The 72,089-nt window shown below is 44.2% G+C and overlaps 1 protein-coding gene across 2 annotated transcripts; it reads right to left on the minus strand.

Annotated features, from left to right (window-relative positions):
* Positions 1-533: 533 nt before the first annotated feature.
* HNRNPA3 (heterogeneous nuclear ribonucleoprotein A3) lies at positions 534-31,833 on the minus strand. Of its 2 annotated transcripts, XR_013217782.1 has the most exons (14): positions 31,653-31,833; positions 30,273-30,299; positions 28,719-28,841; positions 26,884-27,030; positions 26,584-26,794; positions 26,267-26,356; positions 26,066-26,188; positions 25,902-25,976; positions 24,301-24,465; positions 23,842-23,967; positions 23,665-23,761; positions 7,408-7,470; positions 2,826-2,911; positions 534-661 (listed from the first exon to the last, which is right to left on the minus strand). XR_013217782.1 is itself a non-coding variant. In XM_077272631.1 (12 exons), exons 1-11 carry the CDS (start codon positions 31,671-31,673, stop codon positions 23,682-23,684), a joined length of 1,188 nt encoding a protein of 395 aa, XP_077128746.1. In that variant the 5' UTR covers positions 31,674-31,833; the 3' UTR covers positions 23,129-23,572; positions 23,665-23,681. The 2 variants fall into 2 exon arrangements, 1 of the variants encoding a protein (XP_077128746.1); XM_077272631.1 differs by lacking the exons at positions 534-661; positions 2,826-2,911; positions 7,408-7,470 and adding an exon at positions 23,129-23,572.
* Positions 31,834-72,089: the final 40,256 nt, after the last annotated feature.

The following is a 72,089-nucleotide window of genomic DNA, read 5'->3' on the forward strand; positions in this document are numbered from 1 at the left end:
CATAATGGCAAGTCAGTTTTAGCATTTAGTGAACCTAGCAAAAAAGCCAAACAAAAAACAAGTGTGAGATTGCACTTTTTTTGCAATTTCACTGCACTTGGAATTTTTTTCCCGTTTTCTAGTACACGACATGCTAAAACCAATGATGTCGTTCAAAAGTACAATTCGTCCCGCAAAAAATAAGCCCTCACATGGCTAAATTGACGGAAAAATAAAAAAAGTTATGGCTCTGGGAAGGACGGGAGTGAAAAACGAAAAATCCCAAGGTCATGAAGGGGTTAAAGGCCAGTGTCACACACATAATACAGTTATTTCTACATCCACGTCACACCTCCCAGCCTAACCAATTGGTGTGATTAGAACTAAATCAACAGTCCTTTTGATGTTGATCATTCAGACGATCCTGCTCAGGCTAGCTAGCATTTGTGACCATAATAGGATTGCAAAAATGTTACATGTAGGTTTGGTGTGTAAAGTGTGGTGCCCATGAAAGGCACATGTATTTATCAATTTGTAAGAAATTAATAAAGAAACATAGAAAAAAAAAGACTTTATTATACAAAACTTATATCTCATTTAACTTTTGGAGAAAAGGGATAAATACATAACCAGCTTCCAAGTACAGAGATGTTTTGTCACTCAAAGGAAAATCCAGTCTGGCCTATAGATAAAAGAAATTGGAAAGTTAAAAGAGTAATTTCATACTTTGCTGCATAAGGAGTCTCATCTTTGACAATGTTAGGCGGGATGCACAATTTTAATCAACATTAGATCTGACAAGAGCTCTTAATAAGTAAACAGCTGTATTTATATTGTGCAACTCCTTGTTCACACAGTGCAGTTTTTGAGTCGCCAAAAATCCATACCAGGAGTGGATTTTGAGTAAAAATAAAGGCAGCACCTTCAGTTTTGATCTAATATTTGGCTGAATTATGGAGTCTTTATTTTCTTATGACTTGTTCTGTGTTCCCCTTGTATTTTCAGCAGTACACATTAGAATCTACGTGAGCAGCATAGATGTTCACAATTGTTACTTTTGGGAGCACAATATGAAGAAATGCAGCTGGAATGTATGCAGAGATTTCACATACTTTGCTCCAAGTCAGATTTGGGAGAGGTCAAGTAACAATGTATTTAACTCCACTTTTTGGTGCAGTTGAAAAGTTCTTTAAACAAGCACTTTCATCAAATTTGTTAACCTCTTAATATATATATTACAATTCTATTATGCAGCACTGTACTTGCAATTGCTCATTTGCCTTTCTACACATCCAATTCCTCTTTTCTCTGCTCTATGTAGAAACATGTGGTCTTTTTCCTGCATTAGTCATCACTAGTGATGAGCGAATATACTCGTTACTCGAGATTTCTCAAGCACGCTCTGGTGTCCTCCGAGTATTCTTTAGTGCTTGGAAATTTAGTTTTTAATGCTGCAGCTGAATGATTTACATCCGTTAGCCAGCTAAGTACATGGGGGGGGGGTTGCCTGGTTGCGAGGGAATCCCCACATGTACTTATGCTGGCTCACAGATGTAAATCATTCAGCTGCAGCATTAAAAACTAAATTTCCAAGCACTAAAAAAATACTCGGAGGACCCCCAAGCATGCTAGGGAAATCTCGAGTAACGAGTATATTCGCTCATCACTAGTCATCACCCTTTTCACCTACTTACCCAGCTGCTTCCTCCTCCCCCTGTCAGGGACTTTTGCAGTGTCTTATGACTCATACAGCAAAAATTGACCTTCTGTTTCAACATAGAGCTTAGAAGGATTCAGCTATTCAGTTATCACGTGAGGTCATAGACCTAATGGAAAACAAAAATTATCTGGGTAGAAAGGAAAAATGAGTAATAAGTACACAGTGCTATATAATATGATGACTGCAATATATTAAGAGGATAAAAAGGTTGATGGTAATGCTAATTTAACTGCAGCAGCCCCCTGTGCACCCATTGCATTTTTACCAATTCCATGCAATCACTTAATCATGCAAGGGAACTGCCATTTCACCTGCAATTGTGGCAAAGGGCTGTTGTGGTAAAAAGCCACAGCATGTGAACACAGCAATCCACTAACTTCTGGTTTTAGACCAGTTATTTTATGAGTACGGTGGCCCTAAAGTAGTACCAGAAGCCCTTCAGATACCAACTACAGGTAAATTCTAGGATTGACTAGAAAGCTGACCCAAAAAACATTGCTTTCTAAAATGAGCATATGGGTGGGGTGAAGAGTCAAAGCTATGCGAAACTAGAGATTAGCCCCTTCTTAAGTCCACCATACATATTAGGCCGGGCACACACACACACACACACACACACACACACACACACACACACACACACACGAGATACGGCCGAGTCTCGCAGGTGAAAACCCGGCACTCCGGAGCGGAGGGTGCAGCCGCACAGCAATACATGGAGCTGCACGCTCCGGAGTGCTGGCGCCAGAGCTGGGTTTTCACCTGCGAGACTCGACCGTATCTCGCGTATGTGTGATCCTGACCTTAGACTGTCAGCTGAACCATCCATCTGCTAGGTTTGGCTGACAGTCTATTGTGTATTTTTTTTTGGGGGGGGGTGGGGGGTGGTTGCTGACCGACTGATGGTGGGGAGAGAGGTCATTCACACGTCTGATTTCATACTGCTGATTGCACTCTTCTTCCAGAGATATGCTGCTGCAGATGTCTCAACCAGTTGTTTTCTCAGAACACAGGCATGCATGCATGGTCGACTTGGTTGAGATGTGCATCAGCCAAACGATCAGCCTGAGCATCATTTGGCAGACAGTCATCTAACGTGTACAGCCAGTTTTAGACTTACACTCACCACAGTAGTCGGCTGAAGAGATCCAGAAGGTCCACTAGAGATCCTTTCCATAGACGTTTCCAGGTATAACAAATCCTTAAAAATTCCTGAAAGAGGAAAATTCTTACTGTAAAGCTGAGCAAATGGGTACTAAGATAAATTGTGCTGAATGTAACCAAATCACAGGTTTCTAACACAAACATTGTATTCATGCACACTGAAGTTATTGTTCTACAGATTCCCACTTATAAAATAGTCATTATAATATTTTAGAAACCAGACTAGTTAAAATCAGCAGCAAACTTGTAGTCATGTTGGCTACCGGTAACTTCTGAACAGGCCACTATAGCCGGCAAACTAAGGCCGCTATTTGGCTGTGAATTGCCATGGCAAACATCAGGACCACACAATCATGATCTCAGGGCGCCAATGGGGATAAAGAGGAAGCCCCCGCACTGTTAACCATTTATATGTAGTCACTATTGACAGCAGCATTAGGGGGTAAACAGATCTGGACAGTGAAAACACTGAATGTGGCTGATGCAGCAAGTTGTCAGCTATGGTGTACAGCCGACAGCTGCTGGATTGTCACCAGTATGAGGATGCTATTATATCTCAGGTCAGTAAAAAGACATTGGTGGTCATTAAGTGGTTAACAGTCATGGGTGGAATCGGCTGTTAACATGTTAATACTGATGCTAATCTCTTGACAGCAGGCATTTAACATGCTCGCACTGTAAGCTAGTCACTAAGCTCGCTCATCAGGGCTCCTGTCACATGATCGCGGGGCACCGATGGGTTTGCATAACTGGGGATCTGCATCTGCGTTCATAGCAGACAAGTATTTCTGTTACACAGAGCAGAAGCCCAGCTATGTGTAGTACAGGCGATCAGAAGCTCACAGCTTCAAGTCTCAAAAAACATTATAAAAGAAAAAAAATCCATATGATCGCTAAAAGGATTAACGACAAAAATTCAAAACAGAATTAGGTCTTGGTTGCAGCAACATTGCAACAGGCGATTAAAATATTATTTATACTATTTTGGGGTAGATACAAAGTCATCTCTGCGTGCAAAAAATAAGCAACTCAGCCCCATTTCTTTCACCACTTAAAGAACCTAGACATGTTTGGCATCTACAAACTTGTATTGACCTGGAGAATCATAATGGCAGGTCAGTTTTAGCATTAAACGGAACCTGTCACCACCAAAATCGAAGGTGAGCTAAGCCCACCAGCATCAGGGGCTTATCTACAGCATTCTGTAATGCTGTAGATAAGCCCCCGATGTATCCTAAAACATGAGAAAAAGGTAAGATTATACTCACCAAGGGCGGGCCGATCCCGATGGGCCTAAAGGTCCTGTGTGCCTCCTAGCTTCATCAGATGACGTCCTCTTCTTGTCTTCACGCTGCGGCTCCGGCACAGGCGTACTTTGTCTGCCCTGTTGAGGGTAGAGGAAAATACTGCAGTGCGCAGGATCTGGGCCTCTGACCTTTCCCAGCACCTGCGCACTGCAGTACTTTGCTCTGCCCTCAACAGGGCAGACAAAGTACGCCTGCGCCGGAGCGTGAAGACAAAAAGAGGATGTCATCGTAAGAAGATGGGAGGCCCCGCACCGGACCGCGACGCCCATCGGACTAGAACCGCAGTGGGACCGCCCCTGGGTGAGTATAATCTAACCTCTTTCTCCTCCTCTTTCAGGATACATCGGGGGCTTATCTAGATAAGCCCCTGATGCCAGTGGGCTTAGCTCACCTTTGATTTTGGGGGTGACAGGTTCCCTTTAAAAAGTGAACATGGTAACGTGTGGAATTGCACTTTTTTCACCACACTTGGAATTTTTTTTTTTCCATTTTCCAGTATACGATATGGTAAAATAGACAGTGTAGTTCAAAATACAAACAGTACAGCAAAATAAAAAAGCTCTCACACAACCATATTGATGGAAAAAGGGGAGCAAAACGAAACGAAAATTGTCCAGGGGTTAAAGTGTTCAGAAACATATCGTGTACTGGATAAACAGGAAAAATTTTCAAGTGAAGAGAAATTGCAAAAAAAAGTGCAATTCCACAATTTTTTTTGGTTTTGCTTTTTTACCATGTTCACTAAATGCGAGAACTGACCTGTCATAATGATTCTCCAGGTCATTACGAGTTCATAGACACCAAATATGTCTAGGTTCTTTTTTTTTTTAATCTAAGTGGTGAAAAAAAAAAATAAATTGCTCCTTTTTCTGATACCCATAGCATCTCCATTTTCCGTGATCTCGAGTTGGGAGTGTACTTAAGGTACTAAGATAATTCTGGCATTATGACTCTTTCCTCGTTACGCCGTTTAGTGATTGGGTTAATTTTTTTTTTTATATTGATAGATCGGGCGATTCTGAATGTGGCGATACCAAGTGTGTGGGTTTTTATTTTAATTTTGAATGGGGTGAAAGGGCGGGTGATTAGAACTTGCTCATAGCAATCCAATGGAGACCTCTGGTTGTCATGCCAACTGATCGGCGACCCGTGGTCATGTGACACGGGCACTGATGGGCAGGATTTATGGCAGGCTTGCCGGAAGCTTGTGTTAAGTGCCACTGTCAGAGCAGGACAGCGGCATTTAAGGCTACTTTCACACTAGCGTCGGGGCGAGGTTACCGACGCTAGCGTTCTCTGCGCCACACAACGGGGGCAGCGGATGCATTTTTCCAGCGCAACCGCTGCCCCATTGTGAGGTGCGATGAAGTGCGGGGAGGTGGGGGCGGAGTTCCGGCCGCGCATGCGCGGTCGGAAAAAGCGGACCGTCGGGAGCAAAAAAAACGTTACATGTAACGTTTTTTTGCTCCCGGCGGACCGCCACAACATGACGGTTGCGACGTGTGTCAATGCGTCGCTAATGTTAGTCAATGGTAAAAAAACGCATCCTGCAAGCACTTTTGCAGGATGCGTTTTTGTGCCAAAACGACGCATTGCGACGTATTGCAGTTAACGCTAGTGTGAAAGTAGCCTAACTAATTAACAGCTGCAGGTGGATCGCGATGTTCAAAACAGCCGACATGTGCCGGAGCTCAAATCAAAGGGAGTCCGACATCAGCGTACTATTATGCACTGTCGAAAAGGGGTTAAAAAGGTTTAAATTGCAATGCTCTTGTAAAAAAACAAGCAATGTTGAGATTTGCCGTCTTAAAACTCTCAGCACAGAGTGGTTTAATTTTGTAGGCTACTGCTCATTGTCTAGGTCACCTCTGCTGTCCGTAAGTGTGGCCGGTCTCATAGGCAAGGAGCCCGGCTCTTACCAGCTCTTTGCTGTAGACTGCAGCTGACCAGATGGATGCAGGGAGCTTCAGAACCCCAGTGTTCCTCCAATGCTTCAGAGTAAAATATGTTTCTGCTTGCAGCGTCAGAACACACTTAGGCCTGTCCCACACGTCCAGATAAGTCCGGTACCGGAAAAATCGGTACCGGAGTTGTCCGTGTGCTCACGTGGCACATCAGTGTGGCACATGTGGCAGCCGTGTGCCGACTGGGTACCACACGGACCGTGCAGGAGACAGCGCTAGAGATAAGCGCTGTCCCCTGCATCTGGTGCTGAAACAGCCATTCATTTCTTCTCTCCAGCAGCGTTCGCTGGAGAGAAGATATGAAAAATTATTTTTTTGTGTGTGTTTCAAATAAAGATCCTTGTCACCAAACCCCCTCCCACCCCCTGTGCGCCCGCCCGCTGGAAATAAAATACTCACCCGGCTCCCTCGCTGCTTCCTCTCAGCGCCGCAGCTTCTTCCTGTATGAGCGGTCACGTGGTACCGCACATTACAGTGATGAATATGCGGCTCCACCCCTATGGGAGGTGGAGCCGCATATTCATCACTAATGAGCGGCACCACGTGACCGCTCATACAGGACAAGCTGCGGCGCTGAGAGGAAGCAGCGAGGGAGCCGGGTGAGTATTTTATTTCCAGCAGGTGGGCGCACAGGGGGTGGGAGGGGGTTTGGTGACAGGGATCTTTATTTGAAAGACAAAAAAATAAAAAAAATAAATGATTTTTCATATCTTCTCTACAGCGAACGCTGCTGGAGAGAAGAAATGAATGGCGGCTTCAGCACCATAAGCTGGGGGGACAGCGCTTACTGTAGCGCCGTCTCCTGCACGGCACACGGACAGCATCCGTGTGCGGTACGTGTTTTACACGGACCAAGTGATACGTGCGCTCCCACGAACACCGACATGTCTACGTGTTTTTCAAACGGACACACGGTCCGTGAAAACACGCTGACATGTGCAGAGACACATTGATTTTAATGTGTCTACGTGAGTCAGTGTCTCCGGTACGTGAGAAAACGGTCACCACACGTACCGGAGCCACTGACGTGTGAAACCGGCCTTATATAGTCAGCAGTGTAGCCATACCACTGCTACAGAACAATCAGGAGCACACCACTTTCCCGGAAAGCAGGAAGCCAAGTGCTCCTGATGATTGAATATGGTGGGTCTAACCCTTTAATCAGATGCTTTACATGTCTGCTGTTGCACAACAGGTTTAACAAAAAAAAACCAAAAAAAAAAAACCACAGAACACCCCCCCCTGCAAGTTTACAAGACGACTAAATACTTACTCATTTATGATGGGGTTGAATCTAGAGAAACCATATTTTCTGTTCCAAGTTATTCCAAATCTCCTGCGAAGCAAATTTAAAGTGATTACAATCTAATAAGACAAGCTGCGATCTATAGGGTAGAGAATGAAAGCACACCTTACCTATTCTTATGGCCCTCGCTTTCAGGTCTCACTGCTAGACCTATTGGCTTTTTGTCACACCTGCCGTACTGTAGCTATCATTCTAGTAGGCTCCAAATGATGTTGAACTCTTCCTAGACTGTCTTCGTTATTTCAGCTGTAACTAGTCTTGGGGAAGCTCCTCACTATCAGCATAGTAAATCCTGCATTCACTTCTTGGAAACTTGCAGCTCTTGTTCCTGCTGTAACTCCTTTAATAATGCTGACTGAGTCCATACCGTAATGGCGATAGAGGTGCTGTGCTAGAAAGGTCTCAAGTAATCCACTGGTCTATAAGGCAGGACAGCTTAACATTTTCTAGTACAGAAAATAATGCTTAACTACAAACAGTGAGCTAATATTGCGGCCTTGTTAAGCCGTGAGCTAGTTAAAGAACAGTCATTAAAAAAAATGTTTTCCAGGGCTTTAATTAATACTGATTATCCTCACGATATAGAAAATTAATGGTCAACTGTTATTACAGGCAGACATCTCAAGTGGAACCAAGTAACTGGCACAGATCTCAAAATTAAAGCACAGGAAAACCTTTGTCAAGTTCGTTTGGCCCCAAATTCTGGACCATTTGACCTAGATTTACTAAAGTGCAATTTGATTAGGTTTGTTGAAAAACAAACTTCAGATGTTGCCCCTACAACTTAATCATGTTTAAAGTCCTCTATGTTTAGCAATGACAGGTTTTGTTTTTTTTTGGGGGGGGGGGGGGTTGTGTATAGAACCCTGCACTTTTGTAAATCGAGGATCTATATTTATATATTGAACTAGCATTTGTGTACCATTCCATACTGTATAAACCACATTATACATTTCCTGTGAAATAGCAAACACTTAAAATTTGTTATTAAAGGTGCTTTTCTTTATCACAATAATTAAATCTTATAGATACAGCCATCAATATCCGCTTGGTGGGGGGACACTTCTCAGCCCCAAACCAACTGTTTGTTGAAGACAACACTTGTGCAAACTCTGTGGCCTGGTCAATGTTTACCCTGCACACAGGGGGTACATCTACCATGACCAGCTGCTATCAAATAGCCAAGATGCAGATAATGGCCAAATTTAAACACTGAGGAGTCCCCAGTGCTTGGAGGAATGTGTGGCCCCTTCAAGACAGAAGATAAGCAGGGGTGCAGACCTTGGACCGCGCATTGATCTAAAACGGATGACCAATACAAGAACATGCTGTGAATGTGATCCTATATAACCTTTTATACAATTTCATAGGTTTTCATTGTGCTAAAGTTCTTTAGACCTGTCACAACAGATGGATGTAAAAATACAACCTTTGAAACTTGGATGCCTAGCTACACAGATATTCCATTCTGATATATGTTAAAATCCACTATAAACTCCAGAAAGCGTTAGTTCTAATAGTGCAAACCCTTTAAGGGTATGTGCACACGTCCGGATTTCTTGCAGAAATTTCCTGAAGAAAACCGGAAATTTTCTGCAAGAAATACGCATTTTTTTTTTTTTGCGTTTTTTTAGCATTCTGCAAGTGTAATTAGCTTGCAGAATGCTAAAGTTTTCCAAGCGATCTGTAGCATCGCTTGGAAAACTGATTGACAGGTTGGTCACACTTGTCAAACAGTGTTTGACAAGTGTGACCAACTTTTTACTATAGATGCAGCATCTATAGTAAAAGATAGAATGTTTAAAAATAAAAAAAAATGCTTATACTCACCCAGACATCTCATCAGCGGCGTCCGTTCCTCTTCCTATAGCTGGTGTGTGCGCAGGACCTTCCATGACGTCGGTCATGTGAGCGGTCACGTGAGTGGTCACATGACCGCTCACGACCAATCACAAGACAGTGACGTCATCGGCAGTTCCTTCACCGCACACCAGCTACAGAAACCGAAGCGGCAGCATGCAGCTGAGGCGGGAAGACATTGAGGGTGAGTATAGGACTATTTTTTATTTTAATTCTTTTTTTTTTTACCAATTATATGGTGCCCAGTCCGTGGAGGAGAGTCTCCTCTCCTCCACCCTGGGTACCAACCGCATATAATCTGCTTACTTCCCGCATGGTGTGCACAGCCCCGTGCGGGAAGTAAGCAGATCAATGGACTCCTACGTGTGCGGAATCCCCGCAATTCCGCATTTTTAACCCCTTCATGACCCAGCCTATTTTGGCCTTAATGACCTTGCCGTTTTTTGAAATTCTGACCAGTGTCCCTTTATGAGGTAATAACTCAGGAACGCTTCAACGGATCCTAGCGATTCTGAGATTGTTTTTTCGTGACATATTGGGCTTCATGTTAGTGGTAAATTTAGGTCGATAATTTCTGAGTTTATTTGTGAAAAAAACGGAAATTTGGCAAAAAATTTGAAAATTTCGCAATTTTCACATTTTGAATTTTTATTCTGTTAAACCAGAGAGTTATGTGACACAAAATAGTTAATAAATAACGTTTCCCACATGTCTACTTTACATCAGCACAATTTTGGAAACAATTTTTTTTTTTGCTAGGAAGTTATAAGGGTTAAAATTTGACCAGCGATTTCTCATTTTTACAACAAAATTTACAAAACCATTTTTTTTAGGGACCACCTCACATTTGAAGTCATTTTGAGGGTTCTATATGGCTGAAAATACCCAAAAGTGACACCATTCTAAAAACTGCACCCCTCAAGGTGCTCAAAACCACATTCAAGAAGTTTATTAACCCTTCAGGTGTTTCACAGCAGCAGAAGCAACATGGAAGTAAAAAATGAACATTTAACTTTTTAGTCACAAAAATGATCTTTTAGCAACAATTTTTTTATTTTCCCAGCGGTAAAAGGAGAAACTGGACCACGAACGTTGTTGTCCAATTTGTCCTGAGTACGCTGATACCTCATATGTGGGGGTAAACCACTGTTTGGGCGCACGGCAGGGCTTGGAAGGGAAGGAGCGCCATTTGACTTTTTGAATGAAAAATTGGCTCCAATCTTTAGCGGACACCATGTCATGTTTGGAGAGCCCCCGTGTGCCTAAACATTGGAGCTCCCCCACAAGTGACCCCATTTTGGAAACTAGACCCCCCAAGGAACTTATCTAGAAGCATAGTGAGCACTTTAAACCCCCAGGTGCTTCACAAATTGATCCGTAAAAATGAAAAAGTACTTTTTTTTCACAAAAAAATTATTTTAGCCTCAATTTTTTCATTTTCACATGGGCAACAGGATAAAATGGATCCTAAATTTTGTTGGGCAATTTCTCCTGAGTACACAAATACCTCACATGTGGGGGTAAACCACTGTTTGGGCACATGGTAAGGCTCGGAAGGGAAGGAGCGCCATTTGACTTTTTGAATGAAAAATTATCTCCATCGTTAGCGGACACCATGTCGCGTTTGGAAAGCCCCTGTGTGCCTAAACATTGGAGCTCCTCCACAAGTGACCCCATTTTGGAAACTAGACCCCCCAAGGAACTCATCTAGAGGCATAGTGAGCACTTTAAACCCCCAGGTGCTTCACAAATTGATCCGCAAAAATGAAAAAGTACTTTTTTTTCACACAAAATTTCTTTTAGCCTCAATTCTTTCATTTTCACATGGGCAACAGGATAAAATGGATCCTAAAATTTGTTGGGCAATTTCTCCTGAGTATGCCGATACCTCATATGTGGGGGTAAACCACTGTTTGGGTGCATGGCAAGGCTCGGAAGGGGAGGCGTGCCATTTGACTTTTTGAATGGAAAATTAGCTCCAATCGTTAGCGGACACCATGTCGCGTTTGGAGAGCCCCTGTGTGCCTAAACATTGGAGCTCCCCTACAAGTGACCCCATTTTGGAAACTAGACCCCCCAAGGAACTTATCTAGATGCATAGTGAGCACTTAGAACCCCCAGGTGCTTCACAGAAGTTTATAACGCAGAGCCGTGAAAATAAAAAAATAATTTTTCTTTCCTCAAAAATGATTTTTAGCCCAGAATTTTTTATTTTCCCAAGGGTAATAGGAGAAATTGGACCCCAAATTTTGTTGTCCAGTTTGTCCTGAGTACGGTGATACCCCATATGTGGGGGTAAACCACTGTTTGGGCGCACGGCAGGGCTCGGAAGGGAAGGCACGCCATTTGGCTTTTTGAATGGAAAATTAGCTCCAATCATTAGCGGACACCATGTCGCGTTTGGAGAGCCCCTGTGTGCCTAAACATTGGAGCTCCCGCACAAGTGACCCCATTTTGGAAACTAGACCTCCCAAGGAACTAATCTAGATGTGTGGTGAGCACTTTGAACCCCCAAGTGCTTCACAGAAGTTTATAACGCAGAGCCGTGAAAATAAAAAATGTGTTTCCTTTCCTCAAAAATATTTTTTAGCCCAGAATTTTTTTATTTTTGCAAGAGTAACAGGAGAAATTGGACCCCAAAAGTTGTTGACCAGTTTCTCCTGAGTACGCTGATACCCCATATGTGGGGGTAAACCACTGTTTTGGCACACGTCGGGGTTCGGAAGGGAAGTAGTGACGTTTTGAAATGCAGACTTTGATGGAATGCTCTGCGGGCATCAGGTTGCGTTTGCAGAGCCCCTGATGTGCCTAAACAGTAGGAACTCCCCACAAGTGACTCCATTTTGGAAACTAGACCCCCAAGGGAACTTATCTAGATGTGTGGTGAGCACGTTCAACCCCCAAGTGCTTCACAGAAGTTTACAACGCAGAGCCGTGAAAATAAAAAATCATTTTTCTTTCCTCAAAAAAGATGTTTTAGCAAGCAATTTTTTATTTTCACAAGGGTAACAGGAGAATTTGGACCCCAATATTTGTTGCCCAGTTTGTTGTGAGTATGCTGATACCCCATATGTGGGGGTAAACCACTGTTTGGGCGCACGTCAGGGCTCGGAAGGGAAGTAGTGACATTTGAAATGCAGACTTTGATGGAATGGTCTGCGGGCGTCACATTGCATTTGCAGAGCCCCTGATGTGCCTAAACAGTAGAAACACCCCACAAGTGACCCCATTTTGGAAACTAGACCCCCGAAGGAACTTATCTAGATGTGTGGTGAGCACGTTCAACCCCCAAGTGCTTCACAGAAGTTTACAACGCAGAGCCGTGAAAATAAAAAATCATTTTTCTTTCCTCAAAAAAGATGTTTTAGCAAGCAATTTTTTATTTTCACAAGGGTAACAGGAGAATTTGGACCCCAATATTTGTTGCCCAGTTTGTTGTGAGTATGCTGATACCCCATATGTGGGGGTAAACCACTGTTTGGGCGCACGTCAGGGCTCGGAAGGGAAGTAGTGACATTTGAAATGCAGACTTTGATGGAATGGTCTGCGGGCGTCACATTGCATTTGCAGAGCCCCTGATGTGCCTAAACAGTAGAAACACCCCACAAGTGACCCCATTTTGGAAACTAGACCCCCGAAGGAACTTATCTAGATGTGTGGTGAGCACTTTCAACCCCCAAGTGCTTCACAGAAGTTTATAACGCAGAGCCGTGAAAATAAAAAATAATTGTTCTTTCCTCAAAAATTATGTTTTAGCAAGTAATTTTTTATTTTTGCAAGGGTAACAGGAGAAATTGGACCCCAACAGTTGTTGCCCAGTTTGTCCTGAGTACGCTGGTACCCCAAATGTGGGGGTAAACCACTGTTTGGGCGCACGTCGGGGCTTGGAAGGGAGGGAGCACCATTTGACTTTTTGAATGCAAGATTGGCTGGAATCAATGGTGGCGCCATGTTGCGTTTGGAGACCCCTGATGTGCCTAAACAGTGGAAACCCCTCAATTCTAACTTCAACACTAACCCCAACACACCCCTAATCCTAATCCCAACTGTAGCCATAACCCTAATCACAAACCTAACCCCAACACACCCCTAACCACAACCCTAACCGCAACACACCCGTAACCCTAATTCCAACCCTAATCCTAACCCTAATCCCAACCGTAGCCCTAATCCCAACCCTAACCACAACTGTAACCCCAACACACCCCTAACCCTATCCGTAACCCTAACCACAAGCCTAATCTTAACCCTATTTCAAACCCTAGCCCTAATTCCAACCCTAACTCTAATTCCAACCCTAACCCTAAGGCTATGTGCCCACGTTGCGAATTCGTGTGAGATTTTTCCGCACGATTTTTGAAAAATCTGCAGGTAAAAGGCACTGCGTTTTACCTGCGGATTTACAGCAGATTTCCAGTGTTTTTTTGTGCGGATTTCACCTGCGGATTCCTATTGAGGAACAGGTGTAAAACGCTGCGGAATCCGCACAAAGAATTGACATGCTGCGGAAAATACAACGCAGCGTTTCTGCACGGAATTTTCCGCACCATGGGCACAGCGGATTTGGTTTTCCTTAGGTGTACATGGTACTGTAAACCTGATGGAAAACTGCTTCGAATTCGCAGCGGCCAATCCGCTGCGGATCCGCGGCCAATCCGCTGCGGATCCGCGGCCAATCCGCTGCGGATCCGCGGCGGATCCGCTGCCGATCTGCTGCGGATCCGCTGCCGATCCGCGGCCCATCCGCGGCGGATCCGCTGCCAATCCGCTGCGGATCCGCGGCCGATCCGCTGCCGATCCGCTGCCGATCCGCTGCGGATCCGCGGCCGATCCGCTGCCAATCCGCTGCCAATCCGCTGCGGATCCGCTGCCGATCCGCGGCCCATCCGCTGCGGATCCGCTGCCAATCCGCTGCGGATCCGCTGCCAATCCGCTGCGGATCCGCGGCCGATCCGCTGCGGATCCGCGTCCGATCCGCTGCGGATCCGCTGCGGATCCGCGGCCGATCCGCTGCGGATCCACGGCCGATCCGCTCTGTGTGCACATGCCATAACCCTACCCCTAATTACCCTACCCGTAACCCTAACCCTACCCCTAACCCTACCCCTAGTTCTAACCCTAGTTCTAATCCTAACCCTAGAGGAAAAAAAAAAAAAAAAAAAAATTCTTTATTTTATTATTGTCCCTATGGGGGTGATAAAGGGGGGGGGGGGTTATTTATTATTTTTTTATTTTGATCGCTGTGATAGAACCTACCACAGCGATCAAAATGTACCTGTAAGGAATCTGCCGACTGGCAGATTCGGCGGGCGCACTGAGCATGCGCCCGCCATTTTCCAACATGGCGGCGCCCAGCGAGGAGACGGACGGACACCGGGAGGATCGGTAAGTATGAAGGGGTGGTGGGGGGGTGGATCGGAGCACGGGGGGGGGGAACGGAGCACAGGGGGGGTGGGTCTGGGCAAGGAGGGAGCGGACAGGAGGACGGGGGAGCCGGCAGGCGGACGGAGGGGACCGGACCCCATAACAGAGGACGGGGGAGGCGATCGGTGGGCGTGGGGGGGGGTACTTCAGTATTTCCAGCCATGGCCGATGATATTGCAGCATCGGCCATGGCTGGATTGTAATATTTCACCATTTTTTTAGGTGAAATATTACAAATCGCTCTGATTGGCAGTTTCACTTTCAACAGCCAATCAGAGCGATCGTAGCCACGGGGGGGTGAAGCCACCCCCCCTGGGCTGAAGTACCACTCCCCCTCTCCCTGCAGATCGGGTAAAATAGGAGTTAACCCCTTCACCCGATCTGCAGGGACGCGATCATTCCATGACGCCACATAGGCGTCATGGGTCGGATTGGCACGGGTTTTCATGACGCCTACGTGGCGTCATGGGTCGGGAAGGGGTTAATGAACATGTTGCTTTTTTTTTTCCGCGATGCGATTTTTTCGCGGGAAAAAAAAAATCGCAACATTTGCACAAAAAATGCGGAATACACTGTAAATAATAGGAGGCATATGTTAGCGTTTTTTTCGCGTTTTTATAGCGAAAAAAACGCTAAAAATCCTGAACGTGTGCACATGGCCTAAGGGTGCACCGAGTATTTCACAATATCCATAAATATCCCCATATGCCTATTGACCCACTGGGACCCTCAGCGATCCCTCTTCAGTGCCCTCAAATGTGACAAATTATAAAAAGTTACCAATTTTCATTCTTTGAAGGATTATCTCTTTAATCCAGATGGTCATACCACAGAAAAACAATAAATAAATAACATTTGCCCTCAAGTCTGCTTTACACCAGACCTATGTGTAGAATGCCATTTTATTTTGTTAGCCTTTTAGGATGTTTAAAAACGTAAATGGCAATTTTTCATTTTTTCAAGGAAACTTTTTTTTTTTAGTGATCTACCCAGGTTAGAAGTGACTTTGGGGATCCTATATAATGGAAAACCCACAAAAGTGATACCATTTTAAAAACAGCACCGCCTGACATATTGAAAACTGCTGTCAGGTAGCCAATTTACCCTTCAGTTGATTTTCAGGAATGCAAAGTGGCATGACAGGAGGAAAAAAAAAAAAAAAAAAAAAAGTGTTTTACTACCTAAATGTTGCTAACTTCTCAACAGGTCACTATATATAAATATAGCTGGTACTCTAAAGCCACTATTTGGTTGTGAATTGTCATGGCAAGCATCAGGACCACATGACCAGTATCTCAGGGTGCCGATGGGGATGAAGAGGAATCCCCCACCCTGTTAACCATTTATAGGATTTAGTCACTATTGACAGCAGCATCTAATGGGTTAAACAGATATGGATGCAGCAGCTAGCTGCTGGATTTTTCACCTGTACGGGGATGTTATTCGCTTAAATCTCAGGTCAGTAAAAAGACGTATTGGAGATAAGGGGTTAAAATTGTCTGGTGGCAACTTCATAGGTGGTCTGATTGCTAGGACCCGCACAGATCAACAAAATAGGGGGCCTTGAAATGAAGCTCAATCTGCGCTCATTTAATTTCCTATAGAGCTGCTGAGCACCAAGCTCAACTTTTTCCACCATGCCCATAAGGACTAAATGGAGTACTGAGCCCCAGCAGTCGGATCCTTAGGGTATGTTTCCACTGTCAGGATAGCCGGCGGTATCGCCGCAGCGGCGAAGCCGCTTGGCGCTAAGCCCCGCCCCCTTTCTGGGACGCGATCATGCCGGATGTGTTAACTCTTCACATCCGGGATGATCGCTCTCTCCCATAGCGCCCTGTGAAATGCCTTGCGGGGACGCTGCGTCCCGCAAGGTGTACGGACATGCTGCGATCTGAAAAGACGCGCAGCATGTCCGGAGTCGCAGGGCCGCCGCGTGCGGGTTTCCACGCATAGTGGAGATGGGGTTTCATAAAATCCCCTCCACTATGCTGGAACATCTGGACGCTGCTTGTTTGACGCTGCAGCTCTACGCAGCGTCAAACAAGCAGCGTTTCCTGACCGTGGAAACATACCCTTACGGATCACCAATCTTTTGGATAAGTGATAACTTTTACCTAGACAATGCCTTTAATGAATTAACCCCTTCACAACCCCAGCTTTTTTCGGTTTTGCGTTTTTCGCTCCCATTTTTCCATCAATATGGCCATGTGAGGGCTTATTTTTTGCGGGCCGAGTTGTACTTTTGAGCGACACCATTGGTTTTACCACATCATGTACTAGAAAACGGGAAAAGTGTTCCAAGTGCGGTGAAATTGCAAAAAAAAAAAAAAACGGCTTTTTTGCTAGGTTCACTAAATGCTAAACCTGTCCTGCCATTATGATCCTCCAAGTCATTAAGAGCTCCTAGACACCAAACATGTCTAGGTTCTTTTTTATGTAAGTGGTGAAAAAATTTCCAAACTTTGCTTTAGGCTGGGTTCACATTACGTTTACAGCAGCCTGTTCAACACATACGGTAACGGGCTGCTGTAAACGTAAGTGCCGGTATGGCAGCACGCTAGCGCAGATAGAGCTAACAGATGCTCTGTCTGCGCTAGCAGTGACGGACCCGGAAACGCTGCAGCCCGCGTCTCAGGGTCCGTCACTCAATGACGGCACATCCCTAGCGCACACCCATTGTGGGCATGCGCTAGTGTTGCGTCCGACATTGGAGTCAATGGCGGCGTTAGACGTTACACCGCTGTGTAACGTAGTCCGTCTAACGGACGCCCATCACGTAGTGTGAACCCAGCCTCAAAAAAAAAATAATTTGCACAATTTTCCGTTACCCGTAGCATCTCCATTTTTTGTGATCTTGGGTTGGGTGAGGGCTTATTTTTTGCGTGCCGAGCTGACCGTTTTAATGACCATTTTGGTGCAAATAAGTTCTTTTGATTGCCCATTATTGCATTTTAATGCAATGTAGTGATGACAAAAAAAAAAAAAAAAAAAAAGAACGGTAATTCTGGCCTTTTGAATATTTTTATTATTATATTCAATGGCCTCAATGGAGGCTAGAAACATCCACTGCTCGATCATCTCTGCTACATAGAGGTGATGCTCAGATCACCTCTATGCAGCAAAATTACAGGCTTGCTATGACCACAGGGTGGCGCTCACAGCAATCCACAACCATAGAGGTTGAGGAGACCCCTGGTTGTGATGGCAACGCACAGATGACCCCCCCACCACGTGACTGGGTCAGTGGTGCGCGTACTTCCGGCTGGCAGCGCTTGTTAAATGCCGCTGCCAGAGTTTGACAGCGGCATTTAACTAGTTAAGAGCGATCGAGATTCCACCCACCGCTATTGCGGGCACATGTCAGATGTACAAAACAGCCGACATGTCCCGGCATTGATGCGGGCTCACATCAAAGGAAGAGATGCGACCTCTGCAGTACTAGTACGGCGGAGGTCGGGAAGAGGTTAATGCTCAACCTATGCTCCTATCATCACTTTCTAGAGCCCAGTCTTTGAGATTGTTTGGGGTCTCAGATGTCAGACGATCCTATCAATATGGGATAACTTAAATTGAATGGAAAAAGGTTTGTACCCTCGCTCAGTTTGTAGGATTGGAAGGAATGCCAGTCTGTTTTTTTTTTTTTTTTATTAACTTCTCCTCTGGCTTGGGCCATACAGTTTATACCAAAAATTGTATAAAAGCCAAGTCTTACTGTAGATTAAGCATAAATTGTATAGGAAAATGCAGCTAAACACTTTCTTACCCTTGTGTTTTGATCTTATTTTTGTCATAAATGTAGGTTCTCACAGAACTGTAAAACAGTCATCCAAAATTAGCAAATTGCTTAAGATCTGGTACAGATACTAATCAGATTCTTCTAAGTCACCAACTGTGCCACTTCTGGCTTAATTACTCCGACCTTTTCGGTGACAGATAAAATACAAATAAGAACTTTGTCTGTGTATGGGGGCCATAAGTCTATCAGCTGAACCCAATGATAAACGGTTGTCAAAATTAAACGAAGATCTAATTAGATGAAACTAAGCTGTCAGCCATTGTGTCAGAAAGGCTGGGTTCACACTTCATTAAGGGCATCCATTAGACGGACTACGTTACACCGCAGCATAACAGTCCGTTAACGCCGCCATTAATTCCTATGTCGGACGGATCGCTAGCGCACGTCCACAATGGGCGTGCGCTAGCGACGTGCCTCCATTGAGTGATGGACCCTGGGACACGGGCTGCAGCGTTTCCGGGTCCATCACTACTAGCGCAGATAGAGCTAGCAGATGCTTCATCTGAGCTAGCGCGATGACAAACCGGCACTTGCGTTAACAGCAGCCCGTTAACTCAATGTGAACCCGGCCTAAGCGACTTTCTCAGAACAGGTTTGGAGATTCAGCCAAGATGGCTTTTTGGCAAGAGTCATTCGACAGCCATCTAATGTGTGTAGCTGGCTATAGCCTTAGACCACAGAGATAAGGAGTGATTTTCTGGGCAGGCAATATCATAAAGGGAAGAGGAAGCTGAAATCGCTTATAGGGAATGGTGGATCCTGCATTATCTACTGTATAACAATGTGTTACCTGTCATTGCAAACCAGGCAGACTGTTGAAGCCTTGTGTACAAAATAGGAACAGTCTAGTATAAAGGCTTTAAAAAGCCATTGTGAGAATCAAGACGCAAGAAAAAACAAAAAAAAAAAACAAAAAAAAAAACACAACCTTATTTAACAGTGAACTATTCAGATTATACATTCCCTTTATGTAAAAATTGTGTCACTTCATCTCACATTAGGTTTGATAACCCGTAACAAACTCCTCCAGGCAATATAAGAGAATGGCGGAAAGTGCTTCAATTTAGAAAAAAAAAAAGAAAAAAGGCATAGTGTTTTTAGCTCACGTTCCAGTGTAATCTATCACTGAAACACCATGTTATCGGTTTACCAGGTTGGCAGCATGCATGGAAAAATAAAATATTTAAATGAGAAAGTGCAAAAAGTTTCTACTTCATGGATCAAGTTACTCAAAATTTAGGTAATCACAAGGTGTCCTCGTGAAAGGAAATTGGAGAACCTCAAATCAAAGTGTCCATATCAAGATCATAGAAGTCGCAGATTGAAAGTAGCATCCAAAGTGGTCTGTGTAAAGAGGACCTTTCAGAAAATCTTTCATACTTAACTGTTACACAATTTAATAGTCAGCACAGTGGATTTATTTTTCTCATTTCCCCTCTTTATTGCAAAATATTAGTAATGTGTACCTAAGGAGTTAAAAAAATGAGTAAAATCTAAGTGGGTGTTCTCTGGTGTCTGTAGTGTCCATTATGTTGGCCAAACAGGCAGCAACACTCAAAAGCATGAACATGTCTCCACCATGACCAAGGTCTCGGGGGTGGGGGGTGGGGGGGGGGGGAAACCTGCAGATTTTATTTGGATCACATTAAACTTATTGCATCAGCTCTCCTCCTTTCATGGCACTGTCACCACTGCTGTTACTACCCCTCCAACACACTGCTCAACGTGTAGTCACTCTGTAGGAAGGGAAGGCTGTCGTCATCTCTCACAGATTTAGCCTAGAACAGGCAGTCTGACCTCACTGCAGTTGCTTGAGAACACCATAAAATGTGATTACTGACAATAAGGAAAGCTGATAGAAGGGTTTGTAATGTGACACCAAACTCTGCTACACCCGCACATTGAATCAAGCAGGAGGTTGAACCAGGAGATCAGACCTATCATTACATCTCACACTGACAAATCTGCTGTAAGCTGTGGTGGGGAGGGGATTTTCTTTACTTTGTTGCTGCCCTGCTTATCATTGGTCAGCATCACACAGGGATCAGAAGTACATTCCTTCAATGAAAACAATTTTGATAACTCATTAGGTGCCAAATACTTTGCCATTAACGGCAATGGAGGCACACAAAAAAAAAGATAAAAAAAAAAAAAACCTACATAACCCACTCTGCAGCCACTATTACATCCTGTGTACAGCTCAAAGGGGAAAGTTTGGCGAGGCCCTTAACAATTGATTGCCAATGTAAAAACACTGTCACATGATCCCCAGTACTGTAATGGCGCTTTAATTGTAAGCCCTGTCATACTCATCTTTCAGAGTCTTCAGATTTTTGGCACCGCTCCGGTTCCACGGCACCATCTTGTGAACACAGCTTCTGTGTACTGAAAGGTGACCTCTGCGCAGCTCCATGAAACACTGGAGCAACCCAGCAGGTCAATTATTGCCGGAGACCGACAGGCAGCGGAAAACACCGGAAGGAGAGTTTCAGACAGGGGACGTGCATTAAAAGCACCACTCCAGGGTGTGGGGTGGGAGAGAAATACACTAGAGTGGTGCTTTAAAAAAAAAAAAAAAATAGAAAATATATATATCTCTATCTCTCCGGAGTACATGCCTGCACACGGCAATCTTGCCTTACACAGGTGTGTACGATGGAGGACAGAATGAACTTCAATCCAATATTGCAGCCAGCAGGTAAGGAAAGGATGAATCAAACACCCGAAAACCCCGCCCATATGACCCAAAACTGGTCCCGCCAAATTCAGGTGACAGGTTCCCTTTAATGTAGTATTCAGGAATTTTACGGAAAGGTTTTCAATTGTCAATACGTATTTAGGATTGCTAAATCCAATAGATGGCACTAAATACCCTGCTCACTTCCTCAGAATAGGCTTTAAAAGAGTTTATACTCTAGCAGTCAGTACCTGAAGGAAACATTTGCCTTCTCGACTTTAGATAAGATTCCAAAATGCTCCAATAAGGCATTTAGAAATGGCTGGCCGTCGTTTGATCATTCTGTGCTGACAGAATACCATTAAATCCATTTATATAAACAGCAAACCTCCAGAAAATAAACCCAAGACATGCCAGGAATAGTCATACCTGAGCCTAGTGACTGGGAAACTAAACAAGAGTTGTATTTCAAATCACTTTCTGCCATCTAACCAGGTTGATGTTGGCTCCTTTGAAAACTCATCTATAAGCTTTCCACAATATGCAGATTTAATGCTTCCACTTTGGAGTCTTGAAAGCAGTACCACCAAAAATAAGAGCAAACGAGCCAGCAGTAAGCTTGCACTCAATACAAATAAAACAGTAGCAATGCTTACTAAGGCCCTAAGAATTGTGCAAAAATGTTGTGCCATTTCAAAGTTTAAGGTAAACATTTTGCTGAATTATTTAGCTTCTAAATTTAAAAATGTGTATCATATAGAAAAGTTATAGAATATAACAAACCTTTACCAGGATAGCACAATTTAACCTAAAGATCAGTCAAACTTCACAATATAAACTGCCATTCATTGTTAAAAACAGAGGCCTGATGAGGCTGGCACAACTGCTTTGAAAATCAAATATGGTAAAATAAGCATTCCAGCTATCAGATTGGGAATGAGAGTGAAAAGGAAGAAAAAAAAAACAAAACAAAAAAAACAAAACACAAAACACTTATATAACCATATTTACTTTTTTTAAGCAGGCACACCAGCCTCATCAGGTTTAAGCTGATTAAAGAAAAACAAAAAACATAAAAGTCTAGTGGCAGATCTTCACTGCAGTCGTAGTTTAATGAATTTACTTTCTCCAGGGGCTAATCTGGTGCCCTCATTGAATTAATGTCCACTATTGCAATATAGCAAGAACAAAAAAAACACAACACAAAAACCAAAGAACAGCTACTTATTAGTCACATTCATCAACAGCCATTATTTGTGGTGGCACATACCCTTAAAAAAGACAATTTGGCAGCAAGAGCTGGCCTGTCATGGAAGAATGAATGCTATGCTAAATAATTGAGGCAAGCTTACAGATACAAGCCGGTTTTTATTAGAAAACATACATGGGAGAAGTTTTGAGCTTGTATGAAAGTTTGACATACAATGGAGCTTATTTATACAAATAAAGTACCTGTCCATCACTATAGAGTTTTATATAGCCTTGGCAAGTAAAGTTGAAAGAAAAAAAAAAAAAAAAAGTTTAACGAACAAAAGTTGGCAAAAAAGGCCAATACTGAGCCCAGTTCACATTATAGGTTTGTCAGCAAGTCTACTGTACTGTCACATTGGATACTGTCAAAATAACTACTGCTGGTAACCATGCATAAAGTTACCTACAGGGAAAAAAAAAAAAAAAAAAGTACGAGACTACAAGTCAGTGCCACTAGGACAAGTGGTATTTGTTATGTTAAAAGCAAAGAAAAGGTTCGCCACTTATTTTATAATCCAATCTCAAAGGAGAAAAAGTAAACTTGTTTTATTGAAAGAAAATACCCAAACTAACCATTTTAACACTTCGAATACCACTGCCTGTAGATGGATTTTAGTGTTAGGCTTGCACCATTGAAAATTTTCAGGTACACAGCTCTGATTTAATAATCTGACATTAACTCGTGAATAAAAAAGACCCATGTTTATTTAGGTCGAGCAATACTTTTTGCCCTGTTAGGCGAGGAATCACTGAACTACATAATTTTTAAGGTTAAAATCTTCTCAATTCTTTATTCCTGCTATAACTAGCACAATTTACAGGGCAGTATACCTGATGTAATGGGGTAACGGGAGACAAACTACAACAGATAAAAAGACCTCAGGAATGTACATCTAATCAACACTACATTGCATTAATCATCAGCTGCACTGCTTACAAACTGAGGCTATTACAGTCCTGAACAAGAAATGCCTCCTGTATAAGCTGCGGTAACTTTTCTGACTATGGATCATCGGCTGCTCCTGTAGTAGGTTTTATAGTTCCTCTAATGCACATGGACGACTGTCTCAAAGTAACCTGCAGCTTTCCTGACAACTCCTCGCTCTCTTGCTAAGAACTGTAGCCTGTTGAATGATATAGGACAAGAAGATTATTATTCAAGTGCTTCTTCAGCCAGTGAGATTCATCATCACAAGACAAAACCATTTTAAGTTACCTTTTCCTGTTGTAGACTCAAAACCTCCGGTTTCCGTAGCTTCCACCGCCACTTCCTCCTCCTCCACCACCACCACCACCACCAGATCCATAGCCACCTATAGGGATAAAAATTTACTTATGTGCAAGGAAAAGACCCTACAAACAGCTCACAGGGAAAGAGCTTATGACTACTCACCACCATAGGGGCCACTGCTACTTCCAGAGCTTCTTCCACTGAAGCTGCCACCTCCTCCTCCCCCCTTCATGGGACCATAGCTCGACTGTTGTTGGCCTCCATAGTTGCCAAAGTCATTGTAGTTGCCTAGAATAGACAGTTTTAAGACATTAACAATTTAATGTAAACTGCGTTACAAGTTTGCTTCTTTTATAAACTCTTGCAGTTGTGTTAAAGGACATTATCTGGGACGTTCCAAAAAAATTTAAAAAAAAATTGCATCCAAGTACTAACAAGCAGGTAAGTTGCAATTCCCAGTTTGTTCTTGTTTAGAAAAAAAACAAACAAAAAAAAGAAAACGACAAAAAAATAATGTCCCGGATACCTCCCTTTAAAGCAACAAGTAGTAAATTTGTACAACGAATATAAAAAGTTGTGGAAATACGCACACGCTTCTCATTAATTTTGAATGCTACTTACCACCTCCACCACCACCAAAGTTTCCGCCTTCATTGTAGCCATCATATCCACCACCACTTCCTCCACCATATCCACCACCTTGGTTTCCATAACCTGGGCTTCCACCATAACTTCTGTTGCCATAGCCAGGGCCGCCGCCACCACCACCACCATAATTGCCACCACCTGGTTTAACAAAGCAGAAGACATAACAGTTGTGTTATTCAATAGTACAATCTGGAATGGCTTCAGCAGCATCATGGCTGGCATTGTGTACACCAGTCTTTAGTGACCTGGCATAAATTGCATCAAATTCATTACAAGGTATGTGTGTACAGGCACTTAGCCACCCAAACTAAGCAGCTTTTTTCCGCCTAAATCTTTATTTACATGAATTTTAGTGGCAAGTTACACATGCATCATTTTAATAAAACAATGAACTGTATTTATAAACATGGCTTTGCATAACATTTCACAGTTGATATACTGCTATAAACGTAGGGGAATATAGAAAGGAAAAGACAAACCAGTAAAGGGTACACTATCTGGCCGTGAATGTGTGATGTGACCAAGTAGTGTCAGTTTTCTCGTGATGACATCCTTCTTGCAAACCAAGGAGGACAGCATCGTAAGATGGGAGTCACCAGAACAAGAGTGACACCCCTTGAACAGGACCACCCCCCGAAGGAGAGTATAATTAAAGTTATTTAATGTACAGATACAGCATTATAGTATACTGTATGTCAGCCCTGAAAGGTGGTGGCAGTTTCTCAGCCAAACCTAGTGACAGGTTTGCTTTAAAAGAATCAAACCCAAGACTACAGGACAGAAAACAGAACAGCCCTTCGTCAGGAATGTGTGGAAGTGGAATGAAAGCAGGAGGACACAGATATGGTCAATAAGTAAATACGGTAACAGTCGAAGTTGCAGGAGTAGCTTTAAAATGGTTTCTGCCCCATATTTTGTGTTAAACTTCATGACAAATTCAAGACCAAAAGAAAATCTGGAGATGCCATAGTGTGTGAGCATAAAAACAGGGGAGGTTCTGTGCTGCTGTCTTTTTTCTTTGCTGTGCATTATGGACAAGAGGAGTTACAGAAAACTGATGTAAAACCTGGTCACTAATCCTTTACAAGCAGATCCCCAGATGTATTATGTAGTTGAGAAGGGCAGGCTACATCTTATTACAAGGCTGATAAATACTCTGACTCTTACCATTGGGATGCAATTGTGAACTGATACACCATGCATGCAATTCTCTAGAGAATTTATAAAGACAGGTAAATGCGATTCTCCCAATTTATTCAGTGAGATCATGAAATGGTGATGGATGTCAAGCCGTGATCTGATCACAAGGCACTATTTACCATTCTGTACAAGGTCAGACAGTATCATCCCACACAATTAGTGCTTCCTAAAGAATTTCACCAGAATGGCTTAAATAAAACATGCAGCTCTGTAATACTGAACTAAAAAAAAAAAAAAAAAAAAAAAAAATCTGGCCTAAAGGAGGGGGCAAGAACTTCTATGACGAATTTAATTGTTCAGAAGACAATCTGAAAAAAACCTGAGCCTCCAAATGATGTATTTAACTGTGTGCATCAGTGTAAGGTCAAACATACCATCACCACCAAATCCATTGTATCCATCTCCTCCACCACCACCATAACCACCTCTGCCACCACCACCATAGCCGCCTGCAAAGATAAAATAGGAAAAAATAAAAAATATCCATAGAAGTCAGATCTGTTTATTTTTATAAAAATAATCAGAAGGTCCAACTTGCCTCTGTTCCCAAAGCCACTGCCGCCACCACCACCACCTCCGCTGCCTCCTCTTCCAAAGTTTCCTCCACCACTTCCATAATTTCCACCTCTGCCCATGAAATTGCTTCCTCCTCCACCACGGCCTAATATGAAAACAGAATGGTATTTAACTACTTCTCCCACACAGTCCTTTCCACAAAGCAAGTAAATAAAATACAAACCTCTCTGGGAACTGGCTGATAGCATCTCCTGCTTTGAAAGAGCTTTTTTCACTTCGCAGTTGTGGTCATTGATAGTGTGGTATTTCTGGACTAAAACACAAAAAGTATCAGTACCTTACCTTAGGTTACCTACTGTTAGAAAATAAAATAGTTCCCTATGAAATTGGCAGAAAACTGCCACTGTATACAGGGCTCCAGGAGAAAGCACTAAAGTCATCCACAGACCTTTTAAAATGTTTTGCAGAGCGCAAAAGGCACATTGAAAATATGCGGTAGCTAATGAAACCATGAGTGAAAAATACATCTAATCCACTTACCGACAATTTTATCAACTGTGTCGTGGTCATCAAATGTGACAAAAGCAAAACCACGTTTCTTTCCATTCTGACGATCTTCCATAACTTCAATTGATTCGATCTTGCCGTAGGTCTCAAAATAGTCTCGTAAATGGTATTCTTCAGTATCTTCTTTTATTCCGCCCACAAATATTTTCTTTACTGTGAGATGTGCTCCAGGTCTAACAGAGTCCTAGAAGGAGAATTGGTGGGGAGAGAAGTTGTTGCAAATCAGGAAGAAAAAAAATATAGATAGAAAAATAAACCATACATAAACCATACCTCTCTGGAAACTGCTCTTTTGGGTTCAACAACACGGCCATCAACCTTGTGTGGTCTGGCAGACATTGCAGCATCGACTTCTTCCACACATGAGTATGTGACAAAACCAAAGCCTCTGGAACGCTTTGTCTGTGGGTCTCTCATAACCTGAATATTAAATATAAATTAGCTGCTGCAGACTTCAATAAAGAAGGTGGTATACAAATCCCACCAAAAACATTGAAAGGTAAGAAAATTTAAGTATATATCCGGTTTAAACATATACAATGATTGTTAACTTCATTACATACAATTTCCTAAAGCCTTAGCCAAACAAAGCATGGCAACTACAGTAGCCTCTGGATGAATGAGAGACTCAATAGACTGCCATTTAATAGACTGATGTTCAGTATAGGACATGTCGCATTTTTGCTGTGGTTTTTTTCTGCAGGTCAAAACTGCTCTTAGTATAGAAGTGTGTATATGTATATATATATATATATATATATATATATATATATATAAAAAAAAGCAACATTCTGCAGTATTGCAATTCAGTCAAAAAAATATATAAAAATGAGCATGAGATTTCTGAAATCTCAGCTTTAGCTGGTACTGTAAAACGCAGGTTTTAATTTGCATTAAAAAAATGCAACATGTGAACATAGCCCGGGGACTATGACTAGTGTTGAGCATTCCGATACTGCAAGTATCGGGTATCGGCCGATACTTGCTGTATCGGAATTCCGATACCGAGATCCGATACTTTTGTGGTATCGGGTATCGAAACAACATTAATGTAATAATGTGTAAAAGAGAATTAAAATAAAAAATATTGCTATATTCACCTCTCCGACGCAGCCCGGACCTCAGCGAGGGAACCGGCAGCGTTGTTTGTTTAAAATTCGCGCGTTTACTTGGTTACGTGAAGTCCCGGCTTGTGATTGGTCGCGGCGGCCATGTTGCCGGGACACGGACCAATCACAGCAAGCCGTGACGTAATTTCAGGTCCTTGCAGGATTTTAAAATTACGTTCCGGCGTTGTGATTGGGCGCGTCATGGTCACATGGGCGACGTAACCAATCACAAGCTGGGACGTCACGGGAGGCTGGACACGCGCACATTTTAAAATGCGCGCGTCCAGCCTCCCGGCTTGTGATGTGATTGGTTGCATCGCGGTCAACCAAAGCCGGGACGTCACGGGAGGCTGGACAAGCGCGCATTTTAAAATACGCGCGTGTCCAGCCTCCCGTGACGTCACGGCTTGTGATTAGTTGCGTCGCCCATGTGACTGCGGCGCAACCAATCACAACGCAGGGACGTAATTTTAAAATCCTGCAGGACCTGAAATTACGTCACGGCTTGCTGTGATTGGTCTGCGTCCCGGCAACATGGCCGCCGCGACCAATCACAAGCCGGGACTTCACGTAACCACGTAAACGCGCGAATTTTAAACAAAGAACGCTGCCGGTTCCCTCGGTAAGGTGCCGGTTCCCTCGGAGAGGTGAGTATAGCAATATTTTTTATTTTAATTCTTTCTTTTACACATTAATATGGTTCCCAGGGCCTGAAGGAGAGTTTCCTCTCCTTCAGACCCTGGGAACCATCAGGAATACCGTCCCCGATACTTGAGTCCCATTGACTTGTATTGGTATCGGGTATCGGTATCGGATTGGATCCGATACTTTGCCGGTATCGGACGATACTTTCAAGTATCGGACGGTATCGCTCAACACTAACTATGACTAATTATCCAGCGACAAGTGTTCTTCAAAGGCTGGCATTTATGCGAGTAAGTGATCTTGGGCTTGCTTGTACTACAACTTCGTTATTTTAGATACAGAAATACAACTTACCACACAGTCTGTGAGCTTCCCCCATTGTTCGAAGTGCTCCCTGAGGCTGTCATCGGTGGTCTCAAAACTCAAGCCTCCAATAAAGAGTTTTCTCAATTGTTCAGGTTCTTTTGGTTCATGTCCCTGTTTGTGAGAGAAAAGGGAAAAAAAAAAAAAAGGTTAGCAGATCACCACATGGTTCACTATGGAACAACTCAACACATGTAATGACTAGAAGTGTCAGAATTATTTCTGCAAGCAAGTTTATAGTGAGGTTAGGAGAGCCAAACTAGCGGTGTAAACCCTTAATTGTCTAGACTGGTGGGATTTACAAAGCATGGTTGCAGGGAATGGGGTATGGGTACAATAATAGTGCATGATCCAGTCAGCCATAAAGAGAAAGTTTTATCCTTAGGGCTCACTCACCACTATTAACTAACCATTTTTCTTTATCAGGTAACACTAGGACTAATTATGTGATGGGACAGTTGCTGATCGACTTTTCACATACCAATTCAGCACGAGGGGAAAAAAAAAAAAAAAAAAAAAAAAAAAAAAAAAAGCCTTATGCTGCAAGATAATTCATAAGTCTCACACATTATGTTTGATGAGTTCCCCCAAACTCTGTGCATGAGATTTCTGAAATCTCAGTCTTTTCTAGTACTGTAAGGCTGTGTGCACACGTTCCGAATTTTTCACGTTCCCCCTTCCCCACCCACTATAAAAACGCGAAAAAAATGCATCCTATTAATAGAATTTGCAATTTGTGCACATGTTGCATCTTTTCTGCGAAAAAAAAAAACGCATTGCGGTAAAAATGCAGCATATTCATTAATTTTGTGGATTTTTCGCAGCTGTATTATTGCGTTAGGGAAGCTCCAGAATAAAAAACAAACATGCGGATTTCCTGCAGAAAAAGTCAAGTTTTGGTCAGGAAATTTCTGCAAGAAATCCTGACGTGTGCACATGGCCTAAGGATGCAGCTGAAAATTCACATAAAAAATATGAACATAGACTAAATCAGACGAAACTTGCCCATTCAAGGCAATGGCTGTGAGAAAATCTGACTGCACTTGGATGACATCTGAGTGCAGTCAAGATTTCTAGGGACACAGAAGGAGTCTTCTCCACAGTGTGCTCGATTCTCCCACCCCAAGAGAATTGGTCACAACCTGATCAGAGTGTCATTAGTATAATCGACCAGATTTTCTCCAATGACAGAATCTACAGTCGTGAGACCCTTGCTTTGGGGTTGGCCAGATGACCACTATTTGGTCAATATTCACTTGAACAAAAAAAACCCTGCAGAAATGGGGTTACTTTGCAGGTTAATAGTATTAATTTCCCCTGGCAGTGTGCCAGTGCCACAGTTAAAGCCTCCTTTGTATAGCCAGAGTGGTGACCCCCATGACGGAAACCCAAAAGCAGCCTGGAGGAATAAAGTTTAGTTTCCCTTGGCAGTGGGGCTTTAAGTGCAGGTCAATAGTGTTTTGATGATGTCTATGTGTTGTGGAATTAAGGTGCTGTATAAGCAAAGCATGATATAAAATACATACACCCTTTATGCATACTTACAGTATCATCTGATGACCCCCAGTGATCCTAAAAAAACAAAAAGAAACAGTATATAAATTATGAAAGACATGACCAATTAACATTCAACCCAAATAAAAGCAAATCAAAGTACCTACAAGTCGACGACTGCCAGCTCTCCTCTGCGCAAAGCTAGTTTCTCTTATCCCAGAAAATTGGGCCAGCTATGCTAGTAACTCTGATAAATTCTCCATTCCAACAGTCCGTGGAAAACTGGAGCGCACTGATATCAGCCGAGTATGGTCTAATTTTCACCAGACACGAATGGTCAAGTGGGATCCGATAATTGGATGCAAATCGTGCACGCTGCGTTTATTGCTCAAGGCTTTGCCATGGCCACCATAGTCAGAGCTACATAAGCAAGTGTAAGCCAGTCCTAAATACTGTAAGGTCGCAGTTTATGGATCAATACAAAAACATTTGTAGTGTTTTTCTGGCCATTGCATCCGGGTTTAAAAAAGAAAAAAAAAAGCCCACGCACAACACAAGTTGAACAGCCTGGAAAATAAGTGCCTTTTGACTATGTATAAAATAAAAACTTTTGCATCACCATATTCATACTGACCTGGCAAATCAATTTGCTAGATTAAGTTTAGAGCAAAAATCAAAATGTCAAAAAAAAAAAAAAAAGTGAGCGTATGTTCTCACATGGTTATTATCAAGAGGGAGGAAGAAAAAAAAAAAATGTCTGCAGCAGGAATGAGGAAGAAAAAAAATGTCTGCAGCAGGAATGTGTTAATCTCCCCGCTCCAGAACAGTCCGGAATCGCCATCCCAGCATTTATAACATTAGAATAGATTCATATTGTGCAGCGCGGCCAAATAGGAACATCCCCTTTAATTCGCCGAACACGCGCCCTTTAATGACAAGTCCCCCCTCCCGGCTTTGTCTCGGCACATGATCCCTGACGTCGGCATGGCTCCCATTTTGCCTTCTCCTCGCCTCATGATGGCCGCCATTTGCAGGCCCCAGCATGGAGGCGGGAGGAGAGCAGCGAGAGACTTCACGGCTCCCTCCCAGACAGCAGCGGCACCTCACACTGCCCAAGGGCAAAAACCAGGCGGAGGTTCTCGGGGCATGCTGGAACTTGTAGTTCTGTTGGACGCATTGTCTTGTGTTTCGGCTGCTCAGCGAACTATAAATCCCAGCAAGCCCTCGTCTTCAATAATAGGAGCTAAACGAGCCGCGGCGCAGAGCTACGATATCCTGCATATAAAATGGCGGCACAAGACGGTCCGATCCCTTCACTGTAATTACCGACAGGCCTCAGTAACCTTTAGCCGTATGTGACGCAGCTGCAGCAGCCTGCTTCCGCCATGACTACAGTAAAACAACGCGTGGACTCTTTCGGCGGCCACTTACCTCCATTCCTGGTCGGGGCATGGCGCCAGACGTGCAGCAGCTCTACCAGCGCGGCCGCAAGGAGAAGAAGAAGAGGGAGAAAGAACCTTCGCTGCGTGACGTTACCGCCGTTCAAGGCGCCAAACCCGCCCCCCGAGCCTCGCTTCCGCTCTAGCCACGCCCACTCACTGTGCGGCGCCTCATGATTGAGGAGGCAGCCGCCATTTTGTGCACATAAAATGGGCGGGAAAAAAACGTCTTTGTTAAAGTAGCCGAACCCTAAGCTAGCGACTGATAATAAATAATAATAAAGATGATAATACCGTTAATGATGTAGAAACGCAGTGTAATGAGCACTACCGCCGAAACATCGAGTAACTGCACACAAGCTTATTACTGATGGCTATAGTCTGCCTCAGGGCATGTTCACAGGAGCATATTACAGAGCACACACATATTCTAGCACTGTGCTACTGCACGTGGGTGATTTTCCTCACAGACCAATAAATCATTGTGCAATTTACAGACCAGTGTGAGCAACATGGCCATATGAAGACTTGGGACTGAAATTACAGACGTGACTGACATTGTCCTTATCCGCATGGTGGACATGCTCACCGAGCAGGTTATTTTCCCAATTTGCAGGTGTGCTTACAGCAAGTGTTAGTACGGCCATCTAAATATGGCTGCAGTCGAACATCCGTGTGCAGTGTCTGTGCGCCGTCCGATTTTTTTGTACTGTAAACGGACCCAAAGAGTTTTGTGGATGTATCCACACATCCGTGAAAGTGGCAGATCCACGTGTGAGATCCTTGAGACTCGCAGCAGGTCCCGTTCGGATGCGATTTTGATGATTAGAATAGGATACACTCAATGGGTTTCAAAAAAGTTGAAGAGCACACATGTAGGAGCTGGATCAGTATATTATTATTATTTATTTATATAGCACCATTGATTCCATGGTGCTGTACATGAGAAGGGGTTACATACAAATTACAGATATCATTTACAGTAAGCAAACTAACAATTACAGACTGATACAGAGGGGAGAGGACTCTGCCCTTGTGGGCTTACATTCTACAGGATGGTGGGGAAGGAGACAATAGATTGAGGGTTGCAGGAGCTCCGGTGTTGGTGAGGTGGTAGCTCCGGTAGTGGTGAGGAGGCAGCGGGGTCAATGCAGGCTGTAGGCTTTCCTGAAGAGGTGGGCTTTCAGGTTCCATCTGAAGGATCCGAATGTGGTTGATAGTCGGACGTGATGGGGCAAAGAATTCCAGAGGATGGGGGATATTCAGGAGAAGTCTTGGTGGCGGTTGGGTGAGGAGCGAACAAGTGAGGAGAGAAGGAGGTCTTGGGAAGACCGGAGATTACGTGAGGGAAGATATCGGGAGATTAGTTCAGAGATTTATGGAGGAGACAGGTTATGGATGGCTTTGTAGGTCAGAATTAGTAAGAGGGGTATATGGGGTATCTAGATAGAGGTAGCACCTCTGGTGGAGTGCTTGCCGTGTCCTTTTTGGACAGCTCTTCCATCTTTGGTCCTCATCTGATGCTCAACTCTCACCTGTACCTCCAAGTAGCTGCTAGCATGCGGCAGCGGGTACACCCCGGAACACCGCCTCGGCAGGCGGGCCAAACCAGGTGAGGGTAGCTGTTGGGTTTCTTTGAGACCTACAGTGATTTTCAAGGGTTTGCCTACCCTTGCATGTGAAGACTGGATATGGCAGACTGTGCGGAAGAAACCAAGATTCAACGGACAGACAAGCGATTTCCAGCACAGCGTTGTGGAGCGCTGAGAGGGCGCAGCGAGGCACATATAGGACGCTGCTGGCCATCCACTGCACCCTGACCTATCTCCAGTTGTCTCGCCTAGTTCTTGCCACCGGGGCTCGATAGGTACGGGCGAGAGAGTGAGGTTGACGACTGCGCAACTCTTCCTCACTTTAATCCAAGTCAAGCGCAAGTCATGACTTCAACCACTGCGTATCAAAAGTCCTGTGGCGATGGGAGAGTGGCAAAGCAGCAGGTGTGGAGTCACTGGAAGCTGTAGTCACGAACATGCACGCAGGCGGCCCAGGCCATATGGTCGCTCTCCACTGGACCGAAGCAGCAGTGGAATTCGGCAGCCTCCTGGGTGTCTGAGCAATCCTGTTCAGGATCACCTCAGGAGCACGTGCAGCTGAAGATAGGAAAATCTTTGACACAAAAAGAAAGCGCGCTGTACGCAAGGCACAAGTAAAATCTGGTGTACTGACCACATCTGCTTCCTTATGTCAAGTATGTGGGCGAACCTTCAGGGCCCGGATTGGACTCATCATCCACCTCCGGACCCATAACTACTAATCCTCTTCTAACCCGGAAGTCATGGTCATCTTTGAAAACGAAGGACAAACATCATTAGTAAGATGGATACGCTGAGGGAATGGGAGCCAGTGAAGAGATTTGCAGAGGGGAGAAGCGGAGGAGTATCGAGGAGAGAGATGAATTAGGCAGCAGAGTTAAGGATGGACTGGAGAGGTGCAAGGGTGTTAGCTAGGAGGCCACAGAAAAGGATGTTGCAGTAGTCGAAGTGGGAGATGATGAGGGAATGCACAAGCATTTTAGTAGATTGACGGTTGAGGAAAGGACGAATTCTGGAGATATTTTTGAGCTGGAGGTGACAGGAGGTGGCAAGAGCTTGGATGTGCGGTTTGAAGGACAGCGCAGAGTCAAGGGTTACTCTGAGGCAGCGGACTTCCGGTACAGGGGAAAGCGTGATGTTGTTAATTGCGATAGGTCAGGTAAGGAAGATGTATGAGATGGAGGAAAGATGATGAGTTCAGATTTGTCCACATTGAGTTTGAGGAAGCGAGAGGAGAAGAAGGAGGATATGGCTGATAGACCCTCCGGGATTCTGGACAGCAGAGAGGTGACGTCTGGGCCAGAGAGGTAGATCTGAGTGTCATCAGCATAAAGGTGGTACTGGAATCCATGGGACTTTATGAGGTGTCCCAGGCCAAGTGTATAGATTGAGAAGAGTAGGGGTCCTAGAACAGAGCCTTGGGGGACTCGAACAGAGAAACGGTGGGATGAGGAGGTAGAGTGGGAGTGGGAGACGCTGAATGTGCAGTTGGAAAGGTATGAGGGGATTCAGGATAGGGCAAGGTCTTTGATGCCAAAGGAGGAGAGGATCTGTAGTAGGAGGCAGTGGTCAGCTGTGTCGAAAGCAGAGGACAGGTCTAGAAGGAGGAGTATAGAGTATTGTCCGTTGTTACAGAACCCCTCAGCAACCAGATTATGTTGTGCAGTATATGTATGTATAATAGTTTCCATGTGAGAGGCATGTCCCTAATGCATCAGCCCACAGGCTGCGCCCCTGGGCAGAGGGGACAAGATATCCCCCTTCTGACCTCTCCCACCTTTGTAATTCCCACAGTAAATATCGGCAGGCTCCGGCCCCCTGCGGATATTGTAATGTATGTCTGGCCTGTCGCTTTTCAATAGGCCTGCCCTCTGTACCTGTGTGATATATATTCTGTGTCCTGTGAGTAAAGTGTTGTTATACTGGAAATACGTGGAGAAGCAGTGATATTTTATATGTGCCCATGTAATCAAGGAATTCCAGCCAGCGTCCTTCATTCAGACTCCAGCTAAAGCAGAGTGGACCTCCTGAAACACGGGGTGGTACTAAAGAGGTACTCCAGCACGGTAGACCCCGATACACTGGTGGCAGACAGCGGGATGTGATACCACTTCTACAGGAGGAAAGGAATGAATGGAAAACAGCTACCAGAAGTTAAAGAGGACTACATTAAAAGATTGTGGAAGCCCGAGGGTTAATCGCTAGCAACAAGACAAAAGCGGATTTGATAGCAGCCATCATGGAACACGACAGTGCAGCGCCCTCCAATGTGAACGTGGAGGAGACTGAATTCCAGAGGGAGGTAAAGAACAGACTGGCGTTCCATGGCCCGAACCCTGCAGTAGAGATCATACGAGAGGTGATGGCTGATGTGCATACTGATCTGAAGGAAAAGATGGCCGAGCGGATCAGGATAGAGCTAGCCAAGATGGACCAAAGTGGAGCTGGCCAAGATGGAGATGGCAAAGCCGAGAGAGGAGAGTCAGCGAGCAGGGGGAGCTCTGACCTCCGACCAGGTACCTTCAACAGTAAGCCACAAAAAGATCCAGTATAATGCCTTCCAACAGTTGGGGGAGGCAGAGGAAGACATTGATGGCTTTCTGCAGGACTTTGAGCGGCAGTGTGCCCTTCATCAAGTGAAGCCGGAGGAACGAGTTCAGATTCTGGTCAGCAAGCTGACCGGCCGGGCAGCGGACGCCTATTGCACGGTACCTGATGAGGACTGTATGGACTACGAGCGGATCAAAGAAGTGATCTTGGCCCGGTATGCGCTGACACCAGAGGCATACCGCCAAAAGTTCCGCGGACTTATAAAACGCGTAACTGATACCCACACTGAATGGGCCTGTAAATTTCAGCGGTCACTGCTACAGTGGGTACAAGGGAGCCAAGCAACCACTAAGGAGGACGTTCTCCAGCTCTTCTTGTTAGAACGATTCTTTAATGGACTAACCCCCGAGACACAGGGATGGCTTCGGGACAGGCGGCCAATGACTCTTGAGGAGGCCGCACATCTGGCCGATGAACATCATGATGCCAGGAGGCCTCAGTTGTCCGGATCAAAGATGGTCGCTAGGGGTCCGCCCATGGACCTGGAGGCCCCCAAACCACCGAAGATTGTAGGGGGACCAGCTAAAAACCTGGCCTACTACAGTCCCCCTGGGGCACGATGCCACACCTGCCATCAGCTGGGCCACCTGCAAAGACGATGTCCCAACCGGAGTCAGCATACCCAGTGGCCAAAGGCGGGAACAGCTACCTTCAGCCGGGCCGCTGTACACTGCTACCAAGGCGAAGCTGACCCGGCATTGGGGGCTACGACTAACCAGGGGGTGGAAGTGATGGAGGAAGTGCTGCATGAAGTAGACCCCGTTCAGGCAGCCCGGGCAGATAATCGACAACAGCATCGACAGGTCGTGTGGGTTAATGGGAAACGTATGCAGGGACTAAGAGATTCCGGGGCAACTTTGACCCTTGTGAAGCCTCATCTCGTCCGGGACCAAGAGAAGACGGACAGGACAGTGGCAGTCCGTGTAGCAGGGGGAGCCATACATCGACTGCCCACTGCGAGGATTCACCTGAACTGGGAGTCCGGGATGGCCTTGTTGAGGTCGGCTTGATGGAGGATTTGCCTGCAGACGTCTTGCTGGGAAATGACTTGGGGCCCATGTTGTCTGCCTTCTCGGTTGCCCCTCTGGCTGAGACATATCCTGTGACCACCCGGAGACAAGCTCGAGCTGCGGAGGCGGAATCACACTCAGAGGAGGCCAAGGTAAGACATCCCAGCCCTACACGTATTCCCATAGCCAGACACATTTCTTGGGCCACCCCAGATGAATTTAAGAGGGAGTTAATTGAGGATCTTTCATTGGAGGGATATTGTGGGAATGCACAGGAGGGGAGAGGGGTACTGGAAGGGGAACAGTTTGTATGGAAGCAGGGACTCCTCTACCAGATCACAGAGCAGCACCACACAGGGACGAGCCCCACTATAAAACGACAGCTGGTAGTTCCCAAGAAGTGTAGGCAGGAGTTACTGCGAATCTCTCATGACATACCCTTGGCCGGGCACTTCGGCGTCAGTCGCACCAGGCATCGTCTGACACAAAACTTCTTTTGGCCGGGGGTAACCTATGATGTTCATCAGTACTGCCAGACCTGTGACAGTTGCCAGCGCATTGGCAAAAGGGGTGATCGATGCAAGGCCAAATTACGCCCCCTCCCCATTGTGTAGGAACCATTTAGCCGAGTAGCGGTCGATCTGATAGGGCCGTTAGCCAAAACCAGTCCATCAGGGAAAAGGTATATATTGACAGTGGTAGATTATGCCACACGGTATCCAGAGGCGGTTGCATTACCTAACATACTGGCAGAGACGGTGGCGGCTGCCCTGCTCCAGGTTTTCTCATGGGTTGGATTTCCCCGGGAGATTATCTCGGACCAGGGTACACAGTTTACAGCAGAGGTGACCAACCAACTGTGGAAGCTGTGCGGCGTAAAGTCCATTAGAAGCGCCCCGTACCACCCACAAACCAATGGGTTGTGTGAACGCTTTAACGGGACATTAAAACAACTCATTGGGACTTTTACCAGGACTTACAGGGACTGGGAGAAATTCTTGCCACACCTCCTGTTTGCCTATCGGGAGGTGCCCCAAGAATCCACGGAGTTCTCCCCGTTTGAACTGGTATACGGGAGGAGGGTAAGGGGACCCCTAGACTTAGTGCTAGAACACTGGGAAGGGGAGGGCATCATAGAAGGGGTACCTATTGTACCCTATGTGCTGGAATTCCGGGACCGCCTACAGGAGCTGACCCAGGCTGTACGTGGGTACATGCAGGTGGCCCAGCGGTGCCAGCGCGTATGGTACGATCGGAGGGCCAGAGAACGCACCTTGGAAATAGGACAGAAGGTCCTGGTGTTAGAGCCCACTAGGCAGAACAAGTTCCAAGCTGCATGGCAGGGGCCCTACCAGGTAGTGGGGAAAATAGCCGACACCACCTATAATGTTGCCGATTATGACGACCCCAGGGTTATCCGCATGTTCCACGTAAATATGCTGAAGCCCTACCCGGAGCGCCATGAAGAGGTAGTGGCCATCTGTGCACCTGAAGCAGAGGATTTAGCCGGACTTCCCTTGCCGGATGTCTTAGGGGAAAGGACTGAGTCTAAAACATGGGACCAGGTACACTGGGGTGAAGACCTAGGTCCCCGGGAGAGACAGCAGGCGGAGGCGTTGTTGAGGCAGCGACAGAGGATGTTTTCAGGGAGACCAGGGTACACTCGCCTGGCACAACACAAGGTTGAGACCCAGGATCAGACCCCCCTGCGACAACCCCCCCTTCCACGTCCCTGAGTCTGTACGAGAAGGGATGCGACAAGAGATACAAGAGATGTTGCATTTAGGGGTCATTGAAGAGTCAGATAGTCCCTGGGCATCCCCCGTAGTGTTAGTGCCCAAGAAGGATGGGACTACACGGTTTTGTGTAGACTATCGTAAGCTCAATGAGAAAACGGTGACAGATGCGTATCCCATGCCGCGTGTGGATGAGTTGTTAGACCGGCTGGCGGGGGCAAAGTATTTGACCACCATCGATCTATGCAAAGGCTACTGGCAGATTCCCCTTAGTCCTGACGCTATTCCCAAGTCGGCATTTGTCACCCCGTTCGGCTTATTCTAGTTTCGAGTTATGCCATTCGGGAAGAAGACTGCCCCGGCGACCTTCCAGAGGCTAGCTGACCGGCTTCTGGATGGTCTCCAAGAATATGCCTGTGCCTACCTGGATGACATCGCCATCTACAGCGCGCCATGCGAAGAGCATCTAAATCACCTAGAGACAGTATTGGACAGGATCCACAAGGCCGGAATCACCCTGAACCCAAACAAGTGTCACGTGGGCAAAGCAGAGGTTCAGTATTTAGGGCATTGGGTGGGAAGTGGGAAACAGCGACCAGAACCAGCCAAGATTGAGGCCATAGCCAAATGGCCCACCCCACGCACTAAAACCCAGGTCATGGCGTTTCTAGGGACAGCGGGGTATTACAGGAAATTCGTTCCCAATTACAGTAGCATAGCCAAGCCCCTCACTGATCTGACCTGTAAGAACCATCCCCGCCAGGTAACCTGGACCCCAGAGTGTGAGGAAGCCTTCCGCCAGCTAAAGGACGCCCTCACCAATACCCCTGTATTGGCCGCACCCGATCCAAATAAACGTTTCCTTGTTCACACAGACGCTTCTATGTTTGGATTGGGGGCAGTACTGAGCCAAGTCGGGCCGGACGGCCAAGAACACCCGGTAGCTTACCCAGAGGTGTATCTAGCGTTTCTGGCACCCGGGGCAAGAATTCATTTTGGACATATGCCCCCCATCAGCCCCATCATTGTCCTCTCCTCCTCCACCATCCTGTCATGATCTCCATGGCCAGAGAACTAGCATAAGCCTCTATAGGAACAAGCTCTTGGAAGATGTAACTATACTGACCATGAACTAAACCTACCGCATCATCTAGAAGTAGCCAGGTAGCATGTCCTACTTTTTATCCCTATATGCCCAGCGCCGGCCGGAGAACTAAATAATGCTAGCAGAGGGAAATATAAGACCTGACTCACCTCTAGAGAAATGCCCAAAAAAAAGGAGACAGAAGCCCCCCACATATATTGGCGGTGATATGAGATGAAACAACAAACGCAGCAGGAAAATAGTTTTAGCAAATTTGAGGTCCGCTTTCTAGATAGCAGAAGACAGAAAGCATACTTTCATGGTCAGTAGAAAACCCTAACAAAACACATCCAGAAATTACTTTAGGACTCTGGCATTAACTCATAATACCAGAGTGGCAATTCCTGATCAACAAGAGCTTTCCAGACACAGTAACGAAACTGCAGCTGTGAACTGGAACCAAAATACAAAAACAAAACATGGACGAATGTCCAACTTATCTAGTAGATGTCTGGGAGCAGGAACAAGCACAGAGAGGCTTCTGATAACATTGTTGACCGGCAAGCATCTAACAGAGAAGCCAGGTTATATAGCGACACCCAGATCTAATCAGAACAGGTGAACAGGGAAGATGATGTCACAAGTTCAATTCCACCAGTAGCCACCGGGGGAGCCCAGAATCCAAATTCACAACAGTACCCCCCCCTCAAGGAGGGGGCACCGAACCCTCACCAGAACCACCAGGGCGATCAGGATGGGCCCTATGAAAGGCACGAACCAGATCAGAGGCATGAACATCAGATGCAGTGACCCAAGAATTATCCTCCTGGCCATATCCCTTCCACTTGACCAGATACTGGAGTCTCCGTCTGGAAACACGGGAGTCTAGGATTTTTTCCACAACGTACTCCAACTCACCCTCAACCAACACCGGAGCAGGAGGCTCAACGGAAGGCACAACCGGTGCCTCATACCTGCGCAATAACGACCGATGAAAAACGTTATGAATAGAAAAGGATGCAGGGAGGTCCAAACGGAAGGAAACAGGGTTAAGAATCTCCAATATTTTATACGGACCGATGAACCGAGGCTTAAACTTAGGAGATGAGACCCTCATAGGGACAAAACGAGAAGACAACCACACCAAATCTCCAACACAAAGCCGAGGACCAACACGACGGTGACGGTTGGCAAAAAGCTGAGTCTTCTCCTGGGACAACTTTAAATTGTCCATCACCTGCCCCCAGATATGATGCAATCTCTCCACCACCGCATCCACTCCAGGACAATCCGAGGATTCCATCTGACCGGAGGAAAATCGAGGATGGAACCCCGAATTACAGAAAAACGGGGAAACCAAGGTGGCAGAGCTGGCCCGATTATTGAGGGCGAACTCCGCCAATGGCAAAAAAGCAACCCAATCATCCTGGTCAGCAGACACAAAACACCTCAGATATGTCTCCAGGGTCTGATTAGTCCGCTCGGTCTGGCCATTAGTCTGAGGGTGAAAAGCAGACGAAAAAGACAAATCTATGCCCATCCTAGCACAAAATGCCCGCCAAAATCTAGACACAAATTGGGTTCCTCTGTCAGAAACGATATTCTCAGGAATACCATGCAAACGAACAACATTTTGAAAAAACAGGGGCACCAACTCGGAAGAAGAAGGCAATTTGGGCAGGGGAACCAAATGAACCATCTTAGAAAAACGGTCACACACCACCCAGATGACAGACATCTTCTGAGAAACAGGCAGATCTGAAATAAAATCCATCGAGATGTGTGTCCAAGGCCTCTTAGGAATAGGCAAGGGCAACAATAATCCACTAGCCCGAGAACAACAAGGCTTGGCCCGAGCACAAACGTCACAAGACTGCACAAAGCCTCGCACATCTCGTGACAGGGAAGGCCACCAGAAGGATCTTGCCACCAAATCCCTGGTACCAAAAATTCCAGGATGACCTGCCAACGCAGAAGAATGCACCTCAGAGATGACTTTACTGGTCCAATCATCAGGAACAAACAGCCTATCAGGCGGACAACGATCCGGTCTATCCGCCTGAAACTCCTGCAAGGCCCGCCGCAGGTCTGGAGAAACGGCTGACAAGATAACTCCCTCCTTAAGAATACCTGTGGGGTCAGAGTTGCCAGGTGAATCAGGCTCAAAACTCCTAGAAAGGGCATCCGCCTTAACATTCTTAGAACCTGGTAGGTACGATACCACAAAATTAAACCGAGAAAAAAATAATGACCAGCGCGCCTGTCTAGGATTCAGGCGCCTGGCGGTCTCAAGATAAATCAAATTTTTGTGGTCAGTCAATACCACCACCTGATGTCTGGCCCCCTCGAGCCAATGGCGCCACTCCTCAAACGCCCACTTCATGGCCAAAAGCTCCCGATTCCCAACATCATAATTCCGCTCAGCGGGCGAAAATTTACGGGAAAAGAAGGCACAAGGCCTCATCACGGCGCAGTCAGAACTTTTCTGCGACAACACTGCCCCAGCTCCGATCTCAGAAGCGTCGACCTCAACCTGAAAAGGAAGAGTCACATCAGGCTGACGCAACACAGGGGCAGAAGAAAAACAGCGCTTAAGCTCCTGAAAGGCCTCCACAGCATCAGGGGACCAATTAGCAACATCAGCACCCTGTCTAGTCAAATCGGTCAATGGCTTAACGACATCCGAAAAACCAGAAATAAATCGACGATAAAAGTTGGCAAAGCCCAAAAATTTCTGAAGACTTTTAAGAGAAGAGGGCTGCGTCCAATCACAAATAGCTTGAACCTTGACAGGATCCATCTCAATGGAAGAGGGAGAAAAAATATATCCCAAAAAGGAAATTCTCTGAACCCCAAAAACGCACTTAGAACCCTTGACACACAGAGAATTAGACCGCAAAACCTGAAAAACCCTCTTAACTTGCCGGACATGAGAGTCCCAGTCATCCGAAAAAATCAGAATATCATCCAGATACACTATCATAAATTTATCCAAAAAATCGCGGAAAATATCATGCATAAAGGACTGGAAGACTGAAGGGGCATTAGAAAGACCAAAAGGCATCACCAAATACTCAAAGTGGCCCTCGGGCGTATTAAATGCGGTTTTCCACTCATCCCCCTGCCTGATCCGCACCAAATTATACGCCCCACGGAGATCAATCTTAGAGAACCACTTGGCCCCCTTTATGCGAGCAAACAAATCAGTCAGCAACGGCAATGGGTATTGATATTTAACCGTGATTTTATTCAAAAGCCGATAATCAATACATGGTCTCAAAGAGCCGTCTTTTTTTGACACAAAGAAAAAACCGGCTCCTAAGGGAGATGACGATGGACGAATATGTCCCTTTTCCAAGGACTCCTTTATATATTCTCGCATAGCAGTATGTTCAGGCACAGACAGATTAAATAAACGACCCTTTGGGTATTTACTACCCGGAATTAAATCTATAGCACAATCGCACTCACGGTGCGGAGGTAGTGAACCAAGCTTGGGTTCTTCAAAGACGTCACGATAGTCAGACAGGAACTCAGGGATTTCAGAGGGGATAGATGATGAAATGGACACCAAAGGTACGTCCCCATGAGTCCCCTTACATCCCCAGCTCAACACAGACATAGCTCTCCAGTCAAGGACTGGGTTGTGAGACTGCAGCCATGGCAATCCCAGCACCAAATCCTCATGTAGATTATACAGCACTAGAAAACGAATAGTCTCCTGGTGATCCGGATTAATACACATAGTCACTTGTGTCCAGTATTGTGGTTTATTATTAGCCAATGGGGTGGAGTCAATCCCCTTCAGAGGAATAAGAGTTTCCAAAGGCTCTAAATCATACCCACAACGATTGGCAAAGGACCAATCCATAAGACTCAAAGCGGCGCCAGAGTCGATATAGGCGTCAGTAGTAATAGATGACAAAGAGCAAATCAGGGTCACAGACAAAATAAATTTAGACTGTAAAGTGCCAATGGAAACAGATTTATCAAGCTTTTTAGTACGTTTAGAGCATGCTGATATAACATGAGTAGAATCCCCACAATAGAAACACAACCCATTTTTCCGTCTAAAATTCTGCCGCTCGCTTCTGGACAGAATTCTATCACACTGCATGCTTTCTGGCGTCTTCTCAGTGGACACCGCCAGATGGTGCACTGGTTTGCGCTCCCGCAGACGCCTATCGATCTGAATGGCCATTGTCATGGACTCATTCAGACCCGCAGGCACAGGGAACCCCACCATAACATCCTTAATGGCATCAGAGAGACCCTCTCTGAAAGTAGCCGCCAAGGCACACTCATTCCACTGAGTAAGCACAGACCATTTACGGAATCTTTGGCAGTAAATTTCAGCTTCATCTTGCCCCTGCGATAGGGACATCAAAGTTTTTTCTGCCTGAAGTTCCAAATGAGGTTCCTCATACAGCAAGCCCAAGGCCAAAAAAAACGCATCCACATTGCGCAACGCAGGATCCCCTGGTGCCAATGCAAAAGCCCAGTCTTGAGGGTCGCCGCGGAGCAAGGAAATCACAATCCCAACCTGCTGTGCAGAGTCTCCAGCAGAACGAGATTTCAGGGACAAAAATAGCTTACAATTATTTCTAAAATTCTGAAAGCTAGATCTATTCCCTGAGAAGAATTCCGGCAAAGGAATTCTCGGCTCAGATACCGGAGCATGAATAATAAAATCTTGCAAATTTTGTACTTTCGTGGTGAGATTATTCAAACCTGCAGTTACACTCTGAAGATCCATTATTAACAGGTGAACACAAAGCCATTCAAAGATTATAAGGAGAGAGAAAAAAAAGAAAGACTGCAGCATAGACAGACTGGCAAGTGATCCAATTAAGAGCACAGAAAAAAAAAAACAAAAAAAAACTCTCAGCAGACTTCTTATTTCTCTCCTTTCTCAGCCAAGGATTTTAACCCTTTAGCTGGCCGGTCAAACTGTCATGATCTCCATGGCCAGAGAACTAGCATAAGCCTCTATAGGAACAAGCTCTTGGAAGATGTAACTATACTGACCATGAACTAAACCTACCGCATCATCTAGAAGTAGCCAGGTAGCATGTCCTACTTTTTATCCCTATATGCCCAGCGCCGGCCGGAGAACTAAATAATGCTAGCAGAGGGAAATATAAGACCTGACTCACCTCTAGAGAAATGCCCAAAAAAAAGGAGACAGAAGCCCCCCACATATATTGGCGGTGATATGAGATGAAACAACAAACGCAGCAGGAAAATAGTTTTAGCAAATTTGAGGTCCGCTTTCTAGATAGCAGAAGACAGAAAGCATACTTTCATGGTCAGTAGAAAACCCTAACAAAACACATCCAGAAATTACTTTAGGACTCTGGCATTAACTCATAATACCAGAGTGGCAATTCCTGATCAACAAGAGCTTTCCAGACACAGTAACGAAACTTATATATATGTACCAGTAGCGCTTCAAACCAAATATGTCCTGCAGCGAGTATGGGCACAGTACCACGTCTGTGCCAATAAAGATATAGAAAAAATGTTATATGATACTCGCGCTGGAAGCGGATATAAACAATATCCACTATGAGGACAAAAAACAGAGAGAGTGATGACTATGCTGACTAGCCAAAGGAATGAACAATGCAAGATAAATAAAAATATATCTGATGTCTAATTAAATCTACTGCCTAATCAATGTAAAATACTGTGGCTGGAAAGAGAAAAATGCGTGCATGAAAAAAATACCTTTGTGAAGATGTGATGATGATAACAAGTCTCTAGTCCTTCAGGTGATCTTATTTCTGCATCTCGTTGCAGCCACAGTGGATTTTGAATAATACCTTCTGAGGAGCGAGCTGTGGACAATGCCCCGGCCGGTAGCAAAATGTCCTGCGTCCGCTTCCTCCGTGCAGTAAGGGAACGCTGCTGGTTTCAGCCGTTAGGTTCTCTGCATCCGCAGGACCTTCCGTGACGTCACGGTCACGTGTAGATACACGTGACTGGCTTAGAAAGGCTACAGAGGGAAGGAGGGACCAATTCCTACGCGTTTCGGTAACAAACGTGTACCTTCTTCAGGGATGGTCCGTGGTGTGTGAAACATCCCTATATAGCATGCAGCGATCACCTGACTGTATTACATGTTGAAGGCAAATAATTCAATTTCGCTGTTCAGGCCTTTAGGAGCCAGAGTATCGAGTTCAAAAATCATCCTAGTTTCTTCTCTGGACATCTGTTGAATAAAATTGCCTCTTCTCCAACTTTCATGCACTATTTTGAGGCCGGTTATAGTGATATCTTTAGAAGAGCCCCCATGATGGGTCAAAAAATGCTTTGAAAGTGGGTGTCCCTGGAATTTTTTATTTATGTTCCTCATATGTTCGTTAATCCTGATCTGGAGAGAACGTTTGGTCCTCCCTATATATATCTTGTCGCAGGGGCACTTAATAGAATAAATGACCCCTTTCGTATTACAAGATATAAAATCCTTAATTTGCCAGTTAACAGTCCCATTAGAAAATATAGACTGTTTTTTTGTTCTCAATAATTTACAGGATTTACACTTTGAGCAAGGATAAAAGCCAGGTTGTTTAGTAATAAAAGAATATTTTTTTGGAACATTAAAACGTGGGACAGTAGGGGCTATAGTGTTCCCCAGATTTCTAGCCTTCTTGTAGATAAACCGTGGGCGTTCCGGGAGCTCCTCGCCAATAATTTTATCTTCTTTTAAGATATCCCAGTGCCTGTTTACTATTTTTCTCAACAGATGAGTATTGGCACTAAACCGTGTAATAATAGGGACCTTATCTAGTAATAGATCCCCATTGGTTTTTTCTTTGTTTTGGAGAAGGTTAGATCTGGGTAAGGCTTCCACCAGATGCTTTGTTGTGGCCAATGAAGTCCGAGAATAGCCTTTTTGGGCAAATTTATTCATTAAAGATTCGGCCTCCCTATTAAAATCATGGACTTGGGAGCAATTTCTATGTGCTCGGATTAACTGGCTCTTCGGGATGTTGAGAAGCCAGCTGGGGAGGTGACAGCTGTCCACGGCAATATAATTAGTGGCATCCGTGGGCTTATGAAATGTTTTAGTGTGAATCGTTCCATTTTCAATAAAAATATTAAGATCCAAAAAATTAATAGATGTTGTACTGGTGGTTCCCGTGAAATTTAAAAAATATATATTTTTATTTAATTTAGTAATAAAATCGGATAATGAATCGGGACCACCAGACCAAATAAAAACAATGTCATCTATAAATCTTTGCCAGAGTACCAGGTTCGCACCCCAGGTGGTGGTGTCATAAATGACGTCCTGTTCCCATTTGCCCACATATAGATTTGCATAACTTGGTGCGAACCTGGTACCCATAGCAGTACCCCATTGCTGGGAGTAATAGTGCGCCTCATATTTAAAATAATTATGGGTCAATATAAAACGTATACAGTCCAGAATAAAAGTGATCTGTGCCTCTGGGAATATACCCTGTTTATCCAAAAAGAATTTTACCGCTTCACAACCTTTATCATGTTGTATTACGGTGTAAAGGGAGCTAATGTCTAACGTTCCCATAATATAGTGATCTTTCCATTCGATTTTTTCCAACACTCTGAGGATGTGTGTAGTGTCCTTCAGATATGATGGAAGCTTCGGAACCAATTTTTGTAGTTGACAATCTATATATTTAGACAAATTAGCAGTTAGACACCCAACCCCGGATATAATGGGTCTTCCGGGGGGATTTATTGGATCTTTGTGGATTTTGGGTAGATAATAAAAATAGGATACTTTTGGATCCTTTGTATTAATAAAATCAAGTTCACGTTTGGTCAGGATGCCTTGTTCAAAGCCATTCTTAGTCAAAACATATAGTTCCTGAATAAAATTCTCTGTTGGATCTTTTGGTAGAAGGCTGTAGGTGTGTTTATCCCCCAATAAACGTAGTGCTTCCCTAGCGTAATCTTCAGAGTTTAAAATAACTATCCCGCCCCCTTTGTCCGCTGGTCTAACTGTTATCATTTTGTTAGCTTGAATTTGTTTAATGGCCTTTACTTCTTGATTTGTCAAGTTATTTTTGAATTTAGAGCACCTTCTATCAGATATTTTTCTGATGTCTCGTATCACATTTTTCTGAAAAGCCTCAAAGGATTCGGAATATTCCTGGGCCGGATTAAAATTAGATTTGGCTCTAAGTGAAGTATGTAGGAAAGAATCGGTTTGTGGAGAAGCACTGATTGTAGTATTTATTCCTTTATTTTTTAAAAAATATTTTTTAACGGCTAGTTGTTTCATAAAAAGTTTTATACCAATAAAGGCCTCAAATTTATCAAATCTGGTATTGGGAGCATATTTTAATCCTTTATTTAATAAAGAGATTTCTTTCTTATCTAGTGTATGTCTACTTAGATTAAATATTTTTTGTTGTTGTTGACAATCCACTCCTGTTTCTAATTCTTTTTTGTTATTTTGTTTCCTCTTTTTTTGGGTTGATTTCCCGCCCCTACAGCCCCTTTTTCTTGTTTTTTTTGGCCTAATTGAAAAAAAGGATGGTTATTGTGTTTGTTTTTTTGTGGTTGTTGAATTTGCTCCATAGAATGGGTGTGCATGGTGGATTTTGAGCCTTTTCTTAAAGTTTTTTTCAAACATTTTCTAGGGGATTTTCTAATAGGAGTGTTCATAGCATTGTTTTGGTACGGGGTCTCCGTTATGCTGGTGGATGGGAGATCATCCCCATTATCCAGAACCTGAAATCTATTCTGAAATGCATGTGAAGATATAGGGGTGTATATAGAAATATCATGAACAGAAGGCCAAGTTTCAGCGGATACAATACTTGTTTCCAATACATTGGAAACAGCTGGGCATTCATTGTGATCAGCACTTTCAGTTGGATGTATAGAAAATCTGTCAGCAGATGTGACACTGATCGTTGTTTCATCCAATGTTACAAATTGATTCGTATTGTATTCCTGTTGATGTTCTTCCCCATATTCCACCTCATTATTAGAGTTGCATGAACTATAATTCTGGATAGTTGATCCAGATGGAGCCTCCATGGCCCAACCCGGAATCATATCCCTACCAAATTTGGACTGCTTCTTCTCTAAGATTTCTTTTTCTTTAGCCAAAATTCTCATGCGAATGCTTTTTGACAGTTTTACAATATCTGGATGGCGCTCAAATGGACTAATCTCTTTAAATAATTTAGTAATATTGTTCTTTAGTAAGGCTAGATGTTGCCTCCTTTTCTCAATTATAAAGGAGACTGTTTTGATAGAAAAGTCTTTAAACATTGCCTCCCACTCTATAACTGTTTCGGGGTCTCCGATGTCTCCTGATATTGGTTTGTATACCGTTAAGCCCTTAGGTATACTATTAAAAAACAGATACCTTTCTAGTGTGGCAATCTCCCATAAATCCCTCATTTCTTTAATGAGGTGATGTTCCAGATCCTTCAAGGATTCTATTGCTTTAGTGGCGTCCCCATTGTTGAGTATATTGGGACTAGCAGGATGAGCCCGGTGAAAAAATTTTTTTATGGTGAGAATTCTTTTATTTCTATCAGAACAAAGGTCCTTCATGATCAGAATTTGATATGATGCTGCTCACTGGAGGGGGTGGTATAATGATAATAAAATATATATATATGTACCAGTAGCGCTTCAAACCAAATATGTCCTGCAGCGAGTATGGGCACAGTACCACGTCTGTGCCAATAAAGATATAGAAAAAATGTTATATGATACTCGCGCTGGAAGCGGATATAAACAATATCCACTATGAGGACAAAAAACAGAGAGAGTGATGACTATGCTGACTAGCCAAAGGAATGAACAATGCAAGATAAATAAAAATATATCTGATGTCTAATTAAATCTACTGCCTAATCAATGTAAAATACTGTGGCTGGAAAGAGAAAAATGCGTGCATGAAAAAAATACCTTTGTGAAGATGTGATGATGATAACAAGTCTCTAGTCCTTCAGGTGATCTTATTTCTGCATCTCGTTGCAGCCACAGTGGATTTTGAATAATACCTTCTGAGGAGCGAGCTGTGGACAATGCCCCGGCCGGTAGCAAAATGTCCTGCGTCCGCTTCCTCCGTGCAGTAAGGGAACGCTGCTGGTTTCAGCCGTTAGGTTCTCTGCATCCGCAGGACCTTCCGTGACGTCACGGTCACGTGTAGATACACGTGACTGGCTTAGAAAGGCTACAGAGGGAAGAGGCAATTTTATTCAACAGATGTCCAGAGAAGAAACTAGGATGATTTTTGAACTCGATACTCTGGCTCCTAAAGGCCTGAACAGCGAAATTGAATTATTTGCCTTCAACATGTAATACAGTCAGGTGATCGCTGCATGCTATATAGGGATGTTTCACACACCACGGACCATCCCTGAAGAAGGTACACGTTTGTTACCGAAACGCGTAGGAATTGGTCCCTCCTTCCCTCTGTAGCCTTTCTAAGCCAGTCACGTGTATCTACACGTGACCGTGACGTCACGGAAGGTCCTGCGGATGCAGAGAACCTAACGGCTGAAACCAGCAGCGTTCCCTTACTGCACGGAGGAAGCGGACGCAGGACATTTTGCTACCGGCCGGGGCATTGTCCACAGCTCGCTCCTCAGAAGGTATTATTCAAAATCCACTGTGGCTGCAACGAGATGCAGAAATAAGATCACCTGAAGGACTAGAGACTTGTTATCATCATCACATCTTCACAAAGGTATTTTTTTCATGCACGCATTTTTCTCTTTCCAGCCACAGTATTTTACATTGATTAGGCAGTAGATTTAATTAGACATCAGATATATTTTTATTTATCTTGCATTGTTCATTCCTTTGGCTAGTCAGCATAGTCATCACTCTCTCTGTTTTTTGTCCTCATAGTGGATATTGTTTATATCCGCTTCCAGCGCGAGTATCATATAACATTTTTTCTATATCTTTATTGGCACAGACGTGGTACTGTGCCCATACTCGCTGCAGGACATATTTGGTTTGAAGCGCTACTGGTACATATATATATATTTTATTATCATTATACCACCCCCTCCAGTGAGCAGCATCATATCAAATTCTGATCATGAAGGACCTTTGTTCTGATAGAAATAAAAGAATTCTCACCATAAAAAAATTTTTTCACCGGGCTCATCCTGCTAGTCCCAATATACTCAACAATGGGGACGCCACTAAAGCAATAGAATCCTTGAAGGATCTGGAACATCACCTCATTAAAGAAATGAGGGATTTATGGGAGATTGCCACACTAGAAAGGTATCTGTTTTTTAATAGTATACCTAAGGGCTTAACGGTATACAAACCAATATCAGGAGACATCGGAGACCCCGAAACAGTTATAGAGTGGGAGGCAATGTTTAAAGACTTTTCTATCAAAACAGTCTCCTTTATAATTGAGAAAAGGAGGCAACATCTAGCCTTACTAAAGAACAATATTACTAAATTATTTAAAGAGATTAGTCCATTTGAGCGCCATCCAGATATTGTAAAACTGTCAAAAAGCATTCGCATGAGAATTTTGGCTAAAGAAAAAGAAATCTTAGAGAAGAAGCAGTCCAAATTTGGTAGGGATATGATTCCGGGTTGGGCCATGGAGGCTCCATCTGGATCAACTATCCAGAATTATAGTTCATGCAACTCTAATAATGAGGTGGAATATGGGGAAGAACATCAACAGGAATACAATACGAATCAATTTGTAACATTGGATGAAACAACGATCAGTGTCACATCTGCTGACAGATTTTCTATACATCCAACTGAAAGTGCTGATCACAATGAATGCCCAGCTGTTTCCAATGTATTGGAAACAAGTATTGTATCCGCTGAAACTTGGCCTTCTGTTCATGATATTTCTATATACACCCCTATATCTTCACATGCATTTCAGAATAGATTTCAGGTTCTGGATAATGGGGATGATCTCCCATCCACCAGCATAACGGAGACCCCGTACCAAAACAATGCTATGAACACTCCTATTAGAAAATCCCCTAGAAAATGTTTGAAAAAAACTTTAAGAAAAGGCTCAAAATCCACCATGCACACCCATTCTATGGAGCAAATTCAACAACCACAAAAAAACAAACACAATAACCATCCTTTTTTTCAATTAGGCCAAAAAAAACAAGAAAAAGGGGCTGTAGGGGCGGGAAATCAACCCAAAAAAAGAGGAAACAAAATAACAAAAAAGAATTAGAAACAGGAGTGGATTGTCAACAACAACAAAAAATATTTAATCTAAGTAGACATACACTAGATAAGAAAGAAATCTCTTTATTAAATAAAGGATTAAAATATGCTCCCAATACCAGATTTGATAAATTTGAGGCCTTTATTGGTATAAAACTTTTTATGAAACAACTAGCCGTTAAAAAATATTTTTTAAAAAATAAAGGAATAAATACTACAATCAGTGCTTCTCCACAAACCGATTCTTTCCTACATACTTCACTTAGAGCCAAATCTAATTTTAATCCGGCCCAGGAATATTCCGAATCCTTTGAGGCTTTTCAGAAAAATGTGATACGAGACATCAGAAAAATATCTGATAGAAGGTGCTCTAAATTCAAAAATAACTTGACAAATCAAGAAGTAAAGGCCATTAAACAAATTCAAGCTAACAAAATGATAACAGTTAGACCAGCGGACAAAGGGGGCGGGATAGTTATTTTAAACTCTGAAGATTACGCTAGGGAAGCACTACGTTTATTGGGGGATAAACACACCTACAGCCTTCTACCAAAAGATCCAACAGAGAATTTTATTCAGGAACTATATGTTTTGACTAAGAATGGCTTTGAACAAGGCATCCTGACCAAACGTGAACTTGATTTTATTAATACAAAGGATCCAAAAGTATCCTATTTTTATTATCTACCCAAAATCCACAAAGATCCAATAAATCCCCCCGGAAGACCCATTATATCCGGGGTTGGGTGTCTAACTGCTAATTTGTCTAAATATATAGATTGTCAACTACAAAAATTGGTTCCGAAGCTTCCATCATATCTGAAGGACACTACACACATCCTCAGAGTGTTGGAAAAAATCGAATGGAAAGATCACTATATTATGGGAACGTTAGACATTAGCTCCCTTTACACCGTAATACAACATGATAAAGGTTGTGAAGCGGTAAAATTCTTTTTGGATAAACAGGGTATATTCCCAGAGGCACAGATCACTTTTATTCTGGACTGTATACGTTTTATATTGACCCATAATTATTTTAAATATGAGGCGCACTATTACTCCCAGCAATGGGGTACTGCTATGGGTACCAGGTTCGCACCAAGTTATGCAAATCTATATGTGGGCAAATGGGAACAGGACGTCATTTATGACACCACCACCTGGGGTGCGAACCTGGTACTCTGGCAAAGATTTATAGATGACATTGTTTTTATTTGGTCTGGTGGTCCCGATTCATTATCCGATTTTATTACTAAATTAAATAAAAATATATATTTTTTAAATTTCACGGGAACCACCAGTACAACATCTATTAATTTTTTGGATCTTAATATTTTTATTGAAAATGGAACGATTCACACTAAAACATTTCATAAGCCCACGGATGCCACTAATTATATTGCCGTGGACAGCTGTCACCTCCCCAGCTGGCTTCTCAACATCCCGAAGAGCCAGTTAATCCGAGCACATAGAAATTGCTCCCAAGTCCATGATTTTAATAGGGAGGCCGAATCTTTAATGAATAAATTTGCCCAAAAAGGCTATTCTCGGACTTCATTGGCCACAACAAAGCATCTGGTGGAAGCCTTACCCAGATCTAACCTTCTCCAAAACAAAGAAAAAACCAATGGGGATCTATTACTAGATAAGGTCCCTATTATTACACGGTTTAGTGCCAATACTCATCTGTTGAGAAAAATAGTAAACAGGCACTGGGATATCTTAAAAGAAGATAAAATTATTGGCGAGGAGCTCCCGGAACGCCCACGGTTTATCTACAAGAAGGCTAGAAATCTGGGGAACACTATAGCCCCTACTGTCCCACGTTTTAATGTTCCAAAAAAATATTCTTTTATTACTAAACAACCTGGCTTTTATCCTTGCTCAAAGTGTAAATCCTGTAAATTATTGAGAACAAAAAAACAGTCTATATTTTCTAATGGGACTGTTAACTGGCAAATTAAGGATTTTATATCTTGTAATACGAAAGGGGTCATTTATTCTATTAAGTGCCCCTGCGACAAGATATATATAGGGAGGACCAAACGTTCTCTCCAGATCAGGATTAACGAACATATGAGGAACATAAATAAAAAATTCCAGGGACACCCACTTTCAAAGCATTTTTTGACCCATCATGGGGGCTCTTCTAAAGATATCACTATAACCGGCCTCAAAATAGTGCATGAAAGTTGGAGAAGAGGCAATTTTATTCAACAGATGTCCAGAGAAGAAACTAGGATGATTTTTGAACTCGATACTCTGGCTCCTAAAGGCCTGAACAGCGAAATTGAATTATTTGCCTTCAACATGTAATACAGTCAGGTGATCGCTGCATGCTATATAGGGATGTTTCACACACCACGGACCATCCCTGAAGAAGGTACACGTTTGTTACCGAAACGCGTAGGAATTGGTCCCTCCTTCCCTCTGTAGCCTTTCTAAGCCAGTCACGTGTATCTACACGTGACCGTGACGTCACGGAAGGTCCTGCGGATGCAGAGAACCTAACGGCTGAAACCAGCAGCGTTCCCTTACTGCACGGAGGAAGCGGACGCAGGACATTTTGCTACCGGCCGGGGCATTGTCCACAGCTCGCTCCTCAGAAGGTATTATTCAAAATCCACTGTGGCTGCAACGAGATGCAGAAATAAGATCACCTGAAGGACTAGAGACTTGTTATCATCATCACATCTTCACAAAGGTATTTTTTTCATGCACGCATTTTTCTCTTTCCAGCCACAGTATTTTACATTGATTAGGCAGTAGATTTAATTAGACATCAGATATATTTTTATTTATCTTGCATTGTTCATTCCTTTGGCTAGTCAGCATAGTCATCACTCTCTCTGTTTTTTGTCCTCATAGTGGATATTGTTTATATCCGCTTCCAGCGCGAGTATCATATAACATTTTTTCTACAGTAACGAAACTGCAGCTGTGAACTGGAACCAAAATACAAAAACAAAACATGGACGAATGTCCAACTTATCTAGTAGATGTCTGGGAGCAGGAACAAGCACAGAGAGGCTTCTGATAACATTGTTGACCGGCAAGCATCTAACAGAGAAGCCAGGTTATATAGCGACACCCAGATCTAATCAGAACAGGTGAACAGGGAAGATGATGTCACAAGTTCAATTCCACCAGTAGCCACCGGGGGAGCCCAGAATCCAAATTCACAACACCATCCCCATCTTTGCTCTCTCCCCGTCAGCCCCATCATTGCCCTCTCCTCCCCCCACACACACACCATTCACTTCTCTGCACCTTCCCCTGCAGCGCGATACACACACACACACCCAATACTGAGCCACACACACACTCACATACACACACACACATATTCACACATACACACACACACACACACACACACATATTCACACACATTCACACACACACATTCACACACACAGACATTCACACATACACACACACACATTCACACACACACTCACACATTCACACACACTCACATACACACACACACTCACACACACATTCTCACACACACATTGTCACACACACATTCACACACACCTCTCACCTCTCCTCGCGCTCTGCCGCAGCAGCTCCATCGCCTTCCTCTGACACAGCCGGCCGCTGAATGATGACGTCATCCAGCGGCGCGTCTGTGTGAGAAGAAGCAAGAGGATGCAGGAAGACAGATCGCTGGGCAGCGGAGCTGCAGGGATTTCTCCCTGCCCGCCGCAGCCACTCTGCAGGGGCTCCCCTCCCCCTCTGCACACATTGGGAGCCGGCACTCTGCAGCTTCTCTGTGCCGGCTGTCAGCTTGACAGTCGGCACAGAGAACAGCTGACTCCCAGACCGGGGGCGGCAGAATTCAGCCGCCGGGGGAGACACTGCGGACCGCCGAATTAGGCGGCCCGACTGCGCCCCCCTGCCGGCTGCGCCCGGGGCACATGCCCCGGCTGCCCCCCCCAGATACACCACTGAGCTTACCTGAGTCGGAAACTACTGCCCCGTGAAGTAAGCTATGGGCCATCGAGAAGGAGTGCCTGGCGGTAGTATGGGCACTCAAAACGTTGCAACCATATTTGTATGGACGACAGTTTTCCCTCCTAACAGACCATAGTCTGGCTTAATCGGGTCTCCGGAGACAACGCCAGATTACTGCGGTGGAGTTTATCCCTACAACCTCTGGACTTCACCATACACTACAGACCCGGCAAACAAAACGGTAACGCCGATGGACTAAGTCGACAAACGGAACTTGTACCAACCCCATAAACTTCGGTCATCCCCAAACCGATCCGTTAAGGATCAGACTGTGTATGCCGATCGCGTCGCTGAAAAGGGGGAGCCGTGTTACGGAACCCCTCAGCACCCAGATTATGTTGTGCAGTATATGTATGAATAATAGTTTCCATGTGAGAGGCATGTCCCTAATGCATCAGCCCACAGGCTGCGCCCCTGGGCAGAGGGGACAAGATATGCCCCTTCTGACCTCTCCCACCTTTGTAGTTCCCACAGTAAATATCGGCAGGCTCCGGCCCCCTGCGGCTATTGTAATGTATGTCTGGCCAGCCGCTTTTCAATAGGCCTGCCCTCTGTACCTGTGTGATATATATTCTCTGTCCTGTGAGTAAAGTGTTGTTATACTGGAAATACGTGGAGAAGCAGTGATATTTTATATGCGCCCATGTAATCAAGGAATTCCAGCCAGCGTCCTTCATTCAGACTCCAGCTTAAGCAGAGTGGACCTCCTGAAACACGGGGTGGTACTAAAGAGGTACTCCAGCACGGTAGACCCCGTTACATCCGTTACCTTTGGCTGTAAGTAGGTCATTAGTAATTTTGGTCAGGGCTGTCTTAGTTGAGTGATGGGGGCGGAAACCAGATTGTAGATTGTCAAAGAGCAAGTTAGATGAGAGGTGGGAGGAAAGTTCAGAGTGGACGTGCTGCTCCAGGAGTTTGGAAACAAATGGGAGCAGTGATATTGGGCAATAGCTGGACATAGCAGTTGGATCGAGGGTTGGCTTTTTAAGGATAGGCGTGATTGTGGCATGTTTGAAAGCAGAAGGGAAGGTACCAGAAGTTAGTGATAGGTTGAAGAGGTGGGTTAGGAATGCGATAAGAGTGGCGGTAAGGTTGGGGAGGAGGTGGGATGGGGTCGAGCGCACAGGTGGTGAGGTGCGATTTGGAGAGGAGACAATTAAGCTCCCCTTCAGTGATGTTGGATAGGGAGGTTATGGGGTTTGGGCATTGGTCTGGTATGCAAAGGGGTTGTGGTTGAGCATATGAAAAATCCGATTTTCATCCATTTTGTCATTCTATTCTCTTCCCAACATATCGCGTACAGATACGTCATATGTCGGGTCCCTGGCATTGCAGTGCGCTTGCAAGCCAAGCCAACATCTTTCCCGGCAGAAGATGATGTCTATGTTGTTCAGCCATCACCTGCCTCTAACAGCTATGGGTGGAGCGGAGCTCCATCCGCGCCTGTTAACCTGTTAAATGTTGCTGTCAACCACTGACAGGGGCATTTAATGTGCTCTGGCAAGGGGGTGCATCATTCTATATGGCCATCAGCGCCCCCGTGATGAGATAATGGGTTGCCAAAGGGATGCCATGACAGCCTGGGGTCTACTGAAGACCTCCGTACTTGTCATGACGGGAGTCCAGTGAAAGCCAGCCTATAGCTTGCGTTAATAGGAGACTGTGATTTGCGCTATACACAGCAGTACTGTAGCACTGTTATGTATAGTACAAGTGATTGGATGATCACAGGTTCAAGTTCCCTAAGGGGACTAACAAGAAGAGTGAAAAATTAACGAAAAATAATAATAATAAAACTCCAAGGTCAAATCACCCCCTTGTCCCCAGTAAAAAAAATACACATATTTGGTATCCCTGTGTCTGTAAAATTCCAGTCTGTCAAAATTATAAAATAAATTAAACCAAACGATAAATGGTGTAATGAGAAAAAAAAAACCTGAAACTCCAGAATTACATTTCATGCAATTTTTACAGGTGAAATATGTCAAAGAAATGTATTTTAGCCGTAAAAAATGTGCAGCTGGCCAAAACATGAATTACAAAACTACGTTAGTTTATGGTAAGGCTATGTGCACACAGCGTCTTTTTCAGGCAACCAAAAATGGCTATTTTCCAAGCAGAAGATGCTTCATGAAAGTTTCCTTTTCTCTGTAGTTTTGTAACAAGACGCTTCCTTTTTTTAGTGTCTTTTGGTAATTTTGCAATCTTGACTGCCAATGGTTGTTTTCCGCATTTTCCCTGCCTTTATGGGTGTCTTTTGTAACAATATTTTAATAATGCTTTTTTTTAAGCCCATGTTTACATATTCAGTATTTGGTCAGTATTTTACATCAGTATTTGTAAGCCAAGACCAGGAGTGGAACAATCAGAGAAAAAGTATAATAGAAACACGTCACCACTTCTGTATTTATCACCCACTCCTGGTTTTAGCTTACAAATACTGATGACTGTAAATACTGACCAAATAGTGGTCATCTGGCCAATCCCCTGTGTGTAAGGGTACTGTCACACAGTACCATTTTGATCGCTACGACGGTACGATTCGTGACGTTCTAGCGATATCGTTACGATATCGCAGTGTCTGACACGCAGCAGCGATCAGGGATCCTGCTGAGAATCGTACGTCGTAGCAGATCGTGTGGAACTTTCTTTCGTCGCTTGATCACCCGCTGACATCGCTGGATCGTTGTGTGTGACAGCGATCCAGCGATGTGTTCGCTTGTAACCAGGGTAAACATCGGGTAACTAAGCGCAGGGCCGCGCTTAGTAACCCGATGTTTACCGTGGTTACCAGCGTAAACGTAAAAAAACAAACAGTACATACTTACATTCCGGTGTCTGTCCTCCAGCGTCTCAGCTTCTCTCCACTGTGTGAGCGTCTGCCAGCCGGAAAGCACAGCGGTGACGTCTGATGTCACCGCTGTGCTTTCCGGCTATGGCGCTTTTACACAGTGGAGAGAAGGAGAACGCCGGGGACAGACACCGGAATGTAAGTATGTACTGTTTGTTTTTTTACGTTTACGCTGGTAACCAGGGTAAACATCGGGTTACTAAGCGCGGCCCTGCGCTTAGTTACCCGATGTTTACCCTGGTTACCGGGGACTTCGGCATCGCTCCAGCGCCGTGATTGCAACGTGTGACCGCAGTCTACGACGCTGGAGCGATAATCATACGATCGCTGCGACGTCACGGATCGTGCCGTCGTAGCGATCAAAATGGTACTGTGTGACAGTACCCTAAGGGTTTTTCTGGTCAGGTTGAAAAATATTGATGATATATTGAGGATGCCTGGTCAGTTCAAGTAGTGGTAGGGGCAGTCGACGAGAAGCGCGGGCGCCAACCTCCGCTGTCAGAAGTGGAATTGTGAAGGGCAAAACTAGTCCCCTCTAAGGGCGCAAAGACAGGTGAGGTTTTTTTTTTAAATTTGTATGTGGAGAGCATTAACCTGGGGAATAATATTACATGAAGGAAACCAGGATGGGGGTCATTACTATAGGAGGGGAACCAGCATGGGGGGACATTACTACAGGAAGGAAATTAGGATGGGGACATTACTATAGGAAGGAAATTAGGGTGGGGGACATTATTACAAGAAGGGGACAAATATATGGGATATTACTACAAGAAGGGAACCAGGATGGGTGGGGGACATTACTACAGGAAGGTAATTTGGGTGGGGGACATTATTACAAGAAGGGGACAAATATGGGGGATATTACTACAAGAAGGGAACCAGGATGGGTGGGGGACATTACTACAGGAAGGTAATTAGGGTGGGGGACATTATTACAAGAAGGAGACAAATATGGGGGATATTACTACAAGAAGGGAACCAGGATGGGTGGGGGACATTACTACAGGAAGGTAATTAGGGTGGGGGACATTATTACAAGAAGGGGACAAATATGGGGGATATTACTACAAGAAGGGAACCAGGATGGGTGGGGGACATTACTACAGGAAGGTAATTAGGGTGGGGGACATTATTACAGAAAGGGGACAAGAATGGGGGATATTATTACAGGAAGGGAACCAGGATGGGGACATTACTACAGGAAGGAAATTAAGATGGATGACATCACTACAGGAAGGGAACCAGGATGGGGGACATTACTATACTAAGAGAATTAAGATAGGGGGCATTACTAAAAGATTGGGACCAGGATGGGAGACATCACTACAGGAAGGGAACTAGGATATTCATGTCACATCTGTGTCTGACTCTGAGCAGACTGCTTCAACCCCACCCCTGGTCAATAGGCAGTATTTCACTAACACTACGGTTACTGCTGGACACCGGCAGTGTGTGAGTGTTTAGCTTTTAGATGGCTGAGACTAGATCTCCCTGTCTTATACAGTTGTGTTTTGCTGCAGTGAGATGGTAGGTAATTATCTCTCTGCTTGGGCTCCCTTCTATATTAACCCTAGCAGACAATCTCTAGCTGCCAGTTATTAGTTTTCAGCTAGATCTGGTCTCTGATTCATTGCTCCTGTGTAATTTTGTATATCCTGTTGTCTAACTTGGGCTTGTATTTTGACCATCTGCTTGCCTCTTGACTTGGTCCCTGACATGACTCCTCGCTATTGATCCAGCATTGCGACCCTTTTTGCCTCTAGTATACACCTCTGGTCAGCAGCCCTTTCGTGGAAGCAATCCAGTGGACCCTGTTGTTAGTCTAGATCCCTTTATGAGGTTAAGAGTTTAAGGACAGGGTTCCTCTTGAATCCGCCAGATGGAGTGGCTTTTGCCAAGTCTGTCCGATGTAGTCTTTTTGAGCCCGTAGCCTCTGACAGATTTAACAGGGGATCATTGCTGCAGGAAGGAAATTAGGATGGGGGGCATTATTACAATATGTGGGACATCATTACAAAATGGGGAATATTATTGTAGGATGGGGCTACAATTACTATATGTGGCTAATTGTAAGACAATGCTACTGCATGGAGCCACTTGGGGACAAAAAAGGGAAAACATTGTAAAAAAAATAAAATTAAACAAAATATGGAAAAATGATGGGAAAATATTTTTTCGTTAAAAACGCTGTTTATTTTGCCATAGAATGTGGTTCGTCATATTCAATTTTCTATCTACTGCCCATTTTCTCAGCCGGGTTTCAGACACCTGTGTTAGATTGTGAGCGTTTTGTGCGCATACTCTGTGATCTGTGTAGAAGTCATTGTGCAGGAAGGGGAGGAGGTGAGCTGTGACCTTCACTTTCATTGTAATCCTGCGATTATAATGAGATGATTGCTGAAAAGTGATCTCTACAGATTAGGAAGTGCCATTGGGCTCAGTGGCCAGAGGGAAAACTTTAAAGGTTTCAGAATTTTTATTTTATGTAGATTAGTGAAACGTAACTTGTGATGAGTGTAACGATCATAATGATCTATATTTAGTTTAGACATAACTGTAACACACTAGGTCACAGCCAGTGTTTTATGCAAATTTTGGGGAAACATGATTATTGGGTGGCTCATATCCGGTTTCTGCCATCCTGCATAGTATAATTGAAATATTGATGTGTAGTTTCTCTATAAAGGGTTGTCTTCAACAATTGCATTGAGTCATCTTCTCAGATACACAGTAGCAGATATTACAATCTTTATATGGAGGGTTGTAACTTTTTTGGAGGCAAAGAAAATGATGAAATAATTACATACAGGTCTTGCTACCTCTTTAAGTAAAGCTGTATCTTTCACGGCAGAGAATCAAGTTCATGCCCCGAAGCATTAAAATGGGAACGTCTTTAGAAAGCAATCTTTCTAGCTTTCATTAAGTATTTACTGAAGTGGAAGTTGTAGAATTTCTGTAGAATACAAATTGCGATTTGATCATTATTTATGCACATCTTATTGTACATAATTAAAAACTGCAGTATTCTCTGGTATAATTCCTTGAGAGTTATTGAAGTTGCCAAGGAGGAGAATGTAGCCACAGTAGAAGAAGCCAACGTTTTATTCATTTTGGCTTTATAACACAGCAGACCTCAGCAGACTATAGCTTCTTTCCACTGTCACATGTGGATGAAAAAAAAAACATTTGAGCATTGTGTTTTAACCAGTTCAACATGGGGCAACTTACCCCCATTCCTGACGAGGCACAATTTTGTTTTTTTTCATACATGCAGTTTAAAGAGCTATACAAAATCTTGTTTGGATACTCCAATACTTTTCTTGTCTTTTTTTGTGATAAATAGGGCTTCATTTTTATGTCACTGACATATTATCATTTTTTTTTTTATATCGAACGTTACCGGTAGAAAAGTAAGGGAAATAAGTGTCTGTGTTCCCATTTTTTTATTATGACAATACAGAAGTACTAAGACAGATTTAAAGCAAAACTCTACAATTATTTTTTTTCTTTAACACTGGAGTGGTGCTGTTCCCTGTGAACATTAATAATTTAGGTAAGGCTAGGCAGTGTGGTGTTCTATGTTCTTTATAATGATCTACTAAATTTCAAAGCTTGTTTGTTTATGCAAAAGCTACATATAGTCAACCACATGCGTTTTGGACCATATTAACAACACATAATGGCCAAAGTTCTGGCCTTAGGCTGGGTTCATACTGCGTTATGGCAGTCCGTTAGACGGACTGCGTTACACCACCGCATAACGCGGTGTAACGCAGTCCGTTAACGCTGCTATTAACTCCTATTTTCAGCGCATCGCCAACGCATGCCATAATGGGCATGCGCTAGCGATGTGCCATCATTCTGTGATGGACCCTCAGACGCGGGCGGCAGCGTTTCCGGGTCCATCACCTAGCTAGCGCAGATAGAGCATCTGCTAGCTCTATCTGCGCTAGCGCGATCACATTTCGGCACTTGCGTTAACGCAGTCCGTTTAACACATGCGTTGAACGGACTGCTTTAACGCAGTATGAACCCAGCCTTACCCTTCTTATTACAGTGTATCGAATATGAATGAACATGAAGATATTATGAACATGGAGACAAATTATGTATGACATAGGTAGTGATTGTATCCAAAAATAAATTAGAGAATTGTGAAAAAGTTTTGGTGAAAAAAAAATCTAATAGAAAATTAAAGATACTGGAAGATATTGCAGATTTTATAGATTTAAAAAGTAGTAAACATTGTGCTGAATCGAGGTTCTCAAAAGAAATATGAATATATATAGAGGAAATGGGATAGAATCATAAATCTCATAAATCTATATATATAATTGCCTAAGGGGTACTTCCGTCTGTTTGTCTGTAACGGAAATCCTGGGTCGCTGATTGGTCGCGGCTTCACTTTTTACTAGTGATGCTGCCTATGCAGCATCAATAGTAAAAAACATAGAATGTTAAAAATAATAATAAAAAAAAATATTACATTCTCACCTTCCGAAGTCTGCCGCCGTCCGCGCCAGCCTTTCCCGCTCCAGCGCTCCGGTCCCAAGAATGCATTGCGGCAATGAGCCGAAATGCTGTGGTGGTCTCGCGAAACCGCTACATGACCATGGGTTACTGTTGCAAAGCATTACTGAGAACGGAGCGTCGCGATGAGCATCGGTAAAGACCTCTGCTGGATCCGGGGGCTGACGGAAGGTGAGTATATAACTATTTTTTATTTTAATTGTTTTTTAACAGGGATATGGTGCCCACATTGCTATATACTACGTGGGCTGTGTTAGATACTGCGTGGGCTGTGTAAGATACTACGTGAGCTGTGTTATATACTGCATGGCCTGTGTTATATACTGCGTGGGCTGTGCTATATACTGCGTGGGCTGTGTTATATACTACGTGGGCTGTTATATAATGATATATAAGCAGAATGTAGGGGCTACAAGAGCCCAGTCAGCTCACCGACAGACCACAGGAGCATGTGAACTCGTCCTGACCCAGACGTAGCATAAGCTGAAGACGTGAGAAAATGTAGAAAATTGTTCCAGCTCCTTTCAATTAAAAGTCCTTTATTAATCCATATAGTATATAAAACGATCCCTGCACACAGGGAATGCAAACATGCGGCAAAGAGCGACGCGTTTCGATCTATACGAATCTTCATCATGGCTATAACTGCCATGATCGCATTCCCTGTATGCAGGGATCGTTTTTTATACTATATGGATTAATAAAGGACTTTTAATCGGAAGGAGCTGGAGCTGTTATATAATAGTGGGTTGTTATATACTATGTGGGCTGTGTTATATACTGCGTGGGCTGTGTTATATACTGCGTGGGCTGTGTTATATACTGCGTGGGCTGTGCTATGTACTACGCGGCTGTGCAATATACTACAAGGCTATGCTATATACTACGTGGCCTGTGCAATATACTACGTGGCTGTGCTATATACTACGTGGGCCTTCTAGAATACCTGATGCATTAGAATCGGGCCACCATCTAGTTGTATTATAAAATAGTTAAATGTTGTGTAGCTGTGTCCCTAGCCCACTTGCCACAACTCATCAACATGAGTAAACATGAGCAGTTTCTATCTACATTACCATTGTCTCTTTGGTATCTGCAGCTATTGGTGGTACATGGTAACAAAAAAGTGTGAAATTGCACAACAAAGGGCCTATTGTATACGGTACTTTCACAAACTATTGTCACAATATAAAATAAAAAGAATTAGAAGAATGGACAAAGCTCCACACTGTATTCTGTTAAAGGGATTGTCCACTTCTCAGACAACCCCTTCTCAATCCCTATGTTGCCCCCTTTTATTATTATTTATTTATATAGCACCATTAATTCCATGGTGCTGTACATGAGAAGGGGTTACATCAAAATACAAATATCACTTACAGTAAACAAACCTAACACTGACAGTCTGGTACAGAGGGGAGAGGACCCTGCCCTTGCGGGCTTACATTCTACAGGATTATGGGGAAGGAGACAGTAGGTCGGGGTTGCAGTAGCTCCGATGGTGTGGAGGTGGCCGTATGGTCATCATTACAGGTTGTAAGCTTTCTTGAAGAGGTGGTTTTTCAGGTTCCGTTTGAAAGATCCAAATGTGGTGGATAACCGGACGTGTTGGGGCACAGAATTCCAGAGGATGGGGGATATTTGGGAGAAATCTTGAAGGTGATTGGGTGAGGAGCGAATAAGCATGTAGGAGATAAGGAGGTCTTGGGAGGACCGGAGATTACGTGAGGGAAGATATAGAGAGATGAGATCGGAAATATACGAAGGAGAAAGGTTATGGATGGCTTTGTAGGTCAGTGTTAGTAGTTTAAACTGGATACACTAGGAAATTGGGAGCCAGTGAAGGGATTTGCAAAGAGGGGAAGCAGGAGTGTAGCGAGGAGAGAGATGAATTAGTCGGGCAGCAGAGTTAAGGATGGACTGGAGAGGTGCAAGAGTGTTAAAAGGTAGGCCACAGAGGAGGATGTTGCAGTAGTCAAGGTGGGAGATGATTAGGGCATGCACAAACATTTTGGTAGAGTGAGGGTTGAGAAAAGGACGGTTTCTGGAAATATTTTTGAGCTGGAGGCGACAGGAGGTGGCGAGAGCTTGGATGTGCGGTTTGAAGGACAGGGCAGAGTCGAGGGTTACTCCGAGGCAGTGGATTTCTCGGAGAGGGGAAAGTGTGATTTCATTTATTTTGAAAGATAGATCAGGTAGGGAGGGTATGTGAGATGGAGGAAAGATAATTAGTTCAGATTTGTCCACATTGAGCTTGAGGAAGCATTTAAAATGTTTAAAATAACATTTATGCTCACCTCCGGTACCAGTGCCATTCCAGCAGTGTAATTCCAGCGGTGTCGGTACTGGCTCTCCAAGGGATCACCTAACCCTGTTATGTTATGTAATCCCTGTGGCCAGTCAGCACTGACTTCACTCTCCTCACCATTGGACAAATCAGATAGATCCAAAGGAAATGAGAGAGCTGCAGCTTGGCCACACGAGCACTCCTGTGCATGGTAGAAATGGCACGATGGCAGTCAGCTGAATAATTGACTAAAACATTGATCTTCCAACAGCCATGTAATGTGTATGGGGCATTTAAGTCAGCCGAATTTACTGATATCACTGGGCCGACAGTTTAATTTGTATGAGGCCTCCTTGATCTTCCCTGGCAGATTATGTTGGGGGAGATTAGGATCCGGCATGTCTTATTTCAAACTTCCAATCCTTTTACTCTTGGCTATGGCCGAATGGTATGACAGTGGCTCTCTCGCAGATAATAGGAGTCAGCAGCTATCTCTCCCAACTCCTCCATACACAGGAGCGATCGCTCTGCCGAGCATTTCTATGTATTTTTAAACAGGTGCAATGGTATAGAATATGAGGACTCAATGGTAACTTGAACCAAGTGATTATTTATTTACAGCAACCAATTTAGATGAACAGAAATTAAATGTCTAAAGGTTAAGTGCTTTACCAGAAATGTTAAACTAGTTCACAATACTGGGGGTTATTTTTTTAGGTGTATAAACAGTATCTTTGTTTCACAACACAGCTTTGAATCATGAAGTTAACGAACTAATATAGCAAACAATATTTCTACTGGTACCTTAGCGTGGTATGTCAAAGTCCGTGTGGTAGTCGTCACGTAAGTCTATCGTGGTAGTCACTGTAACAGGCCTCAATGGGAGTCAGTTCTATTTCTCTGTTAGGCCGTAAGTCTAATGCCATAGTATAGTGACGAGTAACGCACAGACTTGTCGTTCCGACTGCCTCCGTCTCCTAGAGTGCACACTGGGTCTTCTCTGTATCGTTGCCTAGATCTCTCCCAGTTTCAGCTCACTGAGTCATTGGAATCTTCAACCATTTACTCGATTGTCCGTATCCCTTTAACTGCTCACTGGATTATCCGTTTCCCTTTAAGAAGGTTTCTTGCACTTCCTGCACACACAATGGTCTCATATCTATCTATCTATCTATCTATCTATCTATCTATCTATCTATCTATCTATCTATCTATCTATCTATCTATCTATCTTATTCTATTGCTGCTTGTTTAATGGTAAATAATTGTTTGTATGACCAAAAATGACAATTGACTTTATTTATATTAGGATTGGAACAAGGTGAGATTTGGTAGTGGAGCAGCACATGTGACACTTGGGACACTTAGTAAAGCAGCATTATTGTATAATAATAGACTGCTCAAAAAAATAAAGGGAACACTAAAATCCCACATCCTAGATATCACTGAATGAAATATTCCAGTTGTAAATCTTTATTCATTACATAGTGGAATGCGTTGAGAACAATAAAACCTAAAAAATTATCAACGTAATTCACAAGTAATATCCCACGGAGGTCTGGAGTTGGAATGATGCTCAAAATCAAAGTGGAAAATGAAGTTACAGGCTGATCCAACTTCAGTGTAAATGCCTCAAGACAAGGAAATGATGCTCAGTAGTGTGTGTGGCCTCCACGTGCCTGTATGATCTCCCTACAACGCCAGGGCATACTCTTGATGAGGTGGCGGATGGTCTCCTGAGGGATCTCCTCCCAGACCTGGACTAAAGCATCCGCCAACTCCGGACAGTCTGTGGTGCAACGTGACGTTGGTGGACTGTGCGAGACATGATGTCCAAGATGTGTTCAATCGGATTCAGGTCTGGGTAACGGGCGGGCCAGTCCATAGCTTCAATGCCTTCATCTTGCAGGAACTGCTGACACACTCCAGCCACATGAGGTCTGGCATTGTCCTGCATTAGGAGGAACCCAGGGCCAACCACACCAACATATGGCCTCACAAAGGGTCTGAGGATCTCATCTCGGTACCTAATGGCAGTCAGGCTACCTCTGGCGAGCTCATGGAGGGCTGTGCAGCCTTCCAAAGAAATGCCACCCCACACCATTACTGACCCACTGCCAAACCAGGCATGCTGAAGGATGTTGCAGGAAGCAGATCGCTCTCCACGGCATCTCCAGACTCTGTCATGTCGTTCACATGTGCTCAGTGTGAACCTGCTTTCACCTGTGAAGAGCACAGGGTGCCAGTGGCGAATTTGCCAATCCTGGTGTTCTGTGGCAAATGCCAAGAGTCCTGCACAGTGTTGGGCTGTGAGCACAACCCCCATCTGTGGACGTCGGGCACTCAGACCATCCTCATGGAGTCGGTTTCTAATCGTTTGTGCAGACACATGCACATTTGTGGACTGCTGGAGGTCATTTTGCAGGGCTCTGGCAGTGCTCCTCCTGTTCCTCCTTGCACAAAGGCTGAGGTAGTGGTCCTGCTGCTGGGTTGTTGCCCTCCTATGGCCCCCTCCACGTCTCCTGGTGTACTGGCCTGTCTCCTGGTAGCGCCTCCAGCCTCTGGACACTACGCTGATGCAGCGCCCCAGGGTCCTGGTCGTTGCAGTAATGTCATTCTTTCACCAGGGGGAGTGATATTACGTCTGAAGGCAAAAAAGGGGATCTCTTTGCCAGGTATCACAAACCACACAACACACTTCACACTCCAGGCCGCCAGGGGGAGCCATGCTCCTATTTATTAGGGCACTCCTCACAATTAGGTAAAACTGGTAGTCTGGACAGGAAGAGAGGCAGAAGTGAGCTGGGCTTCACCCAGTGAGCTGCTATCTGGGCTCTGCTCAGGTAGTGGGTCCCTGACAGGGGTGGGATCCTGTCAGAGGCCTAGACAGCAGGCCATGGAGCTGCGCCTGCCCGATGTGCTGCAGCATCCTAAGAAAGAGACATTGAAGGGATTTGCTTTGCAGAGAGTGAGAAACGAAGTCATAGCAAAAGGAGAGGAAACCAGAAGGAGTTCTGCCCTGTAATAGGCTGCCTCCTTTCTGAGGCACAGGATATGGTAGCCGGAACACCGAGGAAGTCATCGTCTCCAAGCCTGGCTCCAGAGACCGGCAGGACAGCTAGTTTCATATTAGTTGCCTGACCTTATACCCAGGAGGCACGGTGGCAACTGTGGGGGCCGGGGCATGATAGAGTTCCTGTAACCTCTAGAACACCAACATCAGTTGTGAGGACCTTACCGAGAAGCTCAGCAGGAAGGGACTACAACACTCAGGCACTAGAGGAAGGCTATTGATTTCCACCTGGATAAGGGGGACTCTGGATTTGCCTTCAGACCGGCCGGACTCTGCCTGCCCTGTGGTGTGTACCCTGGACTGTGGACACTGAAGCCTTCAGTAAAGGTAAAGAGACTGCAACCTTGTGTCCTCGTTCTTCACTGCGCCTTACATCATTCACCATCTACACTCTGGGAAGCCCTGGGGACATACTTCACCTGTGGGAAGGTATACCATCTAGCTGCCATAACATCACCCCCAGCGGACCCCTAAGCAGCGTCGGTCACCCTGACCGAATACCACAGGCGGTGTCACGAACATTTCCCCTTTAAAGACCTTTCCCCATATACAACGGACGTCCCTAGGGCCACGGACCGGGTCAGCCACCGTGACATCCCCCTTGAAAACTGAAGGGCCCGGTACCGAGTACCCCATAGCCCTACTGGGGGCGCTCCACTGACAGACACAGCAAACCTTCTTGCCACAGCTCGCATTGATGTGCCATCCTGGATGAGCTGCACTACCTGAGCCACTTGTGTGGGTTGTAGAGTTTGTCTCAAGCTACCACAAGTGTGAAAGCACAACCAACATTCAAAAGTGACCAAAACATCAGCCAGAAAGCATTGGTACTGAGATGTGGTCTGTGGTCTCCACCTGCAGAACCACTCCTTTATTGAGTGTGTCTTGATAATTGCTAATAATTTCCATCTGTTGTCTGTTCCATTTGCACAACAGCATGTGAAATTGATTGTCAATCAGTGTTGCTTCCTAAGTCGACAGTTTGATTTCACAGAAGTTTGATTTACTTGGAGTTATATTCTGTTGTTTAAGTGTTCCCTTTATTTTTGTGAGCAGTGTATATATGTATAAGCAAATTTTAGTAAAATCTATTTTGCTGACCTAGTATATAAGAGTCCTTGGATCTCCATGATTATCACATCCTCTTCTTATACAGTCTCCACCATAAATTACAAATGAATGTTGCGTAGGTTATGTCCACAGGTCTCATAATTAGAAATGGCTAATACATTATTTGTCAAATAAGCCATAATAGCAATTAACCCCATCAATATGTATCTATTTTTAAATTTAATGGGTTGTAGAATTATCCCATGAGGAAATTCACCATTAATAGAGGATCTTCATCTCTTGGTCAGAGTGAAAAGCAATTAAAGTCATGGCCAAAAGGTTTGAGACTAAAGGTACCTTCACACTAAGCGACTTTGCAACGATAACGATAGCGATCCGTGACGTTGCAGCGTCCTGGATAGCGATATCATTGTGTTTGACACTCAGCAGCGATCTGGATCCTGCTGTGATATCGATGGTCGTTGCTGAAAGTCCAGAACTTTATTTGGTCGTCAGATCGGCGTGTATCGTCGTGTTTGACAGCAAAAGCAACGATGCCAGCGATGTTTTACAATGGTAACCAGGGTAAATATCGGGTTACTAAGCGCAGGGCCGCGCTTAGTAACCAGATATTTACCCTGGTTACCATTGTAAAAGTAGAAAAAACAAACAGTACATACTCACATTCCGGTGTCTGTCACGTCCCCCGGCGTCCGCTTCCCGCACTGACTGTGAGTGCCGGCCGTAAAGTAAAAGCAGAGCACAGCGGTGACGTCACCGCTGTGCTGTGCTTTACGGCCGGCACTGACACAGTCAGTGCGGGAAGCAGACGGCGAGGGACCTGACGGACACCGGAATGTAAGTATGTAGTGTTTTTTTTTTTACATTTACAATGGTAACCAGGGTAAACATTGGGTTACTAAGCGCGGCCCTGCGCTTAGTAACCCGATGTTTACCCTGGTTACCCGGGGACTTCGGCATCGTTGGTCGCTGGAGAGCTATCTGTGTGACAGCTCTCCAGCGACCACACAACGACTTACCAACGATCACGGCCAGGTCGTATCGCTGGTCGTGATCGTTGGTAAATCGTTTAGTGTGAAGGTACCTTAACACAAATTTTTGTTATCACAAAGTTTGTTAGTTCAGTGTTTTTAGATCTTTTAGTTAGATGTTTTCACCTTTATCCAGTGGTTCCATGGGCACTTGCTACTAAGCCATTATTATCTACCACGTCTGTATAGCTGTTGTGACTAATCAGAACAACACAAGGGGAGGATTTTTATAACCCTACTATATCTTTTCTAGGGCATTGGTCATAGCACTGTATGTTTTGTGTAGAGTTTTGTGAATAAGAGGAGGGTGATATAAAAGCGATAATCCAACAAATGTCTCTGTGTTACATTTTGCAGGGATGAGTTAAAACATGGAAGAAGAGGTCATGGCGGTCTGGGCTGAATAAAAAAAGAAAAGGGATAGTGAAAGACTGCCATCAGCAAGAATGTCACCAATGAGCCCCTGGATTTATATGTATATTCACATATGGTATATGGTTTGCAGAATAGTAATGTAGAGCCAATAACTACCTTTATATTGTCACTGTATGGTGGTAATATCAGTCCCTGATACGGTGGTTTTGGTTAATGATCAGAATGGTGGTATTATGAATACTGCATATGCTGGTAATATTTGGTTATGGTCTGATGGTATTATTTGTCTATTACACACATAGATAAAAATTGTTGGTATCTGTATGGTAAAGTAAGCAAAGCCCACAATGGTCACTGAAATTACTTGAAACTGATAAGTAACTTACTGAATATCAACTAATAAAAATCAGTCATTTCTTTTAATTTGTGGTTCATTGTAAAAATTAAGAAAAAAATTAGCCATGGACACAAAGGATGGTAACCTTAATGAAGATTGAAACAATTTGAAAGAGAGACATGTGAAATTATGGTGTCTTGTAATTAGCTTCATAAGTGCATACAAACTTATAATTGGTCAGATTGCTCATTTAAAAGGGGAGAAAAGTAGTCAATGTACTGTTTGTTATCATGGTATATACCACATTGAATATGGACCAAATAAATCTAAGGAGAGAGTTGTCTCAGGAGATTTGAAAGCAAATTGTAGATAAACATGTTAAATTAAAGACTATAAGACATCTCAAAACAGCTTGATGTTGCATTCAGAATGTTAAGGTGTATGGGACTATAGCCAACCTAACTGGACATGATTGCAAATGGAATATTAATGACAAATTGAAGAGACGGATAATATGAATGGTAACCAAAGCACCCAGACCAACTTCCAAAGAGATTAGAGATGAACTCCAAGGTCATGCTACATCAGAGTTAGGCCCCTTTCACATATCAGTTTTTT

The sequence above is a fragment of the Ranitomeya variabilis genome, chromosome 7, assembly GCF_051348905.1.
Source record: "Ranitomeya variabilis isolate aRanVar5 chromosome 7, aRanVar5.hap1, whole genome shotgun sequence".
Lineage (NCBI taxonomy): Eukaryota > Metazoa > Chordata > Amphibia > Anura > Dendrobatidae > Ranitomeya > Ranitomeya variabilis.

Excerpts from the sequence above, each read along its gene's own strand:
- HNRNPA3 (XM_077272631.1), bottom strand. The coding sequence starts at position 31,673 with ATGCCCCGACCAGGAATGGAG. Across the intron at positions 28,842-30,272 it reads GGGGGTCATCAGATGATACT|GGACATGAACCAAAAGAACC; the intron begins GTAAGTATGCAT and ends TCTCACAAACAG. Across the intron at positions 24,466-25,901 it reads CAATGGATTTGGTGGTGATG|GTGGTGGCAATTATGGTGGT; the intron begins GTATGTTTGACC and ends TTGTTAAACCAG.